Source organism: Tasmannia lanceolata, unplaced genomic scaffold (assembly GCF_043159265.1).
Source record: "Tasmannia lanceolata isolate RefF3 unplaced genomic scaffold, GAP_Taslan_0.1 ptg000008l, whole genome shotgun sequence".
Lineage (NCBI taxonomy): Eukaryota > Viridiplantae > Streptophyta > Magnoliopsida > Canellales > Winteraceae > Tasmannia > Tasmannia lanceolata.
The window spans coordinates 20,496,968-20,559,813 of record NW_027518685.1 but is presented as its reverse complement, the minus strand read 5'-3'; the positions used below and the strand labels follow the sequence as shown (position 1 = coordinate 20,559,813).

Here is a 62,846-nt window from a genome sequence, read left to right as displayed (position 1 = left end):
GAGTGTAATAAACATTTGAAATGAGAGGCTTGCATTGCCATTTTGAAGCTGCATTTACTATAGGTGCGGAGGAAGTACCAACACTCCTCATGTGTGAACAATCCAAGCCAAGTTGAAGACCAAAGACGAAAAAAATTCAGCCATACCATGCTTAGGCCCTGTTCATTTAAGATTATTACCATCGATTGTGAGTGCCAAACTTATTATTGGACTCAAAGTTACGCTTAAATTTGAGTCCAATAATCGGTTTAGCACTCACAATCGGTTGTTTTAATCTTAAACAAACACGGCCTTATTCGGACCGCCTTACCATCTGTTTTAAGCAGATCATCTCTCATCATTTAGCCCAAGAACAGAATCAGTTTACATAACTTACAATTTTTGCATTAATGAGTGTTATGTCACACAAATGAACATGATGCTGGTTAAGGTAAAATTCAAAAAGGCTCAGGCCTATATCTGCACCACTGAGAATCTCAGCCAAAGTTCTAAGGGGGGAAGTAATGCAGAGCCTCTCAGAATGTTGTTTATGGGGGAGAAGTTGCATAAAATCTTTAAACCAAGTACAACTCTTATGCGTGAACGAAGATATAAGGCCATAAGAATAACGGAGGAGATCCTTAATAATCTGTGTGGTACCCACATCCACATGAACGGAAAAATGAACATAAAAAAGATTCTTGAATGGAAATGATATATTGGCTTCCTTTTTTACTTGGGACAGCTCCCTTTAGTGTATTTATGACTAGAGGGTGGATATATCACTTTCCTTCTTGAATATTGGGGCACTTTTGGTCCAGGATGGAAACAAATTGCATGCCTACTGGCTACTGTAAGATATGCACCAATTTGATCCATCAATATGACTTTACCATGACCATTTTTAACTTAGGCTCCGTTCATTTGTTTTCTAGCTGCAGGAGAAGAAAAGAAAGGAAAAGAATATGACGTGGAAAACTAGAAAAGAAAGGAAAAGAAACTGTGAGAAAATTCTTTTTTGTCGTTGTTCACTTGGCCGAGAAAAGGAAAAAAAAGTATGCAGGCAAAGTGATTTTCTCAGGAAAATGATTTTTTCATCCTTTTAGTGAGCAAATTTAGAGGGAAAATGCAAAAAAGTTGGTTTTCCACGTAATTATTTAGAATTTCCACATGTGTAAATCCGCTTTCTCGAGAAAATGAGTGAATGGCGGAAAATGTCCAATTATGTCCAATCACGAGAAAATCTGGCTTACTTTCTTCTCCTTTTCTTTCTCGAGAAGGTGAGTGAACAGAGCCTTAGGGTTTGATAGGGAAATGATATCAGCACGACCTTGTTTTAATATTTGCACTAACCCATCTTGTCATTTATTACCCAAAAAGGTGTCACAAGTCGATTAAAAAGAAAAGACAAGCTATGTTCGTGCTATTATTAAAACCTGGTTGTGCTGATATCATTTCCATTTTGATATTATTATAAATTTTTCTCCCGAGTCATCAAGTTGGCATGAATACTTCCTCGTGGGCACCTGAAAATTAATATCCACCCTCCTTTTTCAGCCATTTCCACCCCGTTTGCTTGTATTTTCTGAAAAATGACAGCATTTCCACCCTTTATGTTTTGTCTTTTCCTAAAAAGTGTCATTTCAGGAAAGAGACGACTTTTCTTGAAAGTGAAGGGCAAAAGCGAGGACTGCCACTGTTAAAGCAAAGGGGTGTGAATATCATTTCCATCTACACTTACGTATATAGATTTGCCAATATAAATCAAGGGAAATGTTATCAGCACTACTGTATTTTGATGAGGGCACTCCTCATTTTATTAAAAGTACGGTATGGACCGCACCATAGGATGATCCAAACCGTCCATTAGATGGGCCACAGCCTAAATAGGTTGTGCCTCAAAAATCATTTACATAGGTTGATCCTAACCTTCCGATCTATAGAGGGTTAGGATCAACCCTCTAACATTCAGATCGGAGGGTTAGGATCAACCTATGGAAATAAATTTTGGGGCACAACCTATTCAGGTCGTGGCCCATCTAATGGACGGTTTGGATCATCTTATGGTACGGCCATACCGTACTTTTAATAAAGTGAGGAGTGTCCTCATTAAAATACAGTAGTGCTGACTACATTTCCCTAAATCAAACAAGGATCAAGGATATTGAATAATGACTGTCCATACATACTGACAACATAAATGCAAACTAGCAGCTTCTTTATCTACAACAAAATGTCTAAAAAAATGACAAACTGTTTTCAAGTGCATGCAACTTCATAACAAAGGCTATTGCAGGACTGAGTACAATTTAGATAGAAAAAATATATCTACTTATAATGGGAACTGCAAATGTGAAAATTTTGATGTCAGATGCGCCTAAGGGATGCCAATCTCTTCTCTAGATCCTCAACTTCGGCAGAATCAGAACTGCAAACCATTACATTCTTAGATTATTAGAATGATTATTATTTGGTACCCTGTTAACTTTTAAGCATATACTCACAAATATTTGCCTCAGGAATTTCTCGGTAAGTGTGGGAGCGCATATATCTAGGGAGATTTTAAATTTTTTTGTTACTTTCGAATTTATAAACTCAACTCAACTCAACTAAGCCTTTGTCCCAAACTAGTTGGGGTACTTTCGGATTTATATTGGGAAAATTTTGAAAAATAGAATATTTAAAAATATAATTTAAGAAAAATATAAAAAAATATGGTGTTTTTTAATATATTTTTCAAGATAAATGATAAAAATGAAAATATTGCGATATTTTTCAAAAACTCAGAATTATTTCTGGGGTTTGTGTTTTATGGAGATATTTTTCACTGCTTTTAAGAACCCATTTGACTGTTTATTACTTTCTAGCATATATGGAAATAGAGCTAGAAATTACCTTGCAACAACATTCTCAACTTTCTTCCCTGCAATCCGACCTTTAGGAGCTGAAGATAACTGTGGAAAGTAATGAACAGGGAGATAAATCATTAGCAGCACCACATGTTGCTTACATTTTTTAACTAAAGAAAAAAGAACCATGATCAATAATTGTTGAACAAAAACTCCACAAGCAGTGTTTTAAAAAAACCAACCTGTGAGGCAATATCTACGCCAATTTCATCGAGCACCTAAAAGTGAACCAAAAACATCAACTTTCAATAGATGCATCAAGAGAGGAAACAAATAAATTTTTTTATACTTTCATCTAGGATTGAGATCCTAGGCCTCAGCGCAACGGCAAGGTTGCTCCATTGTGACCTGGTGGTCACGAGTTCGAGTCACGGAAACAGCCTCTCTGCAAAGCAGGGGTAAGGCTGCGTACATCTAGCCCTCCCCAGACCCCGCAATGCGGGAGCCTCGTGCACTGGGCCGCCCTTTAAACTTTCATCTAGGATTGTTTTAACGATGTTGAAAGAAAATAAGCTCACCTGGTTAGTAAGCTCCTCTGTTTCCTCTTCAGCTTCATCTTTGTCCAAAGTTTCATCGATAGAGTCTGACATCATCTCAATCTGCATAAAATAACATATTATATTAGATATACATTTTCCTTTATTAAGATCATCTTGATCTGGATAGCAGAACATAACATTAGAAAATATTTTTTCATTCTTTGTAAACAGCTGGGAAGCACTGCTCATTTTCTCTGTCAATTTCCATTGTCAACACTTTTCAGCCCGAAACTATGTAAAAACTCAATGATATGGCTATTAGAAAGAGGACTAGTTCAGCATTTGGATTTCCCTTGCTGGAAATTATATCTCCCTTCCCCCATTGGTGCGAACCATAGGGAGCCAGCTTAAATTTTAAAAATATGAATTAGATTTGGCCCAAGGCTGTTTGAAAATATAGCGTATTGCAAAATGATTGTTTTATTTTTATCGGGACACTTAATGACTGTCCAACATTCACAGAGGCAAAAATTTATGGAACTGTGAGTCCATAGCCATATTGAGAGCATCATTCCTATCATTTATAAGCCACCAGAAGGTTTTGTTTAGAGGGTTCTGGGGGTGTCCTTTTTATGTCGACGGATTCAAATATGAAATTGATGTTAGTGCTTTCACATTTTGTGGTATGCAGTTATCATTTCAAGCCACCAGAAGGTTTTGTTTGGAACTGTGAGTCCAAAACCATATTTAGAGCCACATTTCAGTCATTCCAAGCCACCGGAAGGTTTTGTTTGGAGAGTTCCGGGGGTCTCCTTCTGATGATCAACATAACAAGATGGTGTCGTTTGATGGATCAAAGTATGAAATTGATATTTAAGCGTTTTCATATTTTGTGACATGCAGCTACTTTTCATTTCACCAATATGTAGCAGATTCTTTTCTTCTTCTTTTTTTGAAAATTAATACGTAACAGATTCTGACAGCAATTGTATTTCTGATACTTCAAATCTTTCTGCTTTTGGACTTCTAAAAAAATAGAGGAAGGGGAACCGGGGGCATCCGGACCATGTTATTGCTTATCACCAATATCAATATGTAACAGATTTTGACAGTGAAACTGTCATTTGATAAATAAAATAGAGGAAGCTAAACCGGGGGGGGGGGGGGGGGGGGGGGGTGTATTGCCCATATTATCGAATATCACCAATGTGCAACAGATTTCTCTGTTCAATAATTCATTTTTTATATAGTGCTAAATAATGTTTATATGAACCTTTTTCCAATTATATTACGTATCTAATGATGGACAAATTATATGATGAAAGGGCATAGAAACACGTAATGGTGGTACCACCCTTGGTATTTGATCCAACAGCAGCTCGCTTTTTGAGAAGCTGCTGTTGGATCAAATATCAAGGGTGGTACTTCCATCGTACTTCATCATAAGTTTGTATGCCCTTTCATCATATAATTTCTGCTAATGATGTGGGGCATGGATATTTTTATTTTGAATGATATATATGGCGCAAATATATACAATACAATTTCAAAAAATTTGCTTACGATGATGACATGATAAGCATGTCCCAACTCATCATAGTACAGGAAGAAGATGATCCACAATATTACACTGAATCCTAATTGTATGAGCAGTGAAAAGCTTAACTACTAAAAAGTTAGAGAAATGAGCAAATACAAAACATCATATGCTAAGTTAGAGAAATGAGCAAATACAAAACACATCATATGCATATACATACACTACTCTGTATATGCAGTAAAAATCATAAAGGCTAAGAATTTCCATGACTAGAACAGAAGATATAGCCCCAACTAAAATAGGGGTGATCAGAATGTATGCTTATATCCTTTGAAGAGTAGCAGACGCCAAACACATCCTACATGGAATAGAATCAGATAACAAATAAATGCATGAATCCTATTCAGTGTGAGATATGTCTTGTATCGGATTTGGTCCTCTTAAGCTATGATTCCCAGAACGGATACTGATACAGATACAGAAATGCTGATACGATACGTCATTTTTTGTAAGATCAAGGACAAAGGTACGGCTAATATAATATTAATTAAATAAGTTTGTTTGATATAAAATATAAAAGTTTCAACGTCTAACATATTATGGTTTTTTCATGGTCTTTGAATTGTGGATAAATGATAGGGACACATATTTGCCTTTTTGATGAAGTGCGTAGTCAAATAAAATCATCATTCTCAATGATCAGTATCCTACAGCATTCCCGTGCCCTTATCCGTGTCGTAATCTATTGACAAGGTTCCTTGGGCCTATAAAATTATTCAAGCATAATTGCTTTTAGGACAAAAGTAGAAGGCTGGTAGTGATTTGAAAATAGGTGATACTGGAGGTCCGGGTTTGGAACTTCATACAGTGGGATTAAGCGTCGAGGAAAACCCAAAAATGTAAATGGTGAGAAGTGGAAACCAGATGTATTCTCTTATCAAAATGCTATACATTGGTATTCTTTTATCAAAATGCTATACATTTTGCATAGAGATTTAGAGTTGCATCAAGAAATATTACCGTCATGTCCATTTGTGCTGACTGCTTCTGGAATTCTTGCATCACTTTTGCTTGCTTCGCTGGGGCCATTTCCTGAAAAAATGACAAAATATTTGAAAAGTTTGCTTTTAAAAAATGGGCTTGGGCTATAAAGAAAATCAGTACATGATTTTCTAGAGTGATAAACTATCAGGTTATGCTTTTAAAATTGACAAAGAAAGCTACAATAATTGGTGGCTTCCAATTAATTTTCAGCAAATGGATCAAAGTAACAATACATACCTTATTCATAGCTGCCATTGCTTTACTTGCACCTTTCATTCCAACAGAAATCGAGGTATTGGCATACATTGCCTGGGAAATAATGAAAAGAAAAACCATTTAGAAAATTGGGAAAAGGAAACTTTAGAAATTTCCAACTAGATCCCGTCATTGGAACTTCAAGACCTGTGTGTGAGTCGCTACACCTCTGATTTGCGCACGACTCCCTTGTAAATTGGTGATTTGCTGTCTTAGCCGGACAAGCTGACGGGCCAAGATTCTAGTGGCAGCCTGGAAATTGTAGATATAATCAAATAAATGGTGCTAAAATCTGCAAATGAACATTTTTGCTTCAAATGGCAAAACAGAAGGGAAAAACACACATTTGTTTTATCTTATAGGAAATGGGTGAAAAACCACTGATTTAACCACAGAAGGGAACTTGCCTCATTTCCGGTTTTCGCTGTCTTCTTTATCTCCGCCACTAGTTTTCTCTCCTGCCATCGTTCGTGTCAAGTAATAGTTACAAAGGAAAAAAATATAGGGAATGTATTGTGTTAAATGTAGTTAATTGTTACAGACCTCTAATTGCAGAGATCCAATCTCACGTTCGATACCTAATACAAATATAGCAAATTTGTCAATCATTTCACTCAATGTGCTTATGGTTAAAACAAAAATAAAACAATTGGCGGATCCTAGTATCAAAAGTCCCATTCTTTATAAATGGAGAATTTAATAGCCGAATAACTGTCTTACCATCTGTTAGGGAATTTAACCGGGTAGAACTTGCCCCTAAAAGCTAGTCGCTAGAGGGAGGGTGCCCATTCTTTTATAAGCCATCCCCATCCACTTCACTTTACCGATGTGGGACTATTTTGCTTTTGAGTGGAAGTGTAGAACCCCAACAATCTCCCAGTCCACGCGGAAGCAACGTGGACAATCTTACCCCTCCACCCGGCGGCAACATGGGAACCACGAGATACTGCACCGGGGTTTCCAAGATCTTCCCCGAGGGACATTCCCGCCCTCGGAGGCAAACCGCGGTTACCACGCCCTGAGCTTTGATACCATTATAGGAATTTAACCGGGTAGAACTCGCCCCTAAAAGCTAGTCGCTAGAGGGAGGGTGCCCATTCCCTTATAACCCATCCCCATCCACTTCACTTTACCGATGTGGGACTATTTTGCTTTTGCGTGGAACCCCAACACCATCTCTCCAAGTGGTAGAGTGGGCATCATAAAATTTAATAGCTAAATAAATGCTTCAAGGTATGGAACAATGGTGCAAGTGCATCCTGCCCGATCGCACAGATCAACACCCTAAAGTTACAAATGCGTGATTGGATCACTCAAGACCATTGGATCGATGATCAAGCAATCTAGATCGATGATTGGTTCCAGATTGAAGAAGGGGGATATCATCAGAGGACCGACCATCCCAAGATGGTCTGAAGATCTTAACATGTCAAGATCGACGGTCCGCATTGAATCCCATCACAATGGAGAGAAACTAGAATCTCGTTTTTTTATCTCCTAAGTTTGTTTTACATAGGAGTCATAGTGGCTAGCAATTAGTTTGTGTTTAGGAGTTTTAATTTTGAGTCTTAAATTAAGAAGTGGTTCTTGAATGGAATTTTAACTCCCTAAATAGTGGACGTGTGAAGAGGGTAAGGTTTTCATTTTGTTCTCTTGTTTTGGCTTGCCAAGCATGCAAATGCACGTCCAACTCATTTTGGGATGTTAGGCTAGAAGTAGGAGTTGTAGGTTTTCTATTCCTATTAGAATTCCTATTCTAATTATTGTTAGGAAAGAATTTTCGGAGATGGTTTCCTATTCATATTAGAAGTGCTATTCTAATTGAACTAAACATCCTATGTGGTTGCAGATTTCTAATGTAAATGGGTTCTCTCTGACAGATATGAGAATGAAACGGAGAGGGGGGACATTTTTAATGAATGAAAATAGTATGGTCTTTTGATGTAGATTATAATATGTTTCTTTGGGTTAGCAGAAGTAAAACCGAATGGGATTTCTGGTTTTCTTCTTCTCTCCCTCTATGGTTCTATCCCCTTCCCTCTTGTTGCATGCAAGAGTAGGTTACTTCTGTAACCATTTAACTACTGAAACCATAGTGATCATCACTTTGATCGCCCGTCGGTTTTGGTACACAATACCTAGATTGCACACTCCACCATCCAGTTAAATTCCACCCAGCCAACACGTATTTCACCCTATTTAATTTCAGTGGATCTACTTCAGGAAACAGTAACATTATTGTGAAGATTGCAGACGCACACCAGTTGCTTGGAGAGAGCCAACCTACCACTTATCAGTGCCCAAATAGGCTAACTCAATCAAGTTTCTGTCCAGACTTAAAGCAACTTGCCATTCGTTGTTCTCGTTGATCTGATTAACAACCAGCAGCTTGAGAACCTGCTGAAATTCAACTGATTACTTACCTTACAGAACTCCCAAAATTTAGCCACGCAAGTACACAACACCCATCTAATTGCGACCGAAACCTCGTGTTTAACCGAAATTTCTTCCACTTTCTAGTTTCAGCTGAGACCCCCCTCCTTGCCAGCCTTTCTTCTACTCTTTTCCTCATAGCCAGCCCTCTTAAACCCATAACACACATTCTCTAGCTTTCCCCTACTCCCACTTCACTTTGTCTCACCGAAACCCATCCTTACCTCTTATCTTACCTTAACCTAATCCCAGAATCTTTGCTCCTTAGCATCATAGTGACCATACCTTCCATCTAGACCCATTGATCCTAACCCCTTATTTGCCACCATAAGTTCCGCTGCGCGCCTCTGAATCAAACAATCCTTGATATGGGAGTGGTTTCAGGTGCAGACATTAGATCTAGAAAATGGGTTTTACTAACCAATCTCTATTGGTGTAACTGATTCTTTATTCTTTTGACAGGGTGTTATGGAACTCGGCCCGTATGGACTCAATGTTGTGACCATTAAATCCTACCTAAGTGTTACAATTTACCAAATGCTGCTTGCCCCCTAAAATGTAATTAATTACTTGCATCATTTTCCAGTCTTTTCTACCCTACAGCTATCTTCAATTTACGTGAAAAAAGTGCCAGTGGAAGGAAAAGGGAACCTCAAAACTGGAATTCCATGAAAAGAAAACAAGTATAAAGAATTCAAACAGGAAAATATATAACAAGCACCAAAAAAAAAAAAGATTCAGACCAATGAACATTGTAGGGAAAGAAATTCTACCTCTTGTTGCAACTGACATTTCTCTTTTGCTCGTCCTGAGTGCATCTGGGACAATGGAAAACAGTTTTGGATCACATAAGCAAAACCTAAACTAAATCTTCAGTGAAACAATCCCCATGAATGGAAACAAGGAAACCCCATTAAAATGCATTTAGGCTCCTATTTGGATTGCAAGAAAGACGCAATGGGAAAAAAAAAAATCTTAGGAAATTTTCTCTTTCCATGTTTTTGAGGAAGATAGCATAATTAGGATTAATTTAGAGGGATATTATCATAAATAGAAGCTTCCTGTAAGTAAAAAATTGAACAGGGTCTTAAATCTGATCCTTTATAAAATGCATGGACATTGCAACAAGAATCAAAACCCTAATATTTCTTAAATTAACCATAATTATTCTATATTCCTCTAAATCATGAAAAGGAAGATAAAAGGAGATAAGCACGGTGAGCAAAACCCTAATTCGGCATCCCAAAAAAAAACCCTAGTACGGGAAAGGAAAAGTACCCATTTCAAACCATTTGAAGCCAAAATGATTCTCACAAAAATGTAAAATTCACAAGAAGAATAGTTATACGAAGATGAAATGGGATAAAACCATATAGAAACCCTAGAAATACATACCTTTTGCTGAGGTCTTCTTCTTGAAAAAGTTCATCGTTTTGTTTTTGTTTTTATAAGAAGAAAACCCAGATCTTGGAAAGCAAATTCGATGGCAAGAAAACCCTAGTTTCCCAGATCTGTGAGCTCTAATGTGTGTATGAGGTGGAAGTGTAGGGGAGCTCTTAAAGAGCGTGCTAAACTTTTTCTTCTAATCCTACGCTACTTGCCCAAATAGCCGTTAGAGTTTTCGGATTACCAAAATGCCCATGGGCTGAAATTCATTTTCAAACAAAGGAGACAAAATTTAACGACTTAAGTTCAAAAAGTTCCTGAAACTACCATTCAGTATCCACTGTTCAAACAAAGCAGACTAAATTATCCTTCTCTCTCTCACTCTCTGTGTGCGTGTCCAAATGCAGAAATGAATAACCCCTTCACATTTGGAAGTGATATATGTATCAATGACTGCAGAGGGGCTGATGTACTTTGCGTCAGAAGTATTCAATGGGGCCGATTGCCACGTACACTGTGCTCGGGGTGTCCCAAGTAATCAGAAGCGAGGGGAGGCGGGGGGGCATATATCATCACTTCCCTTACATTTTTCTTTGGAAATGATATCCCCATTAAACGGATAAATCCACGCCCCAATGGTTTGTGTGAGAATGGTTCACTTTGAGGATAAATTCACCCCTTGTAACGGTTTTATTTCCCTTTAAGATATCATTTTCCTTTATTTTCTATGTTTTTCTTTTTTACTTCTTTTCTTCTTTTCTTTCTTTTTTGCTTTTTCTCCTGTGGGAAAATTATGAAAAAATGTGTTATATCTGAAATGAAGGGTAGAGGGCTCTATTATGTGATTTCACGTCCGCCTGGTGTCATACCGTCCAAAAGACCAAACAGTCCACTTCTACTCCTCTGATTTTTTATGTTTTTCATCTCCACCACCGGCAACTATTGCTACAACTAGGGAGATGGAGAAGAAGAGAGCGAGAAAAAGAGAAGATGAGGAAAAAGAAGAATGGACACTTGAAAAAAATAAATTGTGCCAGAAAATGAAGGTGCTAAAAATAAACAAAAAGGAAGAAGGAAAAAGAGAAAATAAGAATTAATGCTGAAAAAATAAAATAAGGTATTTGAGAAAATCCGTCCGGCAAATCTAATCTGATCTTGCACAATAAATGAAAAAATAAAGATAAACATAAGCTGCAAGATGAACACTGAAATTTTACGTGGTTCTGCCAATTGCCTACATCCCCGAACGAGAACAAGATTTTCCACTCTGAGAAAAATAATATACAAGGATTACAATGGATTAACCCAAACCCACAAACCCGCAACCATTTCCTTGTCCTCTCAACCAAGACCGTACACAAGAGAAACAAGAGAAAACCCACAAAGAATACCCAGGAAAAAGCCCAAGGGAAGACCCAAGAAGAAACCATCTTATTCTTTCTCCTTCTCTCTTTCTCAATCATTTCTCTTTTTCTCCCTCTTGCTTGCATTCAACTTGAAGTAGCCAACACTCTCCAAGTCACCTCCTTTTCCTCCACACCCTTTTCTTAATCGTGTGAGGCCTTTTTATACTTGGGTTTTCCAAAAAACCAAAAAGGATGTTTCTAATTTGCCTTCTCACATATGGTGGAAAATAAGACAATTTTCCAACAATCTTCACCTTAGCTTATTTCCTAACCCCCTAAAGATTTTCCATTGATATCGTCACCGATTCGTTGTCATTGCAAACCACAATTGGCCTTCAAAAGTACCAGCTACATGCCACCGAATCATCTTGGTTCCGACTCTTCCCGATTCGATTAACATGGCTAATGCACATGGGTAGCTGTGAAGCCATTGAATCGCCTAGTCAACCCTGGAGAGGATCTCGGTCGATCCTACCCAACGCAGGTATTATTATCGTCTCACCATCATCTATAACCTGGGAACCTGTCTTTACACCAACTACGAAAGAGGCCCTATGCATGCGCACGCCATTACCCTTTTTCCAACTACCCATCAATATCTTAGGAATGCTAGTCAACATGTCTCCAACCATATGATATAATTTTCACACTTCTCTTCTTTCATTAGAGTCATACAGCTGTGTGTGATTTTCATGGCTCCACCTACAGCCGAATACCTATAACCCCTGAAGTCCAACTAGCAAAGTGACACTAAATTCTTCCATATCCTTGGGACATATATCACACCACCCATAGTACGAACCACTCCATCGAAATTCTTGATCTTCACCGTTCCAACTCATGTGATGTCACAAGTAAAACTGCCACCTAGGGGTGTTCATTATTCGGTTATAACCGAACTGAACCAAATTGGTTTGGTCGGTTCGGTTCGGTTTCTGTTTTATTTTTTATTTTTGGAAATTGGGTTATTCGGGTTCGGTTATCTCAAAAAAAAAATCGGTTAACCGAATAACCGAATTTTTAATCGGTTCGGTTTCGGTTATCAAAATTTGATAACCGAAATTGTTTCAGTTGTCAAATTACGGTCTATTCGGTTCGGTTATAACCGAACGAACACCCCTACCGTCACCTAAGGACACTGCACTCACCCCTGTCTAATGGAATGTATCAAAATAATCCCTCTTTGGAGCATATATGAATAGAGCACCATGAATCTATAATCCACTCATTATGAGAAGTGTAATTACCGGTTGAGACTGAGAGAACGTCTCCAACAATTTTTCTCTGCTCATCTGTTACAACCACCGCCATATTCGGAGCATCATTGTCTGACGTGTCAGCTCGCTTCAGACCACCCCACTTGACATGGTTATATTCCTTACGACGATAAAATTGCACGCCCTTTTTGCCAAACTTGGATCTTGACATGCCTTTTCCTGATCCCCTGTAAGACGACCTCCCTCTTTGATTCACACCATGAACAACCAACCCATGCTCTTGACTCTCATCAAAACATGTTTCTTCAGCATCTCATTCGATAAAAGTGACATCGTAACTTTCTCTAACTTTACCGTATACTTGCCATACAATAAAGCCATCACGAGGTTGTCACAAAAATCCAAAAACAAAGTAAGAAACAAGAGAGCCTTGTTTTCTTTCTTCAACTGTTCATTAACCTTGTGGAGCTGATCAACATGACCATTGAACACAGTCATGTGTTCTCGAAGATCCTTGCCTTCCTGCATCTTCAGCCCATACAACTATCTCTTTAGATATAATAGGTTGGCCAAGCTTTTTGGTATGCATAACTTTTCCAACTTCTCCCATAATTTAGGCGTTGATTCTTCTTCCATAATCGTAAATATAATGTTATCCACCAGAATAGCCAAATTGTACTGACCGCCTTCTACTCAATGTCTTCCTACTTGTCATCTGCAATCTTCTTCGACTTCCCATCCTTTCCCTTCAACGCCTTAGCTAAGTCTTATTGAACTACTACATCCTTCACCATCATCTGTCATAGTGTGAAACCGCCCTTTTCATCAAATTTATTGATTTTGAAATTCGTAGAACTCGATTTTACCGCCATCTCAGATTACTCATCACTTCTTGGCATAGTGCTCCACCTAGAACAAGAATCTTTCGGAAAATCTTTCCACCACCAATGATTGCTCTATCCGCGACCAACAATGACACTGCACTTGACCACGACGATTACTCCATCCTGAGTTCCTATACCACTTGTTGAGAAAATCCTCAATCGTACACATGTAAATGGAAAAATTGGCGGGTTATAATCATCCAATGGGAATGGATTTTTCTCCATGCCGCATTCATAGCAAGGGCTAGGAAATAAATGGTTTCGACCATTAAGACCGCCCCTTGTTATACTTTTGTAAGCTCATATTTTTCCTTGGAAAAATATGAACATCCATAGAATATGAGAAAATTGTATGATGCATGAGTATATTTTCAAAAGAAAAATATTGGGAACAATATGGATTGTCTAAACCATTCAGTCGTTGGTACCTAGCGTAGATAGGCCCTGTGTCAAATATCCTATCCATAGGATGATTCTAGACCTTAAGGTTTCTGTACCGTTATTTTTTAATTTTCTAAGCCATCCATTTTACACCAAATACATCTACAGATCAAGATCATCCTGTGGAGATGATTTTTTTTTTTTGAACACAACCTATCGACGGGCAGGAATAGACCATCCAAATTGGAGGACCATTTGCACCTTTGCTAACAATATTTTTCCTTAGAAAAATACGCTTTGGCGCTGGATAAATAGATTAATTAAAATTAAAATAGGCTACTGATATTCCCACTACCATTTTTTGATAACGGGTTGAACTCACCTTGTCTTTTTCATCTTTAATAGGCTGCCGACAGCTTTTTGGAGTTGTAATAACCTTTGACAGCTAGGTAAAAAATAAAAGACAAGGTGAGCTTGTCCCATTATCAAAACATGACAGTGAGAATATCAGTAGGCCAGTAGCCTTAGCGTAGCGAATAGTGCCGTATGGCTGATTAGGCTCATGCTACCCATGGGTGTAAAATATTGGAACCCACGCCATAAAATAAGATTGTAAAATGGCAGGCCCCACCCTATGGATGGGCTTTGGTGGAGATTGTTGGACCCACCGTATCAAAATATGAGGAAAATGGTGGCCCCCACCGGGTGCATGAGGTTGAGTGGAGTAGGTGGGACCCCACCCTGTCAAAATATGGTGTAGATTGGTGGGCCCTACCCTATGTAAAGATTTGAATGGAAATGACGGCCCACTCGTGGGTGCAAAATAGTGGGCATGCACCACCATATGCATGGGTTTGAGTAGAGATGGTCTGCCAGTCGGTCTTACCGTATGAAAGCATGTGGTGTAAAATGGTGGGCCCAACCCATGCTATGCATGAGATATAAGAAAATCCACCATAGAGATAGGGCCCTCCCAATCAAAACTTGAGGTGCAAAATAGTGGCCCCACCCTATGCATAAGTTTGTACGGAATTCATGGGAACAGCAAAGACAGAATGAGTTGCCCTAGAACAATAAAGGACGGCTGGCAGACTAACACTATAGAGTGAGCCCACAAACTAACATGACCTCAGGTCTAAAGATACTAAGGGTCATGTCTGTGTAAAATAATCTTAACTTTATTTCTTGCCCATGGATTATTCTAGGATATAGTGATCTCAATCAATGCGTAACCTGTTTTTTTACACGCATGATGCCTGATTGGGGTCTATAAGACTGTATCCAATGACCAAGATAAGCCATTTCTAATGCGTGTATGGAGGCCAGGAATGAACCTAGTTTTGTACAATAAGAGATGTTCTGTCTTATGTGAAACCTTTTAGGCTTACAGAGGACGGAAATATCATACCTTCATACCCGTCAACAGCCGTGAATCCATGGGCATAACATTCTTACTTTGCTACTTAGGACATGTGTTTGACGTTACGAGTAGTACGTTGGATAATCCTTTTAATTTACCCAATAATGATAGTTAAACCAATCAATTAATAAAGTTTTATTACATTAACATTAACTTTTAAGACATGTTTTGATGGGGTGGCCCTGCCACATCAAAACTTAGGTGTAAAATAGTGGCCCACCCAATGCATAAGTTCGTGTGGAGTTCATGGGACCCACGCTATTAAACATGGCCTAAAATGGTGCGTTCCACCCTGCGCATGTATTTTGGGTGGAGATTATGGGCCCACTCGTGGGTGTAAAATGGGGGGCCCACCCCTCCATAAGCACGGGTTGGCGTAGATGATGGTCTGCCCTACCATATCAAAATATGATGGACAGTGATATATTTAACCCCTTTTTCCTCTAGGCTACCCCTCTCGTGTATTTATGAATTATGATTTTTTTTTATTTTTTTTGGGTAACGAAGGGTGTCCCCACCCCTTTCAGGGTAGGACTATTTCCCTACGGATGCGAGCAATCACCCGGAAACCACGCGCATCCGGTAAGCAAGGAGGGATTTAAACGCTCGTCACTGGGGAGCAAACTCATGACTTTACGCCAAAGAGCCACACCCTTCCGGGTTTGAATTATGAATTTATGACTACTCTTTTTACCGCAAAGTGGGTGTTCGGTTAAGAAAAGGGGACGAATATATCATTTGCGAGCATATGGGCTGTAATATGGTGGACTCCACAGATGCTATGCATAGTATGAGGGGGTAAAATGATGGGCCCCACCTTACGAAATCATGTGTTCTATTTAAAACGATGGCGTGAAAAAGTCCACCGTAATAAAGGAAAGAAACGAGTTCAGATTATAGATAGCCCGGTATTAATTAGTAAGACAATCCTTCATTAGGTTGTTGATTTGGAGTTATCGTGTAACATCTGGTTTTCATTTTCTTCCTTTGTGTGAACCCTCGGATTCATTCCCGTCACGTTGAAGATTTCAGACCAACCAAAACTCGTTTCTAGGGTTTCTTTCTAGCTGAAAATAAGGGATTGGATTGTCTCGAATCCAAATCCAAATTCCTGATTCTGGCAAGGAATCGCTGCGGATCACCAGGTTTTGAATTGAGATTGCCTCAATCCGTCGACATTTCTAAGGATTTTCTTCGCCTGCCCGATTTCTATCTGCTTGGTTTCTCGAATTTTGGAGGTAATTTGCTACTTTAGTTTTCCAATCGGTTTTAATCTTCTTTGATACGATATTTATATTATTCGTTGTATGATTTATGATTCTAAGTTTGTAGATTTCTTTCTAAGTTAGAATTTATAATTCTAGATAGGTTAGAGAGACCTTGATGAGTTAGGATTGGTAAATATTTTAGTTGATAAATTAGGAAACAAGTTGTTCTATAAATATCGAAGTATGTGTATGCAGAAATCAGATCTTGGATGGAACAGTTTTTTTTCTCTCCCTTGAGGATTCAAGGATTTTCTTTGTGGATTCAAATAGTTTTTTTTATTTTTTATTTTTTTATCCTTATTCTATAGAAATTTATAGATTTCTATTGATTTTACTTTAATGTAGGGTTTCCTTCTGTTTTTTACTCTCTAAATTTTGTTTATTTATGTAATTACTTATCTTTTTACTCATTTGATAGTCGTCATCTTTTCAAAGGCCATTTATGTTAGAAAATATGAAAAATCCAGAAATTGGCAACAGAAAGACAAAGTCACTGCTTTATATTGTGACTTTCTTTTGGATCTTTTAGGGAATTGATGAATTAAAAAACCTTTGATCTGCTTTCAGATTGGATGTGTACGCCTGGTAGTTTATGAGGATTTTGCTTCAAACTCATGTTTATTGAATTTCTACAACTACTTGAAGTTATTGATCCTTGCATTAAAGGTTAATAGGGATTAAATACTTTAAGATGGATTAAATGGGTTGGGAAATCCAGAAAAATTATGGCCAAGTATTCACTTGCTTTAATATCTATAATTATCAGTTGTAAGTGTCTTCTAGATGGAAAGAGTGAATTACCTTCCAAACATATACAATGAGTCACCACTACTACTAGGGTTTTAGTTTCCAAAAGTGTACAATTGATATATGCTAATGATATTGGCACTACCATGTTTTTATAATTACACGAACTCATCTTGTCTTTTATTATTTAAACAGTTGTCAAAAGGTTATGTAATTCGGGTGCTTAAGAGGGAAGAAGAAGAAAAATAGAACTCAAGAACACAACGGTAGAAGAAGAAGAAAATGGGAGCAATGCTCAACCCAATTGATATTCTATCAATTACATAAGTTTATCAACATCCAAAATCCCCCCTAAAAATGGATCCTAACCCTTTAAATAAAAGAAAACCAAAGAAAACTCGTTCAACCTTCTCCACTAGCCAACTTAGTTACTTACATAACATTAATTGCATTGGAACTCACTAACTTTGACTGTTTTGGGAACCCACAGACACAGTCCACTAAAACTGCCATAACTTTCTAACAATTGGGCCAATTTTCAAGCACAAATACTTGTTGGAAAGATCTCAAAGAGACCTACAACTTTGTAGTTTACCACTTTTCATGGTTCTGCCATTTAATATACCAAAAACGTGGTTGAAAATCGGTCAGAAGCTTTAATGCGGGAATGAACCTTCGAACGCCATCAAATCCACCTAAGCATGATGTGGCTGCCATGTTGGCATTGCATCATTATGGAAGCTAATTAAAAAAGAAAAGACAAGCTGAGTTTGTGCAATTATAAAAACATGGTAGTGCCAATATCAGTAGCCTTGATATTTAACTTGTGAAAAAAATATTCGGCAGAGGAGCCACTGAACCAATTTTGATGGATTTCAATGCAGTATAATAGCTTGGATACGGAGTAGCCGACATATATCTTATTCAAATGGCAAATTATTCACATGCCCCCTTCGAAGGTTATCAGATTCTTAGGATCCATATTTACATTTTTAGGAACTTGATGAACAAGTGATGATTGATTTAGGGAATTGAACATACTGCTAAGCCATGAATATAGTCCTTCTCCACATGTATGCATAGATCTTTGATTTGTGGAAGTTTGATCTCTGCTCTGACACCATCTCATAACATTTTATGATAGCTTTTAGGTACATTACCTTCTCTACATCCGGGAAGCTGAATAGCAATGTATCATCGGCAAACTGCAAATATGAAATCTCCGTTGCCTCATACCCCACTTTAAAACCTTCAATCAAATCTCTTTCTTTTTTCCTTTCTCCATCAATCTGCTAAGTGTTTCCTCCACTATGACGAACAGAAAAGGAGAAAGAGGATCACCCTGTCTCGAGCCCCTAGAAGATTTGAAGAAACCTTTAGGGGACCCATTGATGATAACAGAAAACCAAGCTGAAGCCACACATCTTCTGATCCATTCTCTCCTTTTTGTTTCAAAACCCATTCTATACATTATGTAATCGTGATTATCCCATTCTACACGGTCATAAGCTTTCTCCATAGCCAGCTTGCAAACAATGCCCACTTCGCCCATTTTTGAGTAATAGTCAATGACCTCATTTGCCATCAACAAACAATCCATAATTTGGCGATTCCTGACAAAAGCGGATTGGGTATTAGAGGCGACCTTTGGAAGAATCATCTTAAGGCGCTCGGCCAAGACTTTTGCCAATACTTTGTATAAGCAACCCACTAGGTTAATAGCGCGGAAATCACCCATTGAGGAAGCTCCATTGGACTTTGGGATTAGAGTGATAAAAGTCGCCCCGGTATCCCTATCAGGTCCAAGTGTCCAACCCTTCCTCGAATTCCTTAAAGAATTTTACCAAGTTATCCTTGATATATTCCCAACAAGCCTGAAAGAAAGCTAAGCATAAACCATCCGGACTCGGAGCCTTATTTCTCCCCAGTGAGAAAACTCCCCTTTCAATCTCCTCTTATGAAAATGGTCTCTCCAATCTTCTAATATCCTCTTCCTCAATTCTACTAAACTCCACACCCTCGGGGATCGGTCGGGCAAAAGAATCCGTGGAATAGAAGTTCTTGTAGAAATTCAATGCTTCATTAGTAATCCTCTCCTTGCTTTCTGTCCTTTCTCCATCTATTAGAAGACTCTCTATCCGGTTACATCTTCTTGCACTCACAATAGCATGAAAGTAGGCTGTGTTTTTATCTCGTTCCTTCAACCACCTTACCCTCAATTGTCTCCAAGTAATCCCTTCATGGAGCAACAAACTATTGTATTCTTCTTTCAACCTTCTCGCTTCCTCCACTTCTCCGTCCTCAATCGAATAGTCTTCCTCTTTTTGCTTAATTTCCTTCAATCTTTTCAGTAGTCATACTTTTCTCTCATCTGTTTGTTTTTTCCGTGATTCATTCCACTCTTTGAGTTTCTTCTTTATATAACAAAGTTTCAAACCAATCACAACATCCGCCGGACCATCGACATTGATTTCTAACCACCACCCACCCATTGTTTCCTCGTCTTAGGAACCTCAAGCCAAGCTATCTCAAAATGGAAGGGGCGGGCCCGAAGATTCCAACCTTGGATCCATGATTAAGGGGCAATGATCTGACGCAGTATTGTCAATAGCTAGCTGACGGACATCAGGATATTATTCTAATCAACGAGGGCGTATAAGGAATCGATCAAGTTGACTCCGACTGCTACCCCTTTACCATGTGAACTTAGCCTGTACTTGCGGAAGATCTAGTAGCTCCTTATCAGCTATACAGTCTGCGAAAGCTAACATGTTCTGGGTAGTCCTACACTCCTACTACACCCCATCCTCTCTCTGTTTTTTTTTTAATTGAAAATTGACTTTATTAAGTATCACAAACACCAAAGAGGGGACAAGATGTCCTCAAATACATGTTAGTGTGAGATCCCCACACCCAAAACCTCAAATAAAAGCGTACATGAATGTAATGTAAATAATAGTAGTCATGTATCTCCATTTTCCGCATCCGCAGGACATATCCGGATAGACATCTCCTTCCGCAGGACTCCCTCATTTGCCAATTTGTCTGCTGCTTCATTTGCAGACCTCCTTCTATGCTTGATTTTAGGACGAAGTTCTCTAACCATGTCTCTAACTTCTGCAATGAAATCTTGAAGCCTCCACAGACCTTTGGAATTTTCCGTGGCCCATGCTATCATATTTGAAGAGTCCCCTTCTATGATCAGAGGAGTCACCCCATCCTGTCTTCAATCCATATGTTTTCATTGAAGTCCCCACCTAAGCACCACGGGTGATTCCATTTCCTTCCTACTTTGCCCAATTCCCCCCACAGTTTCTCCTTTTCCTCATTTAGTGCAGGACCGTACACCCCAGTAATAGTAAAAAAGGATTTGTCACTTTGCTTTTCCAAGACAATCAATAATGAAAAATCGCCTTTCCATTGGTCAATGATTCCATACTTATTGCCGTTCCAGGAAATTAAGATTCCACCGGATGCCCCTTTTGCATCCAAAGTAATAAAGTCCCAATGGGCTTGAAGCCCCAAAGCTTTTAATATTGGCCTATCAACAGGCTGCAACTTTGTCTCCTGAATGGAAACCAATGTCCGGGTCATATTTTCTTACTACCTCCTTTATGTGGCCTTCCTTCTCCAGGGAACCCATCCCATTAACATTCCACGTGGTTCTTCATGTACACCGGATCTTACGTCTACTCTTCCCTGTAAGCCCCATCGAGGACCCAATGCCTTAATCCTTTGTTGGGTTTTGCACAGGCCTTTCGTAGTTTATACTGCATTTCAGGCGAGCTAACTCTCTAGATTTTCTCCTGGATATCTCTGCATTCGATGCTACCCGTTCGTTTCTCATTTGTTGATCCCTCAATTCTGCATTTCAAAATAGGCGTCACAAGCTTTCTTCAAAACCATTATAAACCAGTCACAATTCCTTTCCAGTGGATACAACAAAATCAACAAAGGCTTCTAATATATTATCCTCAAAAAATTGTTAATTGACATATGCTCATCAAACTGGAAGGGAGTTCACTATGCACGAATCACATGCTTTCTCTGTCTTGTTTTTATTATACACTCTAAAAATCGCAAACTGCTGTATGTTAATCGAACTGGAAAGGAGATCAGTGCACAAAGGATTGAAACAAAGGCAGTAGTTAAAAAATTAATGCTTCTATCCTAGAAGAGATGGATTAATGAGTAGCTCAGAGCTTTTCATCTTTAGCCAAGTGATTTTGAATGGATATGTGGGTGTCTTGTATGCTATGTACATTGTCAGATAGGTTGATATTTAATTTGGGTTGGTTGCATTCTTGAATTCAGTGAGGAGTATGTTCACCCTCTTCTTTTGTTGTCATAGGCGCTGTTCTGTAGCTGAGTGTTAATTCATGTTAGTAATAGTGTTTTTTTTGAACGGTCAGTTATAGTTTGTTATCTAGTTAGTTTCCACTGGGAGTTTGTTTTAGCTTTCTTCACCTTCAATTATTTGTATTAATTAATTAACGGTCGATTGATTGGCCAGTTGAAATTGCAGGTATGCAGAGCCAGCTTGTGTGTGGTGGATGTAGGAATATTCTACTATACCCTAGAGGAGCCACAAATGTCCGCTGTGCAATATGTAGTACAATAACCACAGTCCCACCTGGTCATTTTCTCCCCACTCTTCCTTTTTTTTTGTAATTTTGTGGTTCAAAAATTTCCACTGATATCTATCTTGATGCATGGCATATGCATGTAAATATGCACATTTGACAAAAGATATGACATCTATTTTACCATTTGGATTTCATGTATTTTTGTTGACTCTGCATGTGTATGGTATAATGCAGCATGTAAGAAGAGTACTGAGTACGCACACACATGAACACACAAATTTATATTCATATGCCTGTAAGTATGCACATTGTACGAAAAAGATCTAACATCTATTTTACCACTTGGATTCCATGTGTTTTTGTTGACTGTACGCATTGATACGCTACAATGATCCTTCGATGATGTGGTATACAGCAACATGCTCGAAGGGTACTTTTATAAGGATAGAATGCATATAGGGGACTGATATCCGCACAACCATGTTTTGATAATGTGATGACTCACCATGTTTTACACTTCTCATGCCCCCTACCGCATGCTTGATTGGTTTGGTGTACCCTTGTGCCATTGCTTATAAGCATTTTCTGTTGGACTGTTCGATAAAATTCTTACCCTTGACCACTTGTGGTGACCTCGTAAAATTATTTTCAACCTTCGTGCGTTGTGCTGTCCAATGCCGACTTTGTCGACCACATGTTGATCAACTGCAGTTTCACATGTGAGCTTTGGTATTTTGTTCTTAGCCTTTTTGGAGTTGTTGGGTTCTCCCTGATCACGTTGCCGACCTTGTAGAGTTGTGGGTTTTTGCCCTGTGGCCTCACCAAGGTAAGATTCTATGGGGTCTATTCTTTGGACTATTCTTTGGCTAGTTTGGAAGGAAAGAAACAAGAGAGTTTTTAAAGGTGTATGTAAGGGCGTGGAGAGATTGCAGAGGCGGATTCTTTCGGTGGTAGCTGGTATTGGCAACCCTATACCAATTAGGCTTGGAGGGATATTGAGGCTTGCGGATAAATGATTGATTTGGGTGTACTTGGGCCCGATTGGTGTAAAAGATTGTACAGAAGCCAACTCAGATGTGGATCTTCTAGCGAGCTGGGTTTTCTAGAGAAATGACTATTCTGATTGACCGACCCTCCGTGTGTTTTTTCTTTTTGAATGGTAACAGCCCCGCTGGCGCTATACTTTCTTTCGGTCTTGGCATGTTTGGCCCATTTTTTTTTTTTTTTTTGAAAGATGACATATTTCATTAATATTAAGGTAGCATTCGGGACCAGGAGTCCCAACCTGCAATACAAAATATTAAAGAGGACTGGCATGGGCATACCCAAAGCCAGTTAGAAAGTACAGCGTATAAAGTCAAAATACAGCCACACGTCACCTCCTCCTCTCTTCCTTACATCAGCAACCTTCCTTAACGAGTTCGATAGGATTCCTTGTATACCTTTACCTTGTCCTTTCTAACTGAGGCCAGTCTGAAGAGCTGAGGCCCTACGACATTCGAGACATTCCGAGAAACAATATAGCAAGGCAAGAGTGTCTAGAAAGGAAGTCTAGGTGAAAGACAGAGTCTCTCAAGCCAAGTCTAATGGAAATTGTATACTTCTGGATATAAATAAGTGCTCCCTTTTACTATTACACATGAAGATATCTTAGGTAGCCACCAAAAGAATCACCAGCTTAAATAGTGACCCTTTCACGGGTTCCCCCAACTGTCAAAACATCGACCTTTGAAGTTGAAACCATTCATAGATCATTTGAATTCTCAATTCCAGCTTCCAGTTTTCCTGCAATCATTCACAGGAAGTCTAGGCCCGTTTTTTGACAGTTGTGCTTTGATTTTTCCTTGTATTTTTCTTCTTTTATTCTTTTGTTGTATTTGATCTCCTCTGTCATTTGCCTCGTCCTTTATTTAATAATATTTTACCATTAAAAAGACATAGGTTTCCAAACAATTTAAATGAAACATGGCAGCCATTCATTATTTCTTAAAAAAAGAACATGGTAGCCATTCACAACTAGAACATTTATTGAAAATTTTGACTTTTGAGTTCAAACATAAATTAAAAAAATAATCTAACCCAAGCAAAGTGCAAGTGCAACGTATTGGATCCTCAGGTAACTAAAGCAAACTAAAAAAAAAAATTAGATTAAAAAAAGTGCATATAACAAAAAAAATAGCTGAACTGAAACAGGTTTGAAAATGGCTCAGATTTTCCACTAATTGGGCACAAAATGATGGAGAGAGGGATCGCTGGTCCACGTGGGTGTAGTTGAGGGGAGATTTGGTGGGATAAATAGGATCTGGATTGGAGAGGGGTGATTGGTTTTGGGATGGGATGATGGCAGGCAGTGAGGGAAAGGTTGGGGAAAATAGGAGAAAAGGGAAGGGGAAAAGGTGATGGGAGAGAAGAGGAGAAAGGGGAGAAAAAGGGGAAAAGGACAAGGTGGAGAAGGGGGGAAGGAGGAGAAGAGAGAGGGGAAAAGGGATAGGAGAAGAGTGCGAGGGCATACAATGAGGGGGAAGAGGGAAGACGCTACCTTGGGCGCTTGATTGGTCTAGCAAGATGAGGGCAACAAGAAGGGGAGAGAATGATGAAGGTTTTTTTTTTTTTTTTTTTTTTTTCCGGAGGGAGGGGGGTTCCCAACTCCCAAGTCAAAAGAGAAGTTTGTTTTTCCTCTTCCTCGTTAGGTTTTTGGGGTTAAGAGAGGCTTTAAATAGATTTGGGGGTTAGGGTTTTGGTAGTGGCTTGTGGGTCATGGGCTTTTGGATATTCGGCATTTGGCCATTAGGTAAGCGAGTAATGAATAGAGGGGTAAGTGATGTGGACATCCCCCACATCTAGGCCCAAAATAAAATAACAATGAATATTTTACACTAAAGTAAAACTCTATGAATAAAGTAAAACAATTAAACCTAACGGCCAAATCACATCAACAAATTGACTGGTTAGGACCACCATATGGAGGAGATTTTTGGGGTGTGACCTATCTACAACGAGGACCAAAAAATGAATGGTTTAGATCATCCAAATAGGTGGGCCCCACCGTACTTTTTTCCACGTGTATATCCACGAGACTACACCCATGATCACCTTATAATATCTCCTATATCTTGAGGCCGGCACCACCTAATTTTCCAGAGCCTCATAATGTATTTCCTTCTTAAATATGTTAAGAAAGTAGGAGGCTAGAAGAGCTTCATTGTCCACATGTACAACAAGAAAAAAATTCTCATAATCACAACCTTAATATTAAACAAGCTCAGAACTTTTGATGATGGTTTTCTAAAAAGTCGACATTATCTAGCCCATCGCTTTCCATTGCTTACGCTCAACAACTGTCCATTCTTTTCATATTTCGGTTGAATAATGTCAAAAATAAGTTTTGGATTCCAATCATATGCCCCCTTTTCTTTTGGTTAATCAGATTTACAGCGTATCTTCCTAATCAAAGAAAAAAAAATTTGACCTTAAATACCTTGAGAAAAACATAAGCACCTTTATTCAATGTCAAAATAGAGAAAATGATTAAAGAATGATTGACAAAGGGAAAGCAGTTGCAAACTTCATCTGTAAGCTCACTACATTTGTTATCCTTTCTCCATTTTTTTAAAGATAACTTACCTTTTCAAGAGAAACAAAAATATACCAGGAAAAATTACAAGAGGGGCAGAGGTTGTCCCTCCACTTAAAAGTCCTTACTAACTCCCTGTTTGACCAAAGAATCCTCAATGCCGTTGGTGTCTCTTAAATCTTAGTACCCGACTAATATAAAACTCTGCCCCTCTTCTAAAATTGCCTATCTTGGATGATAGAATTGATCGCCATGGACCTCTACTTTTCGAAACGTACCGATTCACTACATGTTGGCAGCTCCCTTCTATACCGAAGGCACCCCAAATGTATCGACAAAAATATGAAGACCTGTAAGGAGTGTTCTTGCCTCTGCTTCATGTGAGTCTGCCACTCCTATGGGGCCCACAAATGCCCATAGAACATCGCAAATCGTTATGGCTGATTGTGTTAGAGTACAAGGAAGTTGGTAGGTGGAAAAGGAGATACCTTTATTTTGAGAGAAGGATCACCCCTCCGTACAACAGCTCTTTGTAACCTTCCGACAAGCTTCATGTTTCTATTTGTTGTTCAAGTGGATATTGGAAGGACAATGGAGAAGTTGTAGAGAGATTTTCTTTGAGAAGGAAGGTAAAAGGGAAAAAACTTAATTATTTGGTGACATGGGAAGAGTTTTGTAGATTAAAGAAGAGAGGGTTGGGGGATTAAGGTTGGGAAAATGATTGTTGAGAAACAAATCTCAATTGGTGGAATGGTTATGGAGGGTCATGGTGGAAAGAGAGTCTCCTTGGGAAAGGTTATTGCGGGAAAATATGGGGAGGGGAGGGGAAGGGAAGGGAGGGTGGGCTGTTTGTTTGTTAGGTAGAGGTCGAGGCTTGGGTGGTTAGGGAGGATTTTCTTGTAGGGTTCACGCCAAGAGTGGGAGAGGGAATTGGATAAGGTTATGGGAGAATGGTGGTTAGGTGGCATCCTATTGTGCGAAGCTTTTCCGAGCCTTTATAGCATTGCTAGACATGGGGTTTGAATTGTGGATTTTTGTGGGTGGCTGGGATAGAAGGGGGAGGGGGTACGTGAATCACATAAATCTTAAGGGTGATGAGTTCTTTTGTTTGTTGGACCTATTTTCTATGTGGCGTGGGGGGGGGGGGGAATTATTTCTCTTGTTGTGCATGATAGGAGGATATGAACTGCATCCTCTTGCTTTCTTCTCAACCAAATCTTTCTTTAATGTCTCATTGAAGGAGGAACATTCGAAGAGACATTGGGCGGGTGAATCACATTAATTTAAGGTTGATGAGTTCCTTTGTTTGTTTGACCTCCTTTCTATATTGGAGGGAGTTGTTGTTTCTCTTGTTGTGCATGATAGGAGGATATGGATTGCAGATCCTCGTGGTTTCTTCTTGACCAGATCCTTTTTTTTTAATGGCTCTTCTTGACCATATCCTTCTCCATTGTTTTATTGATTGGTTTAGGATTCGGAAGGGCCTGATTCCAGTTAGGGTGCAAGTGCAATGGTTCTATTGGGAAACATTTCTCTGTAAGATCGACATTCAAGACAGGATAAAGTACAAGAGAGTGAGGTTAGCTAATAGATGTCGATTGTGCTAAGGGTCGAGTGGTTAGTCAATCATCTTTTTATTGTAAGGTGCCCAAGACTATTGGGGATAGTTTTGAAATATTTTGGCTTATCCTAAATTCGCTTGGAAACCTTGTTGAGGAGGTTTTTTTTTTTTTTTTTTTTTTTTCCCTCTTTGGGGCGGGGGGGGGGGGGGGGGGGGGGGGGGGGGGTTGGGTCGGAACTTGGGTAGTAAGGGTATGGTCTTTGCCTTATGGTTCTATTTACAGTGGCTTGGTCCTTGTGGATGGAAAGTGATCATCACATCTTTGAAGAAAAAGAAGCATATACGGTGTGGTAGTGAGGAAGGATTTATGGGGTCTTTTAAAAAAACGTAGGGAGTTGGATTGTTTGAGAGGAAGAAAAGTTATGAATTTTAAGTGGGTTCCTCCTTGGTTGCAAACCAACAAGTTAAATTTTGATGGTTGCCGTTTTGGTAAAACCTATACTAAATGGAATAGGGGAAGTTTGAGTGGCGAAAGATGCCCCAACTTTGTCCGGAAAGAACTCACTACAAAGATATGTTGTTTTGCACGGAAGATCTTTATGAAAGCTATTCCGGTCGACAATGTATTAAAGGGTATTCATATTCCCATCCCTTCCATGTGTACTTGTTGCTCAAGGCCGAATGAAGGTGATATGGATCATTTGTTTGTTGATAGCGATGTGGTAAGAGATCAATGGAGTTATTTCGCCACATACTTACAGGTTCCTTTGATCGGGAGCCACTCCATCACTGCGTCGCTAGTCTAATGGTTTGATCAGCAAAGGAGAAAAGTAAGACATCATTTGACTTTGCTTTAAAACTTAGTTAGATATGGAAGGAGACATGCACTTAGTGCATGGCAGGTAAGTCTAAATCAGTCAATCATATTATTAGAGCTGTAATGATGTGGGGTAAGATGCTTTCTAGCTCCTTCACTCCCGCATCAGATTGTATGCTTTATGAAGACTGAGTTCTTCTTGGAATCGACATTACTATTAATTCGATGGAAATGCTACATGCTTTCCAAGTGAAATGGATTAAACCCAGGAGAGATGAAGTCAAGCTGAGTACGGATGATGCCTCCAAGGGTAGCCCTGGTAGTTCTAGCGGGGCTGGAGTCATTAGAAACCATAAAGGTGAGTTAATATTTGCCTTTTCCCATTACTATAATGTTGGCACTCATTTGCAGGTGCAGACTAGGAGCATGTTCGATGGTCTAAGGTACTTCAAAGCACTTGGACTTGCTAACAATTGGTTAGAATCATATAGTAAAATTTTGGTGGACATAACACTCGATAAGAAGGAAGCCCCCTGGTCTATTAAGTATTTAGCAGGAACTTCACTCTCATATTTCAGACCTAAAGCCGAGATTGTCTCACCAATTTAGAGAGGCTAACCAGGTAGCCAATTCTCTTTCTAATTTTTCTTGCAAAGAACGAGATTTGTACATATAGGAAGTGGAAAGATCTACCATGAATGACTAGGGGTTCTCTAAGCTGTGATTTTTTCGGGTATTCCTAGCATATGTTGTAAATAATTGCATTATTGCGTCGGTTTTGAGGCAAGGTTGTATGTCTAGTTCTTTTTCTAATTAATAAAATTTTAGGTGTCGCCCTGGGTTCCTAGATAAATTCCAGGTTAAAAAAACGTGAGGTATGTTAAAGTTAGCCTGGGAAAGTTAATCGTACTTGAAGTGACTCTTCACCTCAACTTGTCCATATATTGATAAGCAGGGTTGGAAGATGATAATACATTGAATCACACGGTTTTGAATTTTTCTGTATTTCATGAAAAAGCAAAAAAGCAGAATGACATCTCACAAGCTATTGCGGAGACAGATTAGTCTCCAACTGAGGGTGAACTTATAATTTGGATTGAAATGCTGTTAATTGAAATTGGAATCAAAGTTGACCTTGCTTTCGAATCTCTTAAATGATATTCAAATTCATATTTTATAGATCCTCTTCCCGAAATTGAGGTGAAGTCTGATACTAAGAGAATATGTGTGTTATGTTTGGGATGGTGTCTTCTTTCTTATAAAGGTTTAGAATTGTCTTTTTAGAGTTTGAAGTATTTTAGTCATTAGAAGTTAATAGAGGCATTTAGTTTTAACCGATTTAGTGTATTAAAAGAAATCCAAAAAGAGATCAATGGGATTTAACATTTTTGTCTCATTCATGAATTTTCAGGATGTGGCATCTTGAGCTTTTGGATCTAGTTTTGTACAAACATATTGGTCCATAACTGATTCAATCATGCTAATAGAAGTGATAAATTTTTGGCCTGCGACAGTACTTCAAAGCTATTGGCTTCATGGTTATAAATCTTTGCAAAAGAGAGACCTTTGTAACTTAATCGAAATCTTTATAATTTCATGTTATTGATTAAAAGAAATGTCATCGTTTATTGCTAAAACTGAAGTTCAAACCATAGGAGACAACATAAATTTTGAAGTCACTGGAGGTTTACTTGTGCACACCAGAAATTGGAAAGGCATCATGTTAGGTCATTTACTCATTGAGGTGGGATTTTCTGGTTGATTGTTCCAAATAATTAGATAACTTCAATACATTTAATTCAGCTTATTCTCTGACATTGTCTTAATAAATTAGATGACTAAGTTTATTGGCTTTTTTACTGATACTCAATATACATGCATTGCCTACTCTGCTGCTCTTAATATTCTCTTTCTTGAATATAATGGGACGCTTCCTTCATCTTAGCATTGATATTTCATAAAGTTGAATTAAAGACCTGATGTAGTGTCTAAAATTGTGTGAATTCATCTATGGGATTTAGAGGTTCCATCTGCGATGGCTGAGCTTGTATGTGGAGGTTGCCGGACATTGCTAAGGTATACACGTGGTGCAACTACTGTCCGGTGCTCCTGCTGTCAAACAATTAATCTGGCATGTGCAGGTATATTTTCTGTGATTTGAAAGCATCTGAATGGATCCTTTAAAAACTTTTGTTTGGACGATAAAAAAGGAGGTTGTTGTACCTGATTCTTGCTCTACCCGATACCTGAATCTGTATCTGGGTTATAGTCCACATGTGAACAGTTCCGCAAACGGCAATTGACCACTTGATAAATTAATAAATTTGTATACAAATGTAATATTGCTCATCACATGCACAATTTATCACATACCAATGTAACCTTACTTATCACATGCTTGAGCAATCCAAGCTCATTACCATATAAAGCATGAATATTTTCCATATTTAAATAAGCTGTTGTAAGGAACTAATAGCCGTGGTGATTTTATCTGAACACTCGGTTTTCATTTTCAAAATCTGTTGGTTGGGTAGAAAGGCCTATCGGGCATTTTCTATTCATTTTTGTTTCTTTTAATTTCTATTCACCCCTGTGGCACCTGTATAATGTGGATGTGTAGGACCATACAATATCAAAGTATTATCCATTATGCACTCTTTCCTAGTGTCAGGTATCTGAATTGCATGTTCTCTTTGAACGTCTGTGATCTTAGTTACATGCATTACTTGTCACACTCATTGAATTTATGTACTCACAAAGCTAATGCCCGTGCAACCGTTTGTTCTTTCGTAGTTTCTTTGGAGGTTGTATATTCTTGAGGATATCTTGAAATCCTGTTGTAGCACATTAAGGATACCTTTACTTTTCTGTAATCTATGCTATTAAGTGAATGAACTGAGGCTACATGTGGTTGGTTCGTTCAATGATATGTGCATGGGTGTTTTGGTTTGTACCAATAGCGGCTCATGTGAACTGTGGTCAATGCCAAACAACTCTTATGTATCCATATGGAGCACAATCAGTCAAATGCGCAGTATGTCATTATGTTACAAATGTTGGGGTAAGTAGAGTTCTCCACATGATTCTTCTTTGTTTTTTTTTTTTTTTTATGTTTTTTTTTCATGTCTAGTCATTGCGGAGCATTGAATTGTTTGATTGATGCATCTCTCCTTTTCTGTAGATGAGTAACATGAGGGTGCCAATTCCTGTACATAGACCAAATGGTGCCTCTCCGACACCCATGCCCTCTACTTCAGCTGTATGTTCTAAACTTTGCCTTACTGAAGCCTTGCAGAAAACAAGCTGATTTTTAAGCTGCATTCAAAAACTGATTTTTAAGCGTTTTGAAATTTTTTTACTAGCTGATTTTTAAGTTTTTTGATTTTTTGTTTGTTTGTGTTGTTTGTAGCCCCTCCCACATGCATCTAGCCAAACTGTTGTTGTTGAGAACCCTATGACAGTTGACGAAAGTGGAAAGCTGGTAATTCTTCTCACCTGTTTCTGGCAATTCCAATCTGGATTTTCTGTTCCAATGAATGAAAAATCCTAATCTATGAACAAATGCCACTTGGGTTCTGATGTAGGTGAGCAATGTTGTAGTTGGAGTTACCACGGAGAAGAAATGATATACCGACTTCTCTCCCAGATGCACCATGAAATACTATTTGTTGTATACCCATTGTAAGTTTTTACTGTTGCTGAATATTTATTGTTGTTAGTTATGGAGTTAGGGGTGGTTGTTTTCTCATTGAGGGAACTGTTGTCAATGTGGTATAACTGAGTGTAAAAAACATGTAAGGCAAGGAGTGATAATTGTGTGGAGGTCTGAACATTGGAGAGGGGACTTTCATAGTTCACATTGATAGGAAAGAAGTTGGAGTGGTTGCTGTATTTGTCCTATGTATGGCTGGTTGAGGAAGATTATAAGCATTGTTTGGTGCAAGTGTGTAGGTTTCACTGAAGAGATGGGCAATCAGATTTACTTCTGAGTTTGAGCAGAATTTTGTGGGCTTATGTCTCAAATGGTGACTAGAGATGATATTATGAGGAGCTCCCAATATGGTAAGTTAATGAGAAGCTTGACTGGGTCCACTTAAAATGTAGTCAAATTTATATATGGAAAATGATTTGAGGACGACCTACGTCTGTCAACCTCCACTGCTCATATCTGATCGCAACCACGAGTTTTCTTCCTCTTCATTGCCTCTTCATTGAATATCTCCTCATCATTCAGCATAGCTGCCATTGCATTACATGATTGTCATTGATATTCATTTCCTTAATTCATACTCTTTTTTAGCGTCTTCTACATTTTTATACTCGCTTTTTAGCACTTACATCTATCAGCATTTCCATTTGCACAACCTCGTTATTCTCTGCATAATGGCCTCTCTCTCTTGGTTTTAGTGTCTTCTTTCTCGATACCTTGACCACATTCTCTCTCTAAGTCCCCCCTTTCACTTCGCTCTTGTTGTCCTTTTGGCCCAGTATTTTTAAGACTTGGAGCAGAGTTCTTTGCATGGAGTTTTTTTTTCTGAATTTTAGCACCATGTTGGGTTGCTGAGTGGTCCTACCTTTTCATGGTTTTCTTTGTTTTCAGTCTTTGGTTTCCTTCATCTTGGCAATTGGCTACCTCCTCACTCCACTTTTTTCAGAGTTTACCTCTTGTTCTTTGGAGATTTCCCACATGAGTTGTGATTCTTCTTGCTGAATTATTCATTATTACAATATCTCCCTCTGGTTTGATTCCTTACCGTTTTCCTTTTTCTCTACAATTTTCAGTTTGCCCTTTTCTTATCGAGCTTCGTGCGTTTTTTTTTCCAACCCATGCCATTTTGAATTGTTTTCCTGTTTCTTTTGTCATAGGCCTTTCATTGAAATATAATGTGTTGTATTGGAACCAACTAAATGGTGGGAGAACATGATTCAAAAGAAGAAACTTATTCTCTTAATGTCAAACACACAAAGAATAAAGGCCAAGTTATTGTAATACCAAAAGACTTAAAATTTCACTAAGATGTCTGGTAGTAGAATAAGATACAAGGCCCAAATTATAGCCTATAATTCAAATATGAGATTAACACTTCTTAATTTTACTTAGCTTTTTTAAACGACCACTAACATACTGTCAAATGTAAAACATAAATAAACTAAGGGCCCTTTTGGATACCTCATATTTTGTATTTAGATTTGGAATTGAGTTTTGAAATCAAAATGAATAGATCCGCCAGCTCATGTTGGGGGAGACAGAGAGGGAAGGGGGTACTTCCTACTGGAGGGGAGAGGTTGCAGAGCAGAGAGGGTTAAGAAAACTGCCAGATCTGAATTACTTATTTCCACAGCATATTTGGAAATCTGATTTTTTTCACTGTCAATCGATGATTTGGAAATCCAAAGATTTTATCCGGATCCAAATCACAAAATCTTCTCGGCATCCAAACGGGCCCTGAAGGAATATAATAAAAGTCCCAATAGTAAATTCTCAATGTAGCGATTATCAATGTAGCAAGTGTTAAGGTGGCAAATCCCAATCATGTAAGCAGGCTCCAGGAGAGTGGGTGGTCAAGCGTAGAATTCCAACAATGTGTGCTTGGTTCTTAAGAGTTTTACATTGCTTCTTTTTGTGGTCTATTTTGCGATATGTAACACAGTAACTAGGTGTATTCTCATACATGATTTTCTGCCACATTCCTCTCACCAACGACGATCCAATCCATATTCGATATGGTCTTTTCTTATCAGGTCCAACTCAACGCACATCCTTGCAGTATCCATCCAGTAGAGGCGATTTGCTTGAAAATCATTTTCATTTTATGAATTTCAACAGCAAATGGAGGTTGTCAATCATACCGATAACAAACTCATCTCTTAGATGAAAGCTTTTCATGATGTGTTCTTTCTCATAAGAACATTTTCCCACAAGGGCGTATCTGAACGGTTCCCAAGCTTGTTGGGTTAGAACATTATCGAGGTATATAACATTTGGGATTTGCTAGGGACTTTTGCGGAAAGGCATTTCTCGTCTGACTTTGGCATGAGAGAACATCCACCTTCGATGAGTTAAATGAGTAACCTTCGATGAATTAAATGAATAAGACAAGCATTTTGCACATATTTTCGAAAGTGTTGCACATTTATCCCATCTCATAATCCTCAACTTAAGGATTTATAGGCAAAAATCCTTATTTTCTTGGTATTACATAAAATCCAATTTTTCTTGAATAATTCATTCTAATTATTTGAATATTACCACCAAAACAACCCCCTCTTTTATTTTTTTGTGGGACCCATCTACTGCTACAATGAATGAGCTGTTGATATCTTGTTGGGAATTGGTTTTAGGGTAAAAAGATGTGTAAAATACTGAGAAGAGTTGCAACAGAAGACAGGAGCAACAGAATACAGAAGACGAGAGCATTAATGAGGAATTGAAATTGAAGACAGAAGACAAGAGCATTAATGAGGAATTGTAATTCCCAATATGGAGGAATTGTAATTCCCAACATGTTACCTTTTAGTTGTTGATTCAATCCCAATATCTTAACCAGGCATGAGGGTTATTGTGTAGGAGTTAGACACCCTGTCCTTAAGGCATGAGTCGGTGTCCTTGAGGGATAAGCTGTAAAAGGGAGAGCTACAAATCTCTCTCTCTCTAAAAACAGGTTCAAATAATCTAAATCACACCTCGAAGGAATAGTTGTAATAATATAAACACATCACTTCGCTATCCTATCATCAAACCAGATAGAACATAGCGTACAAAATGAAAAAAAGTTATTCGCTCAATTTCAAACAGTTGGCCACGTAACAACACTACTACTACTATAGATGACAAAACACGCACAGAAGACATATAGAAGCAAACCACAACTAAAATGGTACGATGTTCATTCTCTTATAGGTGTCTTTTTCTTTCTTTCTTATGAGTTATGATACATCACATCTGATTTGAGAACACATTAGCTGCAAAACACATATATCAATAGCTAAAAAGAAAAAGCAAGAAATCATAACCACAAAGTTAACACGACCTGTCAAATTAATATCAACTACTCGACCCCAATAAAATTGTCGACGACTATAAGTTCCTCTCCATCTCTCCCTTACTACGAGAAAGTTATTCCCTCACTCACTATGATGTAACAACACTACTACAAACCACCCACAAAAGAAACAGAAAAGCAAACCACAACAAAACATTTTATTCTCTATTCTTTCTCTTAAAGGCATCTCTGTTTTTGAGATAGCCTACATTTGTTTTTAAACATCAGCACATAAACCACAACACGCCATTTAGTAATAGCTAAAAAAGAAAAAGCAAGAAATCATAACCACAGCGTCAACATGAAAAATCAAATTGATGTTGACTGTGAACACCATAAGATACTGGTATTTTTTCTTCATTTTTCATGAGAGATCGATACTATGGTTTTAGGAGGAGGTTTTACACTTTTACTCGAGGAGCCCAATCATGATTTTAGGTTGAAAAATCTTACACTTAAATTAGGTGTAAAATGTCAGTAGCCATTGTTCATAAAATCTGACTTTTCAAATGAAAATTTTATGACCAAGGAGGGCGCCCGTAAAATTTTATTTTACATTGAAGCTCGGTTTCTTTCAACATAAAATGGGTGTAAGAAAATTTTTGCACAAATTGACGTAATTTTTTTTTTTTTAACATCAATTTTCCATCAAAAGCAATTTTACTTGAAAGAAATGGAACCCATATGTCAAAAGCAAAACCAAAAGCAAAAGCAAATCAGCCCAGAGAAATAACAAGGTGAAAATTACCTAAATTAAGGGGTTGCTGCTGGCTTCCTATTTTATAACCCTTAAAAGTCAAGTAGAATGCAATAAAGTTAATATTTTTTATGAGGAACTTTCGGATAGAGAAAAGTACGGAATGTGGGCACTTTGTGGAATTACGGATTTTGGGTACTTTTAAACAAGCGGGCGATTCTTCAAAATCGGGTGGTAAAAAGACCCTAATACCCTTCTGACATCGACAGAGTCCTCCTTTTTCATAACTGCCTGGACTCTTTTTCATAACTGCCTATTAAATTGGCGCGATTCACGAGGCTTCTTTTGGTTCGTGTGAATGTGTATTTGAACCGATGGAACTTTGGGTTCGTTTCTATCTTAGCCGTCAGAAATAACTAGAGATGGATGAATGCTTGACACGTGTTGGAAAACTTTTTGGAACGCCGACAACCCAAAGTCAATAATTATCTTTTCTCACTTCTCTTTTGGCTTAGAACGGTAACATTATTGAATACGTCTCTTTTGGATTATAATCTTTTCTCACTTCCCTTTTTGGCTTAGAACGGTAACGTTATTGAATTCATCTTTTTTCACTTCTCTTATGGCCCTCACTTCTCTTTTGGCTTATAACGGTAACGTTATTGAATACGTCTCTTTTGGCTTAGAACGATGACGTTATTGAATATTTTATTATTTCTCACGTCTCTTTTGGTTGAAAACGCTGTCGGATTTTAGAGTATGCCGCCGGAATATCAAGTACGTGAAACACCCATCGTTCAAAGATATCAAGTACGCCGCCAGATTTTCTATGTTCAAACATGTGTTCTAAACGTATCGAGTACGCCGCCGGATTCTAGAGTAAGCCACCGGAATATTAAGGGGTACGCCAGTGGAAGCAGAAATAGGGTGTACGCTGGCGAAATTCAGGGGTACGTCGGCAAAAATAATGGGGTATGCCGGCGGAAATAATAGGTACGCCGGTGGATTCTAGAGTACGCCGTCAGAATATTGAGTACGCTGCCGGATTTTCTGGGTTCAAAAATGTGTTCCAAACGTATCTAGAGTACGCCGCCGGAATATCAAGGGGTACACCGACGAAAATAAGGTGTAAGCGGAAATAATGGGTACGCTGGCGGAGTCTCATACAGAGAGGTGGTATTATTAGAAGGCGTCAGCGTTCCATATAAAGGGGCCAGCGTTCCAAAAAGTTTTTCGACACGTGTCAAGCATCCACCTGTCTCTAGTTATTTCCGACAGCCAAGATAGAAACGAACCCAAGGTTCTATCAGTTCAAATACACATTCAGACGAACCAAAGAAGCCTTGTGAAGCACGCTAATTTAATGGGCAGTAATGAAAAAAGAGATTTCTGTTGATGTCAGAAGGGCATCAGGGTCTTTTTACCACCTGATTTTGAAGAATCACCCGTGCTTCATTCTTGTTTTAAAAGGTACCTGAAATCCGTAATTCTTCGAAACATGTGCCCCCAATCCTTACTTACTCTATTTAATTCATACTCGTTTGATTTATTGCATATCCTGTTGGACTTTACGAATTAAAGAAGGGAAATGATATCAGCAGACCCATGTTTTAATAATTACATAGACCCAGCTTGTCTTTTCTTTTTTAATTGCCTTTTGAGATCTTTTTGGGAACTGTAATAACCTTCTGTCAGCTCTTAAATACTAAAAGACAAGATGCAATAGTGAAAATATCGAAACTTCTGATATCATTTTCCTAGAGAAATCTGGCTGATATTGACATCTTTAACATTAGGCATATGCCGATATTAGCTTGTCGCATTTGTAAAAGAGTAAGAGTTTATTACCTTATGCCCATGTTTAATATTCGCACGCTCACTTTAGTAAATACTTTTGTTTCTCCATTGATACCATATTGGGAATTGAAATAGCCAATTAGAAGGGTAAAAGAAGTGGCACTGATTTCTCCCAAAAGAATTCAGATATTAAGCACGTTTTTAATGCATGAATGAAAGCTGCTACGAAGACATACTAGGGACTCCCTCGCTTCTTTTGTTAAAACGACAAACATAACCCTATCTTGGTAAATGTGGGAGTAGGGTTGCAACTAAGGTCGGGGTCAGCCTCAACCCAAACCCGACGAGATTTGGGTTTAGATTGGATTGGGTTGGGAAATGCCAACTAGATTTAATTTTGGGTTGGGTTGGGGTTGAGGCCTTGAACAACCCGACCCGACCTCTATCCTGTAATTTTATCATGATTTTCAACCCGATCTAGTTTGATAAGGGAAAAAAAAAAAAAAAAACCGGGTTAGACAAGTCAGGTTAGGGTTGAGAGATCGATATAAAGGCGGGTTGGGTTAGGGTTAACCATGTTTGACCCCAGGCTCGGATTTGGTTGGGTCAGGGTTGGGTGGATGCTATCTCAAGTTGGGCTAGGGTTGGCCCCAACCCGATCCAACCCGGCCCGAGTTGCATTTTGTTTTCACGTTGGTCGACACTTCATACAAAAGACGAATGCTAAACTCAAAGGCGCCCTAGCGAAATTCCGATGAAAAGGTGCCCCCATTGGTGTAAAAGCCAAAGAACGTTAAATGCACTTTGGTCATGTTCCACCAATGGGGGTGCCCTGAGTTTAGCATTCCATATTTAAAATAAAATAAAGGAATTTTTGTCAATTAGTCCCCCATTAGTAGAATTATTGCTAAATAATCCTTAATAATTTCATATTTGCCAATTAGTCCATGCTTTTGAAAAATAATTGCATACCAACCCCAAAACAAACCGCAGTTACTATCTTCTATTAAATTTTTTAAAATGACAAAATTACCCTCAACGTTTTTTGTCACACGAGCATTACACACTCTCTCTCCACTATTTTAACGTGAACACTAGTGGGGCCAACAAGTGAATGGTTTAGGCCTTCAGGGTAAGTGATATATTCGACACAAATGGTTTAGGCCTTTAGGGGAAGTGATATATTCGACACATTTTCTTCCTCGGGCCACCCTCTCTATTGTGTTTAAGGCTGCAAATGAGTGAGCCGAGCATTGGGCTGTTTGGGCTCGGCTCGTGAAAAATTCTAGAAAGCTCGGTGGGATTTGAACCCAAGCCCCCTCTAAATCCAGCGCCTTAACCACTCGGCCAAACTTTCATTTGTACTAAGTAACCCACATTCTTTTATTTTATATATAAAAAGCAAATATAATCCAAGCTTTAAAGCTCGGCTCGTTTATGAACTAAGCCTAAAAAGCTCGCGAGCTTTTCCGAGCCGAACTATACAAAGCTCAAGTTCGGCTCGTTTATTTGGCGAGCCTAATTTTTGGGCTTGGGTTCGGCTTGTTTAATAAACGAATAAGCCCGAGCCGAGCTTTTAACGAGCCGAACCCAAACATGTTCGCGAGCCGGCTCTGTTCATTTGCAGCCCTAATTGTGTTCATGACTACTCATTTTACACTAAAATAGGGTGGCCCATGAAAGAAAAGGGGGCTAATATATCAATTTGCTTGTTTAGATAATTGAACAAGGTAGGCTCATTGTATTAAAAAAAAAATACATAGGCTTATATGTACTGACATCATGTAATGTATATTTCAAGAAAAAAATCACTTGGGCCTACTTTGTTCGAAGATCCACACCGTTCATTTGTTGGGCTCTAACGTAAATAAGCCTTGCCCCCAAAATCATCTCCATCGGGTGATCCTAACCCTTTCTATAGATAGAGAATTATATATGGTGTCGTCCATCACCAGATTGGAGGGCTAAGATCATCCAATAGAGATGATTTTTGGGGCATATCTATTTACATTTAGGCCAAACAAATGAACAGTTTAGATCTTCAAACAAGGATAACAAACGCCATATAATATCTCCTAATTTAGGTGATATAATAGTGGGCTCCACACTGTTTGAAGGCCTCCTATAAGGGTGTCAATTTTGGCTCGGGCTCGGAAGCTCGCTCGAGCTCGGCTCGAAAAAAGCTCGGCTCGAATCCTTAACGAGCCGAGCCGAGCCGGCTTGCCATGCTCGTTAAGCTTAACGAGCCGAGCCCGATTTAGGCCAGGTTCGGCTTGTTAAGGCTCGTTAAGAAAACCCGTATAAAAGAATAGTCCTAAATAAATATAATACAGTAGGAAACAGCTGTAAGTATAATCATCATGAGTCATAACTTTTTTCCGTAATTGTCATAACTTCATACATTTGTTGGTATTTTTTTGGTAATTGTCATAACTTTCTAACATTTGTTGGTAATTTTTCATTTAAAAAACTTTACACCTTCAGCTATTTTATTTTTTTCGTAATGATTACTTTTTTTTATATTATTTTTGCTTTTCTAGCCACCTTTGGCATGTGCGAATCTCTGCACCAAGGATGGTCACATGCCCGAGAAGTGGCATAGGAGAAGTTTGCTAGCAAATTCCTATAAAAAAAAAAGAAAAAAGAAAATGTTATCAACTACTGTTTTCTTTTTAATATAACCCAAGCAGCCAAGCTCGATAAGGCTCGCGAGCAGCTCGTGAGCCTAGCCGAGCCTGACCAAGCCAAGCCGAGCCTGGTTCGAGCCCGAGCCTAACCTTTGAGCTTAACCAGCCGAGCCAAGCCTGGCCAAGCTCGGCTCGGCTCGGCTCGTTTACACCCCTAGCCTCCTAGCATAAAAAAAAAATATGCACGGACCCCATAATTTTTATATGGTGTAAACATGTATAATCCAGTATTTTTCAAAAAGTATTGTAGGGGCCACACTATAGGATGATCCAAACCGTTCATTTGATGGGCCACAACATAAATAGGTTGTTACCCAAAAATCATTTCCATAGGATGATCCCAACCCTTCGATCTAAAGACGGTTACATAATATACAGTTCTTCTATAGATCGGACGGCTAGGATCATACAATGGAAATGATTTTTTGGGCACAACCTAAGGTTTACATAATATACAGTTCCTCTATAGATCGAACGGCTAGGATCATACTATGAAAATGATTTTTTGGGCACAACCTATTTATATTGTGGCGCATCAAATGGATGATTTGGATCATCCTATGGTGTAGTCCGTACAATACTTTTTTGAAAAATACTAAACTATACGGGTTTACACCATATAAAATCTCACGGATGCCATATACGATCCAAACCATTCACTTGTTTGGATTAAAGGTAAATAGGTTGTGACCCAAAAATCATCTCCGTAGGATGATCTGTTAACCCTCCGATCAGTAGACGAACAACACCGTATATAATTCTCTACGGATTGAAAGAGTTAGGATCATCCTATGGAGATGATTTTTGGGGCAAGGCCAATTTACGTTGGGGCCCAGAAAATGAACGGTTTAGATCTTTGGACAAAGTGAGCCCAAGTGATTTTTCAAAAAATATACATTGTATAATGTCTATTTTTTTAAAGAAATATGGTGGGCCTACCTTATTTAAAAATCTAAACAAAGGAAAATGATATATTCGCTCCCTTTTCTTTTCTGGGCCACCCCCAATAGCTTGAAAAGAGTAGTGTCAAATATACTAGATGGGGTGGCTCGTGAAGAAAATGGGGTGAATATATCACTTCACTTGAAACAATTCAGCTGTTAGCCCCACCAAGAGCATTGGTTGTAAGAGTGAAACGTGGAGAGAAAGGTTTGTGGGTAATTTTGTCATTTTAAAATTTTTAAAAGATAAAGTAACTGAAGTTTGTTTTGGGGAGTCTGTGTTAATAATTTTCTAATAGCAGGGACTAATTGGGAAATAAGAGATTCATGAGGATTATCACAGGCTAGGAGTCCTCTCCGGGTGTCCCCAATATCATTCTTATACAATATCAAGGAGAACGACAGAAGAACAAACAGCCCCTCCACTGTTAGAGATGTCACATTTATCAACAAGGGTATATTTGTATTTTTACAAAAGTTAGGGTTTACCGACATGAGAGAACTGGTAATTAATGAGCCCATGTGCGGAGTAGCAGCTGTCCCAACCACACTACCCCACTCGTCTATTATCCTATGCCCAAAGGCCAAAGCCATAAATGGATTAATAATTGAAGAAAACAACTAGGCAGAAAACATTGCAGGGATCAATGATAATAATACAAGAAAGATGGTGTTGTAGGCCTATAAAAGTAAAATTATCTACCGGTAAAGGTTATACTGGCCTATTATATAAAACTCCGTAATATACTTGAAAATCATTAATCAATCAAAAATTTGAAAGATCCATCTTGTCTTCAAAAGCAAGTGTCTTTTGTGTTTACGAGGACTTAAACCCAAGACCTTGAGGTGTGTGGAGAGGCTCTCAACTACAACGCAAAACATTCGGTCCCACATTGAAACTTTTGAAGAAGTACTTTTGAACCTTTATATAATGTGGAGTTGGAGGAAAGACTTGAGCCATTCAAGGAGCATTGGAATTTGTTGGGTGACCTTGTTTTGTATGAACAAAATTTCATGTCAAAAACACATGTGCGCAGGGCCGTTCCGGGCGGGGTTTGGAAAAAATACATGAGCTATTTATTGCAAAAACCGGTTTTTATTTTTCCATTAAAACCTAATTAGAATTTTATTCTCCCACATGTTTTTTGCTAATGACACCCATTAATGGTCTGACCGTTTCATCTCAACGGTCACAACAGAAACATTTTAGCCTACTAATGGTGTTTAATTCCCTGTAACATTCATATTTCCCGCGGGAGAAGATAACATTTTTTAGACACAGATTTTTGCACAGAAAAGAACTTGCTACACGAATTCTGTTTTGCAAAGAGAAATACAGTTTCTATTCTTGTTTTGCTTTATCTTCCTCCTCCGATCGTTCCTGTTTGAGCATAGTCTTAATGTGGGTCTAAGTGGATCAGTCAACAAGTGCACGTGGACTGGAGCCTGTTTTATCTTGGAACGTCGATTCACGGATCCCTGGTGCACCGTAGGGGCGGATACGATTCTTAAAGCGAGTGACTAAGTGGCCCGACTTAGCCTTTCTTCTTCAAACTTTAACAATCTGATTTCCAGAAAGGTTTTTCGTCAAACAAACAAATTCAAACAATTATGATTTCGTTTTTGGAATTTTTATTAGTAAACAGGTTTTGGGTCCGAGTTGCACAATTTGGAGTCGAGTAACCTACTTGGGTTCCAATAACCTGTATTGGAGCCGGGTAACCAGGTCGGGTCCGACCTTCTCCCTTTTGGGTTCGACTATGCCATAGATCAGTCCTTATTGGATTAATATTATCTATACCCCGTCCAACAATATCCCATGTGTAGGATATAGAACTACAAAAATCAATGGATTCTCATCAACCTCATTAAGGGCTAACGTCATCCGAAGGTGTGATTACGGGTGGCTACTAGCGATAGATGTAGTGAGTGGTCAACATGATCTTGCAATCCTAATCACCATACATGCTGGCGTTTAGGGCGATTTTCAATTAAATTAAAATAAAAATAAGCGGCAACTAAAAAAGCCTTTCAAGATCTTTCCAAACACCCACTTTTTCTACCCAACATGGATGTGATAGAGATTATTAGCTTAGTAATGCTGCTGGATACCAATTAAGAAAGATGTCCGTTGGTTATGATTCTTTCTTTTTCTGTTGATTTGAGATGTTTGGATCCGTGGAATCACAAATCATTACCTGATTATGAGAGAAAATTAAAAGAAAAGACATTCATTACAAGAAAAAACAAAGAACTCCAATAAGAAGGCTTGCTTGTTGCCTTGGGAAAGGTTGTAGAAGTCCTGCACCACAATGATTTTTGTAGTCATCTATCTTATGGATGGGACGTCCGTTTCGCATGAGATCGTGACCATGTGGGTCCCTCTCGTGATGGTCTACAAGATTGACAGTCTGTATTATACAATGCATGTCCCCATGCAAGACCCATAAATTGATCTCTAGGACTGATCCACCATGTCTTGGCGCCCGGTTGGACCCACAAAAAAAATCTTCTGTATGTCTTCCTCTCCAGACGGGGATACAAATTAAGCCGTTTTTAGGAATGGGAAATGATATTTTACCCTCCTCTGATGGATAAAATCCCCTGCCCCCCTTAATGTTATTCGTTAGGTTTTAAGGGCAAAGAAAAACGTTAAAGGGAGTGAATTTATCCTAAAGCAGTGAACCACTCTCACAGCAACAGTTAAGGTGGGGGATTTTATCCGTTTAAAATGGGGGGTGGTATCAGCGCCCGCTCCGTTTGGTTGCCAGTAAAATTTTTGTCCTAGGAAGTTTTAGTAAAATTTTGGTCACATCCCATGTTTGGTTGCCTCTTAGCAGTGGGTATTTTTTAATCCCACTCTTGTAATGATTGTTTGTGTGGTAAATTTTTTAATCCCACTTTTGTAATGATTGCCTTTTCATCCCATCCCAAAATAATCACAGGAACAAAAATAAACTCAGGAATCAAAAATAAGCTCGAGAAGAATTTTTTTCTTCCCAACAATTCAAGCAACCAAACAAAGTTTTTTTTTTCCCCACCATAGTCCGGTCAACCTAACATGGGATTTTTATTTTACCCGGATACTTCTAGGACTTTTTTTTTCCCACCAATCTCCTGGGATTTTTTTTCTCCCACATAAATCCCAGGAACCAAAAAAAACCCGGCAACCAAACGGAGGAGAATTCGGGTTGAATTTTTACCACAAAGTTGGGTTGTATTTGAGTTGATCATTCTAATTCATTTTTTCGCAAGAGCTTAACCTGACCTGACCCAAAATTGGTATACTCCTCAAGAACCCTAGACAAGTTGATTAATTCGCAAGTGAGTCACAAAGAAACATTTTGCTTCAGACACAACACACAACGTATACTTGAGAACTCAGCTATTACCGCCCCCAGTCGTACCATTCAGCTTGGTCCGGGCTGGGAAAGAACCACTGACATTCCAGTTTGGTGTCCTGTTCTAGTGCTACAACTTAGTGCAGACGAGTCCGGCCCCCCTCAGTGACCTGTATCTTCAACTGTAGTCTGTAGACAACCGTACCCTTTTTTGTGCATAAATCTACGAGTAATATTATTGAAAGGTGATGGTACCAAACCTAACTGATGGGGACCATTTCGTTCATCACATGGGGCTTTCATGCCAGATAATCTACGTGTGCTGTTCATATCATACCCTTTCTAGATCAAGACAAAATAAAAAATCAGAAGGAGGTATCTTTCTGTAGCCTCTTACCTAAACATTTCAGCATGATGCATGAGAGAATTAAAGGAGGCCAGAATTTTAGGGGCCCTACCTTTGATTTGGCAAAATCTAAAAAATCCATCTATTAGCTCGACAAGACCGTGATTGGGTGCAGTCTCTTTTCATTTTATTATTACTACTTAAAGTCAAATAAATTACACTTCTAGGGGTGGATTAGCAGTAGTAACGATAGGGTTTACTTTCCTAATTTTCTTATAATTAATGCCTCTAAATGCAACCAAATTTGTCTTTAACCCGTTGGAATTGCAGGATTTGTTTTGGGGGGAAATGCTCTGTAAGAAGAAGGTCAAAATTTCCGGCTTTCACCCAAATTGTTTCACATAAAAAAACATTTGAACCATCACATGTCAAAATCCATCGGTCACGCCCCGACCCACTATAACACTATGTAAATATTGTCCGGTTCTAGGTTTTCCCACCCTTCCCTGTTTTGTTTTCTAGTAGCACTATCATGACCAACCCACTCCGCTAGAACCTGCCCCTTGGAGGTATTGAAAATGCTTGTACATAGGGAGAGGGAGAATCCACATATATAGCCCATAAATATTTTCTCTCTTTCTAATGTGGGCTCTTACAATCCATCGCCTTTGAGGCCAGCGTCCTCACTGGCAACCCCCTTGGGGCCCATCATCCTCGCTGGTATACAGTACTGGGGGAGGTCCGGATGTGACACCATTAAGTCATGCCCCAACCCCAATATGTAAATATTGTCTTGTTCTTGGTTTTTCCACCCTCGCCAGTTTTGTTTTCCAGTAGCACTTGTGTGCCCGACTCACTTCGCATGCGATCCGCCCTTTGGAGGTGTTGAAAATGCATCTACACAGGGAGATGGAGAATCCACATATAGCCCATAAATCTTTTCTCCCTTTCCAATATGAGATCTTACACCATATATCCGGTTGCACACGCACATATGTGTGAACATGGGGCTGCGGGTTGTAGGGCGCTGCACGTGCATAGTGGGATTGTAGGGGCACTTCGCGATCGGGTGCTTTATATTTTCCATGTAAATTTGGAACGTTGATTCTGTTCATCATTGACCGCCCATATTAGTCAACAGATGAGTATCATTTGTTGGGATATGAACGAGTGCAATCTAGAACACTGGATCGGAACCATACATGTACCATCGATTGGGATCAATCCCTGGCGATTATTGTGATCCAATGGTCAAATTGGTGGTCGATCGTGATTCAACGGTGTAATAACCATTACGGGCTGAGCCAGGAGTTCTACTCTATTGAAAGGTCGTGATCTAGAGTCGATCTGGACTATAGAATCTTGATCGGGCACGATCTAATGGTTATATTTGAACCCACACTAAACATACATGATTAGGGCTGAAAAGCCACCAGTAGGCTATAAAAAGACTTTAAATTCACCCTTGCAAACACACTACAGATTCTCAGTATGATAATTGTAATCTCTAGAGCTTTTAGACGTCTTCTTTGCTTTGTTCTTTTTGCGTTGTTTTCCTCTTTTGTTCCGGTTTCTGTTTTCAGTAGAAACAGAGACTGGCCTACTCTTGTCACTTGTCAAATTCAAGGTTATTCGGTGTCCATGGACGTTAGTGCAATACACTGATAAGCAATAGTTTTGTGGATGGGCTTCATTGTAACTTAGAGGCCATTTTGTGGAAACTCAATGCATAGTCATTAATCAACTGGTGGGGACAAATATTGTCTTAAGGAAAGTGACAATATTATCATAACATGCCTTGAAGTGTCTCATTTTGCATCTCCCTCCACCACAAACATTTTCCAACAAAATTTTGCCTCTTGAGAAAACAAATATAGGGTTTCCTGCAATCCAAACAGGGCCTAGGCATTGTTGGCACTTATGAAAAAGAAATCCCAGATCTTGCATTACTCTGTACTCACCTCACGTCTCTCTATAATCCACCCACTCTCGAGTCTCGCCCTCTCAAAAGCCGAGATTTAAGGAAATAGTTAGATAATGTGTGAGGAGCATGAACACCTCATAGAAATTAGGAAAGAGATCTGCTAGGAAAATGGGATCCCGTTTTGTGGAAAAAAAACGTGCGTCAACCATTAGAGCCACGCCCACTAAAAGACATAATAAGGGGCTCATATCCCCATAAAAGCAATAAATTTACCTTTCCCGTTTTTATTTTCCAAAGTGTTTCACATTAGGAAAATAAAAAACCAATTAAGTAGGCATTTTTTCACAAATTTTATGGATTAGTAATGCTCTCAGTCCCTACCAACTCAAATATCTCCTTTTCCCTCTTTCTTGGCCCCTCTCACACACACAGGCCCATGATTATTCTATGGAAATTTTTTTCATAGTTGCCAAACACGGCCTATAGGAAATTTGTTTTCATGGTTACCAAACATAGTCTAAGATTTTTTTTTAGCATAATCGACATTAAAACCACTTTAATACCCATTCACTATATCATTTGTAGAATTATCACGAAATTTTTATTTTGCTGTAAACCCGTAGAGAATCACGTGAAGGGATCCGATTCATTAGTGGGCCGGGGTTGGGGAAGTCATATATTCTCCAAAATTTTACCATTTGTTTTGTTATCCACTCCTAAAAAGGTTAAACAACGCAGCCTAAACTGACCTGAGCACACTGCCCCTGCCTCGTGGTTGGGAGACACAGCAACTTCTAACTGAGATACGGGATGAAACCCAATACTCAATAAGCATCTTTAATTTCAATACTATCTGCATATTATAGCATTAGATATGGAAATCATTTTTAGAGGTATACAAAGATGCCATAATTCTTTAAAGGGAAACTTGATCTTCCAAGTTCCAACATGCAAAAGGACACCATGGCACATTTTTTTATGGATCGAATGCGACTCTGCCTTTGCTAGCTGTGAATATCATTGGGACAAAAACTACAAAGATCCTCACAATTAACTTCGACGGCAAAAACAAAAATCATCTAGCCACCTATTGTTGAACTATGTACGACTAATTTCACATATGGCAATGACAGTGGACTGGTTTCCTAGATGCCTCTGGTTTTTGTCAACTTAGTTTAGCTTGTTTCCACTGCTTGGATGTTTAGCCTTGTTTCTACTGCTTGGATTAATGCCCTTTTTGTATTTATTTTTTGTAATGGTTCAGAGTGACTCCTTATGGCATCTCGTGTGTCGAGCCATGGGTGTAGTGTTTGGTGTAATGTTGGTAATCTGTAGTTATTTTGAATATCTAATTGCCCACCTCACGGGCCTTGGCCTAGTGATGTTGAACCCTATTTCTTGATGGCAAGTTTCGAGTCCAAGTAGTGGTACGTACATAGCTATTAATAAAAAATAAGAATAGGGCGGCGAATTTTATCACCGCCTTCTAGGATAAATTCATTCCCATTTTACCTACAGATTATTCCAAACTGATAGTTATGTTGTTTTTATGTTCTATGCAAGGTTTTAAATTTCGGTTTCGATACCGGTTTCGGACCCCCGGAAATCGAAATTTCGGCCGAAATCCGGCGAAACAAAGAAAACAGTATTTTATTTGATATAAAATTTCGGCCGAAATTACCGAAATTTCTGTAAAATATTTTTTTTAAAAAAACAGGTTTTTTGGGTGAAATTTCGGAAAAAACAAAATTTCGCCCGAAATTCCAAAATTTCTTCCGAAATAAAATACTGTTTCGGGTAAGTGTGATCTCGGTGTCGGTCTCCACCGAAATCCGAAATTTCAGATTTCGGTCGAAATTTAAAACCATGGTTCAAAGCCATGATAAAAACATGATTTAAATAAACCGCTGCATTTTTATTAAATGCTTTTGATCGTGATCTTTGTCGTTGTGTCTTGATCCAATCTCATGTAGAATCCTTTCTATGCATTGAGCGTAAAAAGCTCATTCCATGTTGTCTTTTTATTTTTACAGATATTGATGAATAGCTTAAGTACTCATGGGATTTGGGTGTGAGAAATGTTTCGGTAGCATTAGAAGATTTATAGTTTACCTTCCCAGTTTCAGTAGACAGTTGTGGTTGGAAATCGAGCAGTTGGGCTCATGGATTTAATATGACTGATAACTTTTCGATTCTTTAGTTAATAAATGTTGATTTTCTGCTAGTTGCTCTATATATTTCTCATAAGCACGTAATTGTGGATGTTTTTGGCCTTACACGCCCATGTGGTTCTTGTTGGTATTGTGGGCGTGTGGCACTGTCACAGAGGCCCTAGTTCGGGGGTGTGACAACTGAAATTCCCCAACCTGTCCAAAACGTGAGAACGTTTGGGGGGTGAGGGTATTTATGTCCCAAAATAATAATCTTATTTAATTAATTAAATTAAAAGAGGAGCATAGTTAGTTTCCTAGTTGGAGTGGGTTAGGGTTTCCAAAAGCCTTGCTAAGTTAGGACTCTTAAAAGCTAGAGTCTATAAAAACTCCATGAAGCTACAGATTTTGGAACTTTAAACCCTAAGAGAAACTTGTGGAGCTTTTGGGAGAAGAGATCGAGAAAATCTTAGGAAATCAATCTTCCAAAAGGTATGTAAGTTATAGTTTTGGTTTATTTTCTCCCTAAGAGATTCAAATATCTTAAGAATAAAGATAAGAGTGTAATCATAGTGATTAAATCAATCATTGTGTACTTCGATTAAATAATCATTGATTAAGGTGGAGGAGAATTGATTTTCCCTCGAAGGTCTTCGTGCTCTTTCACGTTAGATGCCTTAATCGATAAATAACTTGTTATAGTATGTTTTTTTTTTAAAAAAAAATGGTGAAAAATCCCGTTTCAGGAAAAACTAGGGTCCGCGCATGGGGCGGATGTCCGGCAAAAATGGCGGACGTCTGTTTGAATCTATTCGGGATAACCGAGAGTTCCCCGGACGTCTGGCATCGCAGTTCTTCCCCCGGCAGCTTAAACTTCAGAAATTCATAACTTATTTGTTTCTTGTCCGTTTTCGACGCTCTTGTACTCTACGGATATGTCGAAAATAAGTACTTTCTGTTAAAAATAGTTTCAAAAAGTTTTGAAGACTCTAAAATAATGAAAATTTCAGAAATACTAAAAGAACCCTATGACTGTTTATTTTGAGGCCACGGATCTGCCCCAAGGGACTTAGATATTAGTCCAAAGTATTATTAATTACGGGTTAATATGGACTGTAGGGGATACTACACAGTGATCAAAGAGTTACTTCGTGGGAGACAATTCAAACAAGTGCCACAGGTGAGTAGACTTGTTCTACCACAGTTATTCTATATAATGAATATGATTTCTTATGCAAAGTTATGCATGTTTATGATTGTTATTGATTGTGTTGGTGTACATGATGGTCAATAGTAAAGGTATGGTATTAACTCCTGGTGTGGATTTACCATATGCACTTATGTGTGCCGGTTAGACTTGATAGTCATTGTGTGGTATTGACTCCTGGTGCAGATCTATCATACGCACGTATGTGCCAGTCTTGACTTGATAGTCGTAGTTCTTGCGTCACGATATGATGTTGTCCAAGTAAGGATGCAACGGTTAATGTCCGTTGGACAGGTGTTTTGCATGATTACTGGTGTATGAGACAGTTTCTAGGCCGTCGAAGTAATGGTCACGGATCAAGCCGCAGTATCACTTGTCGAGGTATTACGAGGGTAAAATCTCGTACGAGATCGTTGGGATTTGGCTTCCTATTAGTTAGTAGGCAGGTTCCGTTAGCTACGTAGTCTAGCAGTACTAGTCTCACTACACTAGCCATCAAGCGAAGCTGCAATTACAGTTACAGTTACAGTTACAGTTACAGTTACAGAAACAGTTATGCAAGCTATACAGTTTGCTAGCTAGATTGTTATGCCGGTTACATCTTTACATTTATTGCCAATTATTTTGTTTGTTTAATTGGTATTATGTTATTAAGAGCAGACATGTTTATTTCACTGGGCATTAGCTCATTCCACACATTCTATGTTACAGGTGATGACAGTAGGGTGCATGATTCGCGAGCTTGGGAGTGAGCAAGGGCGATAGTTTAGGATTTGTTATTTTAATATTTTAGACAGTAGCATTAGTTGCAATAAACATTGAGACAATTAATTTGGTTTATTTGATGTAGTCCATTGGACAAGATATTTAGTTTCCGCACAGATAACTCTGATGATGAATTAATAAATTAGTTTTGCTTAGCAGCTTTGTTTATTGCATAGTTCCAGTGTGAATGCCTTACATATTCATGGTTTGATGAATATGTGGCGCTGTTATGTGCCTAGACCGGAAACTCGGTTTGGGGCGTGACAACAAGTTTCATCTTCTTCCTCTTCCTTCATCTTCTTTAGTGATTGATAATATCTTTACCTTGCTTTTATTTCATTACTAAGTAACAAGGGTTAGGTTAATTTGAAAATCTAATTTGATTTGCAAAATTCTTATCAACCCAATTCACCCCCTCTTGATTTGCCTTGGGATTTCAATTGACAAGCTATATTGGACTAATGCTATAATTGTACAAGCCTGTTCAATTAACTACAGGGCAAATGGTTAAGCTCCCTGAAGTGCAAGTGCAGATTATCAAAGCTAAATCCTAAGAACAAGTATTCAACACTTTGGTAGTGAACTAAAGCCGAAGCTGGTGCAATTGGAATACATCTCAAGCCAAGGCAAAGTTCAAAAGTGTCACGACTTGAAGCATTAAAGGTCGGAGGATGAAACTTTAACCTAGAATATCAAATCCATCCTCCCAAGATTGAATAACGTTCAAAGAACACAAAGAGACCAAATACTTTCAAAATAAACTCAAGTGACCAAGAGCCCTAAAGCTGGAAATGAAAAATATAGCGAAAAATTAAAAAACCCAACTTTGTACTGGATCGGTTGACCGCTATTTGTTCAGTCGACCGCCTGTTAGAAGTCGGATTTTTTTATAACATATCCAGTACCCTTTTGGTGGGCCATCGAGACATTTTTTGGTTGACCATGGCCAGAAAGCATGACTTTAAAAAAATAAAAATCAATACCTTCGTGACGGGCGACCGAGAGTCCACGGGCAACCGACCCGGTTGACCAAATGTCGGCTTCCTAGGTTGAGAGAGCCATTAGACCCTCACAACTAGTTTTCGGTCTCCTCTATAAGTACAAGTGCTTAACATCATTGAAAACAACTTAAGGGTGATAAATCATCACTATTTTAAGCTTTCAACTGTTAATCATTCATTTCAAGAGAATACACTCTCAACCTCCTTGGGCTCTGAACTTGCTATTATGAGGTTTGAATCAAGCTTATCATTTGTAATCTTCATTTGAGAGTGTGAGATCTATGCTATACATTGTAATCGGCCTACAAGAGGCTTATCATATGATTTTGATCTTCTTCTTCTTCATTATATTTTGCTGAGGAGGGTCACATAGTTAAAACCCTTGGAGCGAGATGCTCAGTTTATACTTGGTGTTGATCTCTACTGTTAGGGAGATTGGCTATTAGTGGATCCTCAAGGAGGGATACCTTGAGGAGAGTGGATGTAGGCAGGTTGCTGAACCACTATAAAAATCTCTGGTGTGATCATCTTTTTTTTTTTTTGAAAAGGGCAACAGAATATATATATATATATATATATATATATATATATATATATATATATATATATATATATATATATATATATATATGAGGAAAATGTTGGTGAGCTTAAGCTCACCAAACTTTTGGTGAGCTAGCTTGCCCAATCACATGGGTCCCACATTTTGGGGAGTGATCCAAACCATTCATTTGCAAGGCCTTATCATAGATAGGGGGTATACCAAAAATCAGCTCCATAGGATCATCCTAACCCCTCCATTTGTGGAGGAAAAAAATGGGGCAGATTTGTGTCTGTCCATTTTTGTCCTCCACAAATGGAGGGGTTAGGATGATCCTATGGAGCTGATTTTTGGTACACCCCCTATCTATGTAAGGGACTTTCAAATGAATGGTTTGGATCATCCTAACAAAGTGGGCCCCCATGTGATTGGGCAAGCTAGCTCACCATAAGTTTGGTGAGCTTAAGCTCACCAACAATTTCCTCTATATATATATATATATATATATATATGAAAAAACAGAACCGAGGTGGTCCTGAAGGAACAAAGATAATACAAAGATAGCAGTACAATAATTCAAGGAGGTAGATAGTCAAAGCACTCAAACGCGGCCCGAAAGACTCCTTTCTTGGCAAGGGTGTCTGCTTCCGCATTGGCTGATCTCCTGACATGGCGAAAAACTATTGAGGAGCCCTTAGCCCTGTCCTCTATTTCCTCTAAGAGAGGCAAAAATCGCCAAGGGGGAGAAGCGTTACCCGAAAGCCAGCGAATAACATTTAAGAAATCCCCTTCGACGATAATTTTGTCGCACTCTAGACGAGGCATCGAGAGAAGCCCGCTATGAACGGCTCGGACCTCTGCCTCGTTTGAGTCTGCCACTCCGATAGGCCCCGAGTAGGCCCAGAGGACTTCCCCTTTGTGGTTTCTACATAACCCCCCTACTCCTGCCATTCCTGGATTGCCGATAGACGATCCGTCAAAGTTAAGTTTCAGGGACCCCGGAGGAGGAGGAATCGAGGAGGGGAGGATTTCACTTTGGTAGCCGATTCCAAGCATATGATTGACCATCCTTCCCAGAGGTCGAAAGCTGAAACAAAACGAAACAGAGGAAGGCTTCGAGCCCAGGATATGACCGCAGCTATCAATTGAATATAAATCCAATAGGGAGATCTAGCCTTCCCTTCAAAGATACGAGCATTCCTCTCTTTCCACAAGAACCACCATGAGGCCAGGAGACACATCTTCCACATCGTTCTGCCTTTCATTTTCCAAGGAGTCCAGGCCCAACTCTAAATGAATTCAGCCATAGAGTTGGAGGGGACCCAACTGATTCCAAAACGAGAAAAAATAAGACCCCAAATATGGCGAGCAACCTTACAGTGTATGAAAAGGTGGTCAATGGATTCCCCAGCGGATAAACATAGAGGACAGTGATCTACCAACCACATTCCTCGTTTCCTCAAAAAATCCATAGTTTGAATGCGGCCCCAGCTAACCGACCACCCAAAGAAAGCAACTCTTGGAGGACAAGATTGTCTCCAAACCGAGGAGGACACATGCTCCACTGAAGAAGGGATCAGATGGTTATAAAAAGATTGACTGAAAATATCCCCGAAGGATTCCAAATCCAAATCCGACGATCTACGCCCGAAGACTTGATGAAGCAAGAATCCAATAAGGAGAGGAGGGCGCTGTAAGAGTTTAACTCCCTTCTGGTGTGATCATCTTGACTCTTACTCTTTATGTCTTCATTAGTGACTAGTAATCTCTTTCCATTTACTTTTATCTTTGTATTCAATTAAGTTTGCAAAATCGATTTGATTTCAAAGATAATCTAAAATGTTTTTAAGAAACCCAATTCATCCCCCTCTTGGGTTGCTACTTGGGATTTCAGTCCTGCTGGAAAGCTAGGGGCAAGAGGCTTTCAAAGAGACCAAGAAAGTGTGGCGAAATTGAGTGAAAATCCCATCAAAACCCTAATCTATATGCAAATCAATGAGGTTAATGTAAAGAACCATAATCCGAACATGTTTCTTACTTCGGATTGATCTCCCTGGCATCCAAAACGTCCTCCTGCATCTCCTTGTGCTTCTTGGCCACCTCTTTCTACGATTAAGGGTTGTCTCTGGAGAAAAATCAACCTACCATATTAATATTTATACCCATGTTAACAGGGGCGGAGCTACATGTAGCATAAGGGGCAGCTGTCCTGTTGAGTTGGGCCAAACTCGTTAATAGGCATAACTCAATTGGGCCCAGCCCCCTTTAAAATTTGAAGCCTGCCCCCTTACGTATAAATCCTGGCTCTGCCACTGCATGTTAGGTCCCCTAATACAGATTTTAATATTTGACCGAAGTGCAATATTTTGGGTATGAGAGAGAGAGAGGCCGTTGTGGGTTTCGAGGCCTTTGTGGGTTTCATAGCCGGTTAAAAGGTAAGAGGGGTGTGAATTTAGAGAGAGAGAGAGAGAGAGAGAGAGAGAGAGAGGCCGTTGTGGGTTTGGAGGCCTTTGTAGGTTTCATAGCCGGTTAAAAGGTGAGCGGGGGGAGGGGTGAACTTATCACCGCCCTTTGATGAGACTCTAATAGCATGACTGTATGTACGAGGAGCAGCCTAGGCTATGTAATACCCAGGCATAGTGGTAAGGATATAAATAGAAAGAATAATAAGTGCGTTTTGAAGACTGCTTCAAAATAAGAAAAAAACACTGTTTTTTGTTTTTCAAGATTTTCAGACCTGAGTCACCATCAAATTAGACATCAGCCATGTGCATTCTTTTGTTATTACTCATTCCCTAAAAGTTAACGGCTATTTTTTATTGGACGGCGTTTCTGACACACGCCCGTGCGTACCTAGGTTGTTTATTTTTTATGGGGAGCCGAAATTTGCATCCCTGCTTTTCTCACATGTACCTACTCTCTGTGTTTTGAACTCTCTTGGCTTCTAGCCTGTGAAAATTTCCTACTATGGCAAGGAGGAATTGGAAGATACCAAAACGTGAGGTAGAGATAATAGAGCTTCGCTGTATAATAGTAAAAATTTTAAACCATGCAGTACTCATTGAACTGACACAACAAACACAGTGCTAAAATAGCAATTATTTTATTTGATCACACACAGTACAAAGTCCTTTTGAAAGGGAAGAAAAGTTAACAAGGGAAAACATACACATTCCCTTGAAGATCTTCACAACTTAGCAATACTACATAATAACACATAGGTAGAAATTTCACTCCAAACGACTGATATCGTTTTCCATGTCTTGAAATTTCATCAGAAACAGTAATTGTCCCAAAGAGAAGGCAAACCCATTTCAGATAAATAGCTCTCTGAGCTTCCTTCTCCTAAAGTTGGTGCAACCTCAGTCATCATTTGGTTGCTTTCCAGTGTAGCAAGGTGATCCAGAAAGGCCTTTAGTAACTTTTTCTCACAAGAGAAAGGGTTTAAGGAGGGACCCACATCAGAAAAGCCATCCAATTGGGCAAAGCCCTTGGTGGGTATGTTTGTTTCCATCTGATGTAGGTTGGACAAGGTTGGGACTGTGTCTTGAGACGTCTGGTTTGGGTTGGTTAAATTGGAGAAGCAGGGCACTTGCTCAAACCCATCTAGATTTAGTGGAGTTTGGTCAAAGCTAAGGAAGGTATCCAATAAAGGAGGAAGATCTATAGAAGAACTTGTCTCTTCATATGAGGTTTCTTGGCAATGTTTTGAAGAAGTTCCTCTGTTTTTGTAGAACACTCTACATAAAACCCAATCTTCCTGCTCAACAAGAAAAAAAAGGAAAGGGTTAAAAAGTAAAAACCATATGCAAATAATATACAATGGGCTACTTTCCACACTCCCTTGTTTTGATATTGTGAGCCATATCTTTGCATTACTCTCTTGTCATTGTCTATTATTCCATTAAAACCCATTAAAAGCCAAGAGAGGGCTGCCAATTTCAAAACTAGGGAGTGCTTCCATCATTTCTCTGTTTGTGTGCAATCAGTCAATCACATCTTCAATAATTGATCTAAATTTTATTTTATAATAATAAGGTGTTCAACCAACATGATTCTATGTCTCATGTAACTACTTTGACAGTCTGAATTCATAAAATAAATTTTTTTTTTTTTTTTAGCGGCCAACGATTTCTATAATATATAATAATTGAAGCAAAAATTTTAATTTCATGTTATTAAAGAGTATTTTGATAAACTAATCAAAACAAATTATAATAATTCATCCGGCAATTTCAAGTTACTTTCCGTAAGCTAATCCACTAAATAAAATATTAGTCAGTCGTGATACACGCCCAACCCACTTTACATCAACATGATCGTAATCTAAGTAGTTTGTCTAGTGGGCCATACTATGGATATTCAACCACTTAAAAACAGAGCCCTGGCCCACATCCAAGACCATAGATCATGAAATTGGGTACAATTTTTAAGTTCTGGCATCTCAACTGCTAGGCCCACTGGATTATGTTCAAGATTGGCTGGCTGTCTATCGATGCATCTCACTTGTCATAAAATAGTTACTCGTATGTTTTTTTAATTATGGAAAATATTTTTTTCTATGAAAAAAAATCCATCAATTAGAAAATTCCAGGGTTTACCAAGTTTTCCTAAGGCCATGTTTGGCAGCCATGATTTTCATGGAATATTACTTTACCCAATGGTGAGGGAGGGCAGGAGAGGGGTAGAGACCTGAGAGGGTGGGACCCAGGAGAGGGTGAGAAAAACGTTGGGACAAAAGGAAAAGAACTCTACTCAAAATAATATTTCTTTTTTCCAAGTTTTTTACCCACTTTTCCTCACTCGTGCCCTCTTTAAGTCGCTCCTCCTCCCACCCTCCTTATCCTCCTCTCACAACTTGGTAAATTAATATTCTATGGAAAAAAGTTTCACGGTTGCCATTCAAAAAAAAGAAGAAAAAGGTTTGATGGTTGCCAAACATGGCCTGATGTATACTTTTCCTAAAGCCCGATAGTTTTCTTTGAACTCCCTGAATCTATCAACTCAAATCATTGAAGGAATATACTAAAAACGCAATAGGAAAATAACTTTACCAAAGGATCTTTCAAAGTGTTTGGTTTTTATATAAGAATAGGTATTGATCACCAGGGACACCCAGCGTCAGTGTATCAATGACTTAAAAGGAGGCTGATGTACTTGATGTCAGAAGAATCCAAAGGTTTTGATTGCCACGTACACTTGCCCCGGGTGTCCCTGGTGATCAAAAGGGGCGTAAATATCACTTCCCACTTTTATTTGATTTGTCCCCACTTTTATTAGTACTATTTAATGCACTCGAGAAAGGTAACTTGATAATTGTCATCGTTGTTTTGTTTTAGATAAGACATTTCTTACCGTTGCTGTGACTCCCGACATTTTCCATTGGTGGTTATAATTTTGCAACCACTTGTGCTAAGCAATGAGACATGAGATGGGGTGTATCAATAAATTAGGGGGGGTTGTTCTATAGAAGTTTTTTAAGTAAAAGAGTGAATTAACTTGGATTTTGGTGGTATAAGACTATAAGCTATGTCTCTGATATTTTCAGAATATCGCGTTTTTGTCGGGATATTTTGATAGAACGACAGAATTCCGAAATAATCCGGAGATTTAAAAAATATTGCGATATTTTTAATTATATTATAAAATATCGCGATAATATCACGATATTATCCTCATATATTTTTTTTAATTTTATATATTCATATATATTTTTTAATAATTGTACTTCTATGGTTTTTTCCCGATATAAACCCAAAGAAAATAAATTTTTTTTAATCTATCCGGAGATTATCCCTTGCCGAGATATTCTGAGAACCATATTTAGGACATAGATATGAAGGAAGAAGAAGAGAGAACCTTGAAAGTAACTTTTTGCAGATGTGAGGGTCCCTCAAGCCTGAATTCATGCATGACCCAATCAGTTTTCTTTCCCTTTGGAGCTCTCCCTTGGTAGAACACCAAGGTCTTTCTCATGCCCACAAGACTTCCTTTCCTAATGTCGATAACTTGCCTATCTTTTCCAGTGGCTTTCCAGTACCCAGACATTGTCGCCCTGTTTGTTCGTAATCCGGTCGCGTACTTCCGGTCACGGAGACTGAAAAAATACCACTCCTTTCCTCCTACACATGCAATTTCTGACACAGAGAAGAATAGTAGCGACATCAATTATCAGAGCTTTGGGTAACTGTTAACATGGTAATTTACTATAACAGTAACATGGTAATTTACCTTGGTATTATTATTTTACATTTGTTAAGCTGGTTAAGTTAAAGATAAGTTAGACCATATTATGTCACTAAGGCCCTGTTTGGATTTCAGGAATTTCTTGAAAAGTTTTTGGAAAGGAAAAATGTTTCTAAAATGTACTACTTTTTTTACACACATTAAAAAAAAGGATCACTTGAAGCAACTCTATTCAATTTTTATTTACAGGGACCTTCACTATATATGATGCCATCCCACGAAATTAACCATAATCATACCATTTTTCGGTAAATCATGGAAAGAAAAATTAATTCCCAAGAACAAAATTTCTATCACAAATTATTTTCTTGCCGTGCAAACAGGGTCTAAGTAGAATTTTTCACCCGTCCTTGCTAAAATTCACATGTATGACAATGATATCTTCACCCAGAGGAAGATGAAGCACCCATCACATCTATGTACAGTAATAGAAAAATAACAAAATAATTTATGTTGATATATGGCCCACATAAAGAAAACTTTAATTTTACTGTCGAGGTTAGTCTAGAACTTTAAAACTAAACACCTCCAAAATACCCTTTTTAGTTTTTAACACTTCCAGACAAATTCGATTTTAAACGAAGATATGGTGTAGAAAAGGGGCCAAAAAAAAAAAAAAAAAACTTTTTCTTTTCTACTAATTTTACATTGCCTTTTCTATTATAAATGTACTTAAAAAGAAGCTGAAAGAGAATTAAGCCTACAAAGAAAATGAAAAGCATTGTGACTTTTTTTGAGGAAATTGTGGAACATGCAGAAGAGCATAAACAAAAAAGAGGAAAACATTTATTTTAAAGAACGGGGAGCTGATATCTACAAACCACATGTTTTGCTTGGTATCTTTTCTCTTTTCTCTCTTTTGCACTTTTCTTATGTTTGTTTCAGCTGCTGAGAGTTAGGCAACTACTCCAAGAAATTTGAAGCAAAGAGTAGAGGGTGTATTAGGAGGTGTTAGTATCAAGAACTAGATTAAGAGGTCTGCTAGAATAATTCCATTGAGACAGAAATCCGTGCTTCATTGTCTGATTGTCTCCTTCATTTCCACCATTTTAATGATGCAAATGAAGATATATTGATTGGAGCCTACTAAATCTTTGAATTAAAAGCCATTTATTGCACTTAAATATATAAGGCAATTCATTCTCTAAGAATCTGATATAAGAGTAGAGCATTGCCCCCCCTAATGGCATGTCATAATCTTGGGATCTGACCCACAGCTAGACTAGGCCAAAGACAGGACTGGAGATAATCAGAAATCGAGATGGATCGTTGAGAATCTGACAAATGAGAGAAGATGAGAATTGGTGGTAATCTCACCTACCATGCCTAGTTGAAATTTGAAACAGAAAAAGAACATAGAACACTATAGAGAAAGATTAGAATTGGTGGAATCTCATTCTACTTGTGATTCATGTAAATAAAAGGCATTTCGATGACGATGGCTGATTCAGGACTTAAAATAGAGGAAGAGGAGGAGAAACTTGAGCTAATCTCAGCTGCCCAGAAACAACTGTTTGGTCATGAAAATGCACTGGATCCCATTGGAACTTCAAAGTTAGGCGTGCTTGAGTGAGAGCGGTACTAGGATGAGTGACCTCCTGTGAAGTCCTCATGTTGCACCCTTCTATTTTTTCATTCCAAAAAAAGAAGAAGAACTGGTTGGTCATAAGAATCCCATTTAAGGAAAGAACAACACGTAGAGGAGATGAAAATTGGGGTCTGAAGTGCCTAAGATCCATGTGTCCAGACACCCATGTTTTGATTATAGACATGCAGGAAAACATTGGAAGCCACAGAGAGGAAAAAGAGAAAGCAACATCAGAATCTGAATTTATAGTAATCTCACGTGTCTAGAGACCCTTCATTATCATCGAAATTCTTCACACATTTATTACACTCAGACGGCAAAGGAGAGAGAGAGAGAGAGGGGGGGGGGGAGAGATGGTAATTAATGTTAATGTTATGTTACCTGGAAGGTCCCATGGCTCGATCTTGTTCAAGTCGACTTCGATGAGCATTGGAGACTCTTGTGAATTCCAACTATGGTTGCCTGAAACTTTTTTCATCAAGTAGTCAGATACCAGTTCTTCATCCCTTGGATGGAACCTAAAGCCCGGGGGCAATTTTGCTTCCACAACGCTCACTAAGCTCATCTCTTTCTCCTTCTCAATGTGTTAACACAAAAACCAAACCAAATGATGATGGGAACAAAAAGAGATCGCTGAGAGAGATGGTACCTAAAAGCTACTGAAAAAGGGCCAAAGAAGAGGGGGTTTGTAGAAGTTTGATGAAGGACAAGTCAAGAAAACCAGAGAGAGAGAGAGAGAGAGAGAGAGACCAATGAAATAAAGGATGCTCCTAAATTAACGAAGAACAAGAGACCAAAACCCAAAAAAAAACAGGAGAGGAAGAGCAGCTGGAAAAGGGAGACACCATGATGATAAAATGTAGATGGGTGTGTTTCATATCAGTTAAGAACAAGAAACAAGAAAGTAAAAAGAGAGGAGAGGTAATGGCTAATGAGATCCCAATAAGAGAGTGAAAGGGGATATATAAATAAAATAAAGTGCAAGAGAACCAAAGCAAGCAGGGAGCAATGCTACTGTACAAAAAGAGGGTCACGTGCTCTCAACCATGGTTGGTATGATGACGTGGCCTTTCCCCCGGTAATTTCCTTTCATCCTTTCAAGTTGGGAGAAATCATATGATGCCCGACGTCAAGTCACGTGATGCAAAAGTTCCACCCTTGATATTTGATCCAACGGTAGCATCTTATAACAAAAATCAAGGGGGTACCGTTTTGACTGTACTCGACGGTCGGCCACCATATAAAAAATCTCATTGTAGATAGAGTTACATATGGCCCCAGTCCCACAACCAGCTAACGACAATAGATAGCAGACTAGCAGCTCTGCTACTCTTTAAGAGGTCTCTACTTAGTCCTAGACCTAGAGACATCGATTTGGCTGCCACTCTAAAAAAACATGGGGGCTGCATCATTGCATTAATCACAAAAATTAATTCCGGGTGGATCCTCTAATTTTAAACTGTTAAAATGGTAGGGGTATAACGGGTAATAAAATTGGCTCATAAGCTGTGGCCGTACTTTTGAACTTTTGTTCCTTGTCAGCAGTACAGAATTTGGGTAGGATATTTCCACATCCATTGTTAGTCGTTCCACAATCGTTTCTTGTGATTTGTGTAAACAGTAAACTAAAGTGTTTTTTTTTCCAAAATGACTGAAAAGCCCTTCTGTGTTTTGGCATGCATGCATGCAATGCGACGGGAATGAGAAGTAAAGCACGGTGAGGAAGAGAAGGAAGTGGAAGTGGTTGATTGGGACCATACATGAAGAAAACATCACATAAACCAAACCATCACACTCACTCTCTCTCTCTCTCTCTCTCTCTCTCTCTCTCTCTCTCTCTCTCAGTTCAAATCATTCCTTTGTTGTTTGATATATCATAGCCCCCAATAAACCTTTTGATGAAGAGTGAACAGTTTAGCTTAGACCTCTTCTTCTTTACAAATGCTAGGGGGGGGGGGGGGGGGGGGGGGGGTACTTCGATATGCTGGAAAATAATTTGGATATCACTACAAGAAACATGACTTTCACCGGCGGACAGGTCCGGCGGTCACAAAATGCCCCAGGTGGTCCATAAATGACTGCCTCTCTATATGGACCGATGCTAAACATGGTTGGGATCCTGGCAGTTCAAATAGAAAAGCCCATATAAATACATTTAAATCACCCAAAATTTTAAGTGAAAGGATCTAGAAAGTCAGAGATTTTTTTTTTCATTTTGTTGAAAATTCTATTATATTGACGAGTGTAATCTGAGTGAGTTTTCGACAGTCACCACCAAGTTTAAACTCTGAAATGCCATTTTAACCCCTTTTACGTGTTTCTCTATCTAACTCTTAACGCATTTTCACCACAAAAGCTATGTCTCTCCCATATGTCCCTCGAGGTTCCTCTAAATTCTAGCACCTGGACTCTCATCCCACTTTCACCATTAAGCCCATGCTTTAATATCTAATCCCAAAATTCCTTCACCCGGAGTCTATTTGGGTTTTTAATAAAATTCCAACGCAGCACGAAGAGAAGCCATCCAAAGGTACCCAATTCGGCGTAGGTCTTTGATAGCAAATTCATTGCCAATCTAGATACGTCTTTTGAGTACCCCATTAAGGAGAAAGCGATACATGAATAGAGAGAAATCCAAACAAGATGTCACGCCCCGACCCTATGGTGTAGATACGGTGTAGATATT

General features: G+C 38.8%; 3 protein-coding genes and 1 long non-coding RNA gene across 5 annotated transcripts; 2 read left to right on the top strand and 2 right to left on the bottom strand.

Moving 5' to 3' along the window:
• Positions 1-2,180: 2,180 nt before the first annotated feature.
• LOC143884744 (vacuolar protein sorting-associated protein 2 homolog 2-like) lies at positions 2,181-10,228 on the bottom strand. The gene is made up of 11 exons (XM_077388503.1): positions 10,035-10,228; positions 9,413-9,457; positions 6,750-6,784; positions 6,614-6,664; positions 6,354-6,458; positions 6,189-6,260; positions 5,928-5,999; positions 3,407-3,487; positions 3,071-3,106; positions 2,875-2,933; positions 2,181-2,407 (listed from the first exon to the last, which is right to left on the bottom strand). The coding sequence occupies exons 1-11, from the start codon at positions 10,066-10,068 to the stop codon at positions 2,347-2,349; spliced, it is 651 nt and encodes a 216-aa protein (XP_077244618.1). The 5' UTR covers positions 10,069-10,228; the 3' UTR covers positions 2,181-2,346.
• Positions 10,229-16,209: 5,981 nt separating this feature from the next.
• Positions 16,210-31,848, top strand: LOC143884743 (protein LOL2-like). 2 transcript variants are annotated; one of them, XM_077388502.1, is made up of 7 exons: positions 16,210-16,571; positions 21,874-21,984; positions 29,908-30,027; positions 30,847-30,947; positions 31,068-31,145; positions 31,296-31,367; positions 31,471-31,848. In XM_077388502.1, exons 2-7 carry the CDS (start codon positions 21,876-21,878, stop codon positions 31,510-31,512), a joined length of 522 nt encoding a protein of 173 aa, XP_077244617.1. In that variant the 5' UTR covers positions 16,210-16,571; positions 21,874-21,875; the 3' UTR covers positions 31,513-31,848. The 2 variants fall into 2 exon arrangements, with proteins under 2 accessions (XP_077244617.1, XP_077244615.1); XM_077388500.1 differs by having other exon boundaries at positions 16,212-16,571; positions 21,862-21,984.
• A 17,295-nt stretch (positions 31,849-49,143) lies between these two features.
• Positions 49,144-50,700, top strand: LOC143883401 (uncharacterized). Its single transcript, XR_013252376.1, has 3 exons — positions 49,144-49,304; positions 49,932-49,992; positions 50,206-50,700. It is a non-coding gene; the product is annotated as an uncharacterized LOC143883401 (long non-coding RNA).
• A 4,710-nt stretch (positions 50,701-55,410) lies between these two features.
• Positions 55,411-61,083, bottom strand: LOC143883400 (NAC domain-containing protein 21/22-like). The gene is made up of 3 exons (XM_077386754.1): positions 60,542-61,083; positions 58,186-58,463; positions 55,411-56,086 (listed from the first exon to the last, which is right to left on the bottom strand). The coding sequence occupies exons 1-3, from the start codon at positions 60,723-60,725 to the stop codon at positions 55,601-55,603; spliced, it is 948 nt and encodes a 315-aa protein (XP_077242869.1). The 5' UTR covers positions 60,726-61,083; the 3' UTR covers positions 55,411-55,600.
• Positions 61,084-62,846: the final 1,763 nt, after the last annotated feature.

What these genes read in the sequence shown, in the direction of transcription:
- LOC143884743 (XM_077388502.1), top strand. Translation starts at nt 21,876, where the DNA reads ATGCAGAGCCAGCTTGTGTGTGGTGGATGTAGGAATATTCTACTATAC. An exon ending in AATAACCACAGTCCCACCTG is followed by an intron (nt 21,985 to 29,907) that starts GTCATTTTCTCC and finishes TATGGGATTTAG; the next exon opens with AGGTTCCATCTGCGATGGCT. An exon ending in AATTAATCTGGCATGTGCAG is followed by an intron (nt 30,028 to 30,846) that starts GTATATTTTCTG and finishes TTGTACCAATAG; the next exon opens with CGGCTCATGTGAACTGTGGT.
- LOC143883400 (XM_077386754.1), bottom strand. Translation starts at nt 60,725, where the DNA reads ATGAGCTTAGTGAGCGTTGTGGAAGCAAAATTGCCCCCGGGCTTTAGG. An exon ending in CGAGCCATGGGACCTTCCAG is followed by an intron (nt 58,464 to 60,541) that starts GTAACATAACAT and finishes TCTCTGTGTCAG; the next exon opens with AAATTGCATGTGTAGGAGGA. An exon ending in TGCAAAAAGTTACTTTCAAG is followed by an intron (nt 56,087 to 58,185) that starts GTTCTCTCTTCT and finishes CTTGTTGAGCAG; the next exon opens with GAAGATTGGGTTTTATGTAG.
- LOC143884744 (XM_077388503.1), bottom strand. Translation starts at nt 10,068, where the DNA reads ATGAACTTTTTCAAGAAGAAGACCTCAGCAAAAG. An exon ending in GAAGAAGACCTCAGCAAAAG is followed by an intron (nt 9,458 to 10,034) that starts GTATGTATTTCT and finishes CCATTGTCCCAG; the next exon opens with ATGCACTCAGGACGAGCAAA. An exon ending in TTGGATCTCTGCAATTAGAG is followed by an intron (nt 6,665 to 6,749) that starts GTCTGTAACAAT and finishes GAACGATGGCAG; the next exon opens with GAGAGAAAACTAGTGGCGGA.